The sequence below is a fragment of the Giraffa tippelskirchi genome, chromosome 4 (assembly GCF_054371585.1).
Source record: "Giraffa tippelskirchi isolate mGirTip1 chromosome 4, T2T-mGirTip1v1.2.pri, whole genome shotgun sequence".
Taxonomy (NCBI): Eukaryota; Metazoa; Chordata; class Mammalia; order Artiodactyla; family Giraffidae; genus Giraffa; species Giraffa tippelskirchi.
Window position 1 is genome coordinate 20,859,220 of NC_137278.1, and position 71,909 is coordinate 20,931,128.

The 71,909-nt window shown below is 45.7% G+C and overlaps 1 protein-coding gene across 4 annotated transcripts; it reads left to right on the top strand.

Annotated features, from left to right (window-relative positions):
• The first annotated feature begins 27,792 nt into the window (after nt 1–27,792).
• Nucleotides 27,793–55,995, top strand: TRIB2 (tribbles pseudokinase 2). Of its 4 annotated transcripts, none has more exons than XM_081595907.1 (5): nt 27,793–27,855; nt 28,476–28,999; nt 29,193–29,448; nt 34,228–34,520; nt 54,721–55,995. In XM_081595907.1, the coding sequence occupies exons 4-5, from the start codon at nt 34,366–34,368 to the stop codon at nt 55,187–55,189; spliced, it is 624 nt and encodes a 207-aa protein (XP_081452033.1). In that variant the 5' UTR covers nt 27,793–27,855; nt 28,476–28,999; nt 29,193–29,448; nt 34,228–34,365; the 3' UTR covers nt 55,190–55,995. The 4 variants fall into 4 exon arrangements, with proteins under 4 accessions (XP_081452033.1, XP_081452034.1, XP_081452032.1 ...); XM_081595908.1 differs by having other exon boundaries at nt 28,484–28,999; XM_081595906.1 differs by lacking the exons at nt 28,476–28,999; nt 29,193–29,448.
• Nucleotides 55,996–71,909: the final 15,914 nt, after the last annotated feature.

Here is a 71,909-nt window from a genome sequence, read left to right on the forward strand (position 1 = left end):
TCTTTGCCACCCCATGGACTACAGCATGCCAGGTTTCCCTGTCCTTCACCATCTCCCTGAGCTTGCTCAACCTCATGTCCATTGGGGCTTTCCTGGTGGCTCAGTCAGTAAAGAATCCACCTGCAATGTGGGAGACCTCGGTTCGATCCCTGGGTTGGGAAGATTCCTTGGAGGGGGGCATGGCAAAACACTCCGGTATTCTTGCCTGGAGAATTCTGTGGCCAGAGGAGCCTGGCGGTCTGCAGTCCATGGGGTCGGAAAGAGTTGGACACGACTGAGTGACTAAGCACAGCACACAGCACAGCACACGTCCATTGAGTCAGTGATGCCATCCAACCATCTCATCCTCTGTCATCTCATTCTCCTCCTGCCCTCAACCCTTCCCATCATCAGGTTTTTTTTTCCAATGAGTGGTGGCCAAAGCATTGGAGCTTCAGCTTCAGCATCAGTCAGTCCTTCCAACAAATACTCAAGGTTGATTTCCTTTAGGATTGACTGGTTTGACCTCCCTGCTATCCAAGGCACTCTTGAGAGTCTTCTCCAACACCACAATTCAAAAGTATCCATTTGAATTGCGATTCTATTATAATAGTGTTTAACAGAGGACAAATTTACTTCAAACAAACAAACATAAAGCTGGGACACACAACTCGGCTCCGTACTCTAGAACCAATGATTCCATTACAGAGAAAATCACACATCAGATTGGGCCCAACAGGATCCCCCTGGTGCCAGCACAATGGATGAATATAGATGGATAAAATGTCCAATTTGCTGCAATGATAGCTACGTATATTTCAGTCAGAGTCACCAAACTATTAAAATGTTGTGCAGACAGCCTAGAGTTTGATTTTATTTTTCTTACTGTCGTCAGATAACCTCCCATAATAACTTAACCTACCAAGGACAAAAATGGTGCAAGTGTAAGGAGAAGAGAGAGTTTTTTCAATCCTTGTTGCCGTGAACCTTTGGTTCTGCCAGACCGTCTTCCTCACCAGGCTTTGGGTATTTCACTAGCTCTGGGCCAGAGAAGCTCTGGAACTCTATTTCTTTCCTACCATGCCTGTTTGGACAAGGCTTTGAATCTCCATGTTCTCATATTTGAAACAGGAAAAACAATATCCACCTTGCTAGGATGTTTGAGAGTCGGACAAAACTTACAGTTTCCAATACACGGTAGAAGCTCGTGTGTGTGCTGTATGGGCTCACTCGTGTCCAACCCTTTGTGACCCTATGAACTTCTTTGTCCATGGGATTTTCCAGGCAAGAATACTAGAGCAGGTTGCCATTTCCTCCTGCACGGGATCTTCTCAACCCAGGAATCAAGCCCGCATCTCTAGCATCTCCTGCATTGCAGGTAGATTCTTTACTGCTGAGCCACAGGGGAAACCCTGTAGTGGAAGCATAATAATAGTGGCTTATTCATCCTAGCCTCTTTCTCTTTGCCTGTAGAATTAGCTCTTCTAGAATGTGTTCATGTCTCTTCTCTATATAAATCCCATCTATTTTTCAAGATCAGATTAAGGCAATACATCCTCCTGGATACGTCCCCACACTTCCCAGTCCATATTGATCTGGCATTTCTAATTTCTAGCAGGTAACGTTAGAACCACCTACTTATAAGATTAGAGAAAGGTACTGGTATGTGGCATTCAAGATGGCAGCAGGCTTGCCATCCAGGTTTTATCTGTTCTTCCCACCCCTGCCCCATTATTCCAGTCATGCTAGACCAGCCCACAGTCATACTACTTATAAATACTGTAATTAGTATAAACTGTGTTTTTTGAGAGGCAGATCCATGTTTTATTCTCTGAAGTCCTAGAGTCTAGCACTGTTTCAGAATCATAGCAGAATCCCAGGTGCATAAATTTCCTAGGGCTGCATAACAAAGTACCACAACCTGGGTGCCTGAAGACAGCAGAAGTCTATTATTTCATGGTTCAGTTCAAGAGGCTAGAAGTGCAAGTAAGGTGAGCCATGCTCTTTCCAAAGATCCTTTCAAGGAGGACCTTTCCTTGCTTCTTCCAGCTAGTAGCCCCAGGAATCCCTTGGCTTACAGTAGCATCACAGTCATCTCCGTCCCTGTTGCCACGTGGTATTCTCTCTGTGTGCAAATCTGAGTCCTCACAAGAATCGTCTTTAACAACCTTATCTCTACAAATAGTCTCTAAGGCAACTCAGGCTTTTTCTAGCATGAATCTCAAAAGTCTTCAAGCTTCTACCCCTTATTCATTCCAAAGCCATGTACACAGTTTTAGGTATCTGTTACAGGGTACCCTACTCTTGATTCCAAACTCTGAATTAGTCAGGATTCTTGAGAGAAAGAGAACCAATAGCATGTGTGTGTGTGTCTGTCTCTCTGTGTGTATGTGTCTGCTGCTGCTAAGTCGCTTCAGTCGTGTCCGACTCTGTGCGACCCCATAGACGGCAGCCCACCAGGCTCTGCCATCCCTGGGATTCTCCAGGCAAGAATACTGGAGTGGGTTGCCATTTCCTTCTCCAGTGCATGAAAGGGAAAAGTGAAAGTGAAGTCTCTCAGTCGTGTCCGACTCTTAGCGACCCCATGGACTGTAGCCTACCAGGCTCCTCCATCCATGGGATTTTCTAGGCAAGAGTACTGGAGTGGGGTGCCATTGCCTTCTCCGTGTATGTGTCTGTAGATAGATAAATGACAGATGGATAAACAGATATATAAATAGATTTATTTTAAGGAATTGGTTTGTGCAATTATGGGGCTGGCAAGTCTAAAGTTTCCAGCACAGCCCAGAAGCCTGGACACTCAAGCAGGATTTCTATGCTGCAGCTTTGAGGCAGAATTTCTACTCCTCCAAGAAACTTCAGTTTTTGCTTCTAAGGTCTTCAGCTGATTAGATGAGGCCCACCCATACTATCAAGGGTGATCTTCTTCAAGTCCACTGATTAGAGATGCTAATCATGTCTTCAAAATATCTTCACAGCAACATCTAGACTAGTGTTTGATCAAACAACTGGCACCAAAATCTAATCAAGTAGTCACACAGAGTTAACCATTGCATAGGGCTTGGAATCCTGGTTAAGTTTTTACCTTTGTCATTAACTTACTTGGAATCACTGCTAATTCATACTGCCTTTCATTTACTGCACTGTAAAAGAGAAAAGTTTGGAGCAACTCCAGAAAAATTCCATCAAGCTATAAAATCTATACTTTATACAATGTAAACTCCAGCTTGTCCTGAATTGCTCCCCTTCCTTCTGGACCTCCTCTGCCCATCAGTCATTGATTTCACTATCATTCCTGTCCATATTCCCTTCCCTAAACCCCCTCCCTCCTCTAAGTCTGCTTCTTAGCTAACACTGCTGATCTCAGAGGCATGAGGTAGGAAGACTTGACATGGATTATAATAAACATGCCACTCTCAATGAGCATCTCAGTGGGTAAAAGAATACATCTGCAATGCAGGAGATGCAGTTTCAATCTTTGGGTCAGGAAGATCCCCTGGAGGAGGGCATGGGAACTCACTCCAGTATTTTTGCCTGGAGAATCCCAGGGACAGAGGAGCCTGGTGAGCTACTGTTCATAGGGTTGCTAAGAGTGGGATGTGACTGAGGTGACTTAGCACACACGCATTCTTGATGGAAAGAAAATTTATCTTGGGAAGTTATTTATTTAGTTGGATGAGAGGACAAATGCTGTCTCTTTGAATGATACAAAATAAGAGAACAAACCACTTTGTTAGGCCTAAGCTGGAAGCAAACAGAATGTAGAGACAACACAGTTTCAACCCCATGAGTCATTTGAATTACCTGATGAACAAATTGAGCAGATACAGGGCAACAGGCTATAATGAGCACACACAGATGCCACTTGAATCCTGTACATATGGCACCTTTTTTTCCAGACATCTTATTTTCTTTAGCCGCAAAGTCTTCCTAATATTTCAGATTCATGCTGTGATTTTTTTTTTTTTAGCAGAATGAAATGACAGCAGCTCAAAATTACATCAATGATTATATTCTGCTCAGATGAGAATGATTATGAGTTCCAAGCTGCTAGGGAGACCTCTAGCAACCATCAGGAAAACAATTTCTTTGTGCCAAATAATTAGGTAGAGCATTTTTAGTGAAGAAGTTAAGAAAGAAGGCTGAGAGGTCTCTTGGATCTGAGGAATTTTGTCCCTGCCATCCATGAGCTAAAGAGTTAAGTCCTTGAAGCCTCAGGTTCAGTTCAGTTCAGTTGTGTTTGACTCTTTGCGACCCCATGAACCGCAGCACGCCAGGCCTCCCTGTCCATCACCAACTCCCGGAGTTTACCCAAACTCATGTCCATTGAGTCAGTGATGCCATCCAACCATCTCATCCTCTGCCATCCCCTTCTCCTCCTGCCCTTAATCTTTCCCAGCATCAGGGTCTTTTCAAATGAGTCAGCTCTTCACATCAGGTGGCCAAAGTATTGGAGTTTCAGCATCAACATACATAATGAAAAGGACATCTTTTTTGGGTGTTAGTTCTAAAAGGTCTTGTAGGTCTTCATAGAACTGTTCAGCTTCAGCTTCTTCAGCGTTACTGGTTGGGGCATAGACTTGGATTACCGTGATATTGAATGGTTTGCCATGGAAATGAACAGAGATCATTCTGTCGTTTTGAGATTGCATTCAAATACTGCATCTCAGACTCTTTTGTTGACTATGATGGCTACTCCATTTCTTCTAAGGGATTCCTGCCCACAGTAATAGATATAATGGTCATCTGAGTTAAATTCCCCCAATCCAGTCCATCTTAGTTTGCTGGTTCCTAGAATGTCGACGTTCACTCTTGCCATCTCCTGTTTGACCACTTCCAATTTGCCTTGATTCATGGACCTAACATTTCAGGTTCCTATGTAATATTGCTCTTTACAGCATCAGACCCTGCTTTTATCACCAGTTACATCTACAACTGGGTGTTGTTTTTGCTTTGGCTCCATCCCTTCATTCTTTCTGGAGTTATTTCTCCACTGATCTCCAGTAGCATATTGGGCACCTACCGACCTGGGTAGTTTATCTTTCAGTGTCCTATCTTTTTGCCTTTTCATACTGTTCATGGGGTTCTCAAGGCAAGAATACTGAAGTGGTTTGCCATTCCCTTCTCCAGTGGACCACATTCTGTCAGACCTCTCCACCATGACTTGTCCGTCTTGGGTGGCCCCATACGGCATGGCTTAGTTTCACTGAGACAAGGCTGTGGTCTGTGTGATCAGATTGGCTAGTTGTCTGTGGTGTGGTTTCTGTCTGCCCTCTGATGCCCTCTCTCAGTGCCTACTGTCTTACTAGGGTTTCTCTTACCTTGGGCATGGGGTATCTCTTCACAGTTGCTCCAGCAAAGTGCAGCCGCTGCTGCTTACCTTGGACGTGGGGTAGCTCCTCATGGCCACCGCTCCTGATCTTGGATGTCAGCCTCAGGTTTCTTACTTTTAAATTAGAAATAATAATATATCCACCTTATATAATCATGATGATTGAATGAAAAATACATCATCACATATATTGTAAAGTGTATCATGAAAAGATGGTGTGTAAGAAATATCCACAAAATGAAAAGTGAAAACTCTTAATTGAGGATCCCTGGAGGGTCCCTAGGTGAGAGACTAGGCTGTTATTAAAACATGCTAACTTTCTCCTTTCTCCTTTCAAGAGCAGACCATCTGTCCACCCCTCCACCTAACACTGGCTGTGTGCCTTGCTTTGGCCAATGAGATGTTAACTGACTTGACCTGTCCCAGGGCAAAGACAGGAGAAACATGGATCACAGAAGCCACAGTGAGCTGATCCGAGATAACTCTTATAAGTGTGTGGATGCCCATCAGACCCTCAGCTGACCACAGACAATGAGAACAAAGAGTTGTTGCTGTAGGCTACTGAGCTTGAGAGTAGTTTGTTAGGCAGCAATTTTGTGACATTAACTAACTTATCTTCTCTCTTCATAGGGTGATCTTAGGTTTCAGTTTACCTGGAAGTGGAATGGTTTATACCTGTTTTTCAATGTGTCATCTTTTTAACACTTTCTTACACTTTTCCTTTTCTTTCTTTCTTTTTCTTCCTTTCTTCCTCTCTCCCTCCTTCTCTTTATCCCTCCCTTCTTCTCTTAGGTGTCCAGCATCCTGGGCCCAGTAACCCTAAATGACCAATGCCCCCAGAGAAGGAAGCAGAAATCTGTCCCTGACAGCTTCTAATTACTTTCTTTCTCGCTCTCTCTCTCTTTTTTTTTTTTTTTTTGGACTTTTTGCCTTATCCCTTGAAACTTGCCTTTAACTGCAACTCTTAAGACTCCAAGGTTTGGGTCAAGAAGGTTCTTGTTAAATATTTTTAATGGCAATCTGCGATGGTGCAGAGTTTTGATGTTCTCATGAGGTCACAACTTGTATTCTTTTAAATGTCCTTAAACATCAAGGCTCACATCGACTTAGAAGAACCTCTATTCAGTAGTGAGAAATGCCAACAATATGCATTAAAAACAAGATGCTCTCTTGTATCACAAGCCAAGAAAAGTTTTTAGAAAACTTACTTCAAGGCCATATCATTACCTATGTGCCAGCTACCACCTAAGTGGAAAGTGCTGAAGTCCTATCTCAAGTGACAATGCTGTGTTGTGCCTGTTCTTGATTATATTGCATTGTAGGGAAAAAGTGACAAGTTTCAGGGACTTTCTACAGCAAAGTCAGAGTGAAATGGTCACAAAGGGTTTTTGAGAAAGTTATGATTAGCTGCTGGCACAAAGACCACCATTTTCTCATTGTTCAAAGTGAATCTGATGCATTATAGCCAAAAAACATGATACAAAGTGTTTTCTGCAAACTGTGAATCATGTGTGGTACAAGAATGTGTTTCTCTGCTGCATCCTTCTATTAGTCATTTCTATCGTTATTGGAGGTATAACCGTTAATACTTCAGGGTTAATACCTTTTAAAAATCACTCAGAGGAGAATGCTATGGTCAATTTAATGTGACAATACATGAGTTGTCACACAGGGGTCTTTGAAAGCTAGTATCTATTTTTTAGTTTATATATATATACGCCAAAGGTCATAAATACTCCCAGGAATTGTGCAGCTAAAATGGGGGCAATTTGAAGATCACATGTCTGGTAGCAATCATTCATGCATTTCTCAGGACATGACCTTCCAGATACAACTTTGACACGTGTAAGCCGTGTGATTACCATTCGTACGTGACTGCGACCCTTTTCATTTTAGATGACACTGCTCCTTGTGTCATTTCCTTAAATTTACAAAGTCACCTGTGAGGAGTATAGAGCAATGTCACAATTCTCCTGAGATTTATGTAGAAAAAATTGAAAAAGAGCCATATTTCCCTTTTTCAAGTTTTCTGTGGGCTCATTTTATCCTAAGTACAATCTAATAGAAAAACAGTATAAACATTAGATGCCTTCTCTGCCCAAGGCTGTTGAAGTTCAAAGGAAAATGAAATTGTGCAAACTTGATCAATTGAAAGGAAAATGTATTGAAAGGATTATCTTTTCAGCCTAGACATACAGGTAACATCATCCTGCCAGACTTCACAGGAACAGAGATGGAAACTAAGGCTGTCGTCTCTTCCCTCCAAAGGCCACCTTGAATTTCTTTTTTGTGCTTTTCTTCATCTCCTGTTTGGTTCAATTGATTTCCTCCAGGACCTGCCATGGCAGGCAGTCCCTAGCTCCTCACACACAACTGCATGGCTACAGCTCCACCACCATTGGGTAAGTAGTTACAGGGCTTCATAAAGACACAGCAAATGTAGTTGACTTAACCCTTCCTATGAAGGGTTCCCTCTGACACTTGGGACAGAGTGTCATCTTCCATCCTCGGCTATGGATAGGGCAATGGGAAGTTTTAGAATAATGTTGGAAAATTAAACATCTAATTAACCTCTGTTAATATTTTCCATGTGCCAGACACCAGGCTAAATATTTAATATAATTTTTTTTTAAATTTTGTCTAATTGACAAACCTGTAGATAGTATTATTATTCTTATTTTACCAATGAAGAAACTGATTCACTGACTTGTCAAAGACTGTAAGTTAGAAAATTGTGAAGTTATTCTTTTTGTTCTAGCAACTGGTTCCAAAACCATGCTTTTATTCCCTCTGCCATATTGCATCTCATAATGTCTAAATTCAATACTATCTCTGCCTTAAGGAATCATTTTGAGACATTTATAGAGCTTTTACATTTGAGCCCAAAGTTTATTTGGATCCCTAAATGTCTAAGAATTATTACAAAAAAAAAAAAATTGAGAATAAAAGGAAGACAACAGTGAGACACTCACATCACACATTCACACCCACTGATTAAAACAGTGAGGCAGTATTGTAAGGTGCAAGGTAATAAAATAAAGATTTCAGAAAACAACCCATCTTATCTATGAGTATTTAGCATATGATGAAGCTAATAATTCAAATCATCAGAGAAAGAATAAATTATTCACAAAATGAGGCAAAAACATTAGCCAAGAGAATAGAGTCATATTTCATAACATACAGAATTTTAAATTTTAAATTCTGGACACATTAAGTGTACATGTCATTTATTTAATGCATATTTATGAAATATCACTATTACCTAATGCTATACATGGCAAGCATTGACTCATATCCAAATGAGTCTTATGTCAGTTTTGTCATTTTGATAAAACTGATTCTCTTTGAGTCTAATTTTTTCACTCACCAAACATTTACTGAGCACTTTCACTGGGCCATGCACTAGGATTGCAGTCAATCAGCACAGTCTCTGCCTTTACTTACCAACTCTGTTATTCTTCCATGTTTCCCGTAGTACCCAGTTTCTTTTTCAGAGTTTTGAATAGTCACTATGGCCAAGAACTTTACTGTATTGTAAAGCACATAGAAGAAAAAAAAAAGAGGAAAAGGAGACAAAGGAGATGGAGGAGATGGAGAAGGAAGAGAAAGGGAAAGAAGAAAGAAAGGGAGGGAGGAAAGGAAGGATGGAAGAGAGGAAGGAAGACTATTGATCAGCTCCTGCATTTAGGAGAAGTATACTCTAGTTGTGCAGGTACACAAACAAATTACTTCACTACAATGTGATAGATGCTAAAAATGATATAATGACTGGCTGCTAAGGATGCACAGAGAAAGAGCATTTAGCTGGATGTAGGGATCCCAGGAAGATTTTCTGAAAATCATGATGCCGGAGCAGGGTTCTGAAAGCCAGCAGAAGTCAACCATTGGAAGAAAATAATAGGTACAGATTGAAGAGGTACATACTGAATTGATTGAATAAGTAATGAATGATTGATTGGGTGGATCAATAAGTAAGAGGTTGGGGGAATCAAAAATGTCTGTGAGTTCTGACCCCTCGACTTTTAATTAGCCATTGGAGAAAAGAGATAAAAACAGGGATCCAATTATTCTCCCAGAACAAATCTAAAGAGAACTTCTCTGTTAGAACGCTTTTGGCTGCATGTAACAGAATAAAGGACAAAACAAGTCATACATAGTAAATGAATCTCTAAGGATGCAAATTCTTAAGACAGAAATTTGGGTTGTTTCACAGGTCAGTTACACACCAGGCCTCTGGGCAATGTTTCTCTAGTTGTCTTGTATAAAAACAACATTCCTGGTGTGTGTTTCCTCCATTTCACACTACTCCACCACACTACTCACTTCTGACACTGTTACATGCATGGAAAAATCCACACATCAAGCAATTCTGTGACACCAGTATTAAAACTTGACATTTTTTACCTGGAGCTACTGAAGATAGTGTCAAGGGATCCATCCCATGAGATTGCACTCTTCCTACCACATACACACACTTCAGATACCAGTTACAAGGCCACATTGTTATCTGTGCTTCTGATCAATACTCTACAAATTAGAGGTTCCCACAAGCCCCTCTCAAGGATTGATTAACTTGTTAGTGTGGCTCACAGAATTCAGAAAACCAGTCTACTCACTAGATTTGTTGTTGTTCAGTCTCTAAGTCATGTCTGACTCTTTGCAACCCCACAGAGTGCAGCACACCAAGCCTCTCTGTCCCTCACTATCTCCTGGAGTTTGCCCAAGTTCATATCCATTGAGTCAGTGATGTTATCCAACCATCTCATCCTCTGCCTCCCTCTTCTCCTTTTGCTTTCAATCTTTCTGAGCATCAGGGTCTTTTCCAATGAGTTGGCTGTTTGCATCAGATGGCCGAAATATTGGAGCTTCAGCTTACTAGATTACCATTTTATAGCAAATGATATTAAAAGCTACTAATAAACAGCTGGGAGAAGAGATATGTAGGGTGGGGACCAAAACAGTCCTGAGCACAGGAGTTTCTGTCCTCACGAAGCCCAGGGTACATCACTTTCCAAATACAAGATTGCCTTCCGATTTAACCTAGAAGCGCTCTGAAATGTCCTTTTGGGGTTTTATTTGGCAACTTCATTACATAGACATAATCGATGAAGTCACTGGCCAGTGATGACTGAACTCAATCTCCAGCCCCTCTCCTTTCCCTGGGGGTTAGAGGATGCGGCTGAAATTCCCAATCCTCTAGTCAAGGTTGGTTCCCCTGGCACCAGTCCCCATCCTTAGAGGCTTTCCAAAAGTCATAAACTCAGGTATATGAAGGGGGCTTGCTATATGCAACAAAAGACATCCAGTTCACAGCTATTATGCAGTTTCAGCAACTGAGAACCAAAAGAAACATTCTAACAAAAAATACCCTTCATTCCGTTAGGCATGACTGTATCACATGACCTTGCTTAGCTACAATTATGGCTTGAGAAAAAAAAAGCATCTGGCATTTCAGTCTCTTTAGAAGGAATTGGATTTGACCATCATAGAAGAAGTGTGTTAGGTGAATACTAAAGAGAAGAATTGCCAACACGTACCTGTGATACCCTCTATATCCCAGTAAGACACATGTGTACATCAGTTCCTAAATAGGAACAGTAAGGGAAAATCATTTAGATGTGTTCTGTAACTTATACTATGTCTTATGCTTCTCCTAGGCACAGGATTGGTCTCATAATAAAAAGAAGTGACTTTCTGTTAAAGGGGATATAGATAGCAATGCAGAAAACATCTTTTCTCATCACTGGTCCTCCACCTATGTCAACTTTGAGGAAATCAATGCCTCCACTGTAAAGATGGTGCCGAGAGCAAGTGAACTTCAATTGCATGTTGGTCTCTTTACCAGGAATGTGACACACATCATCTCATTCATTTCTCACACTGACCCTATGAAGCAGCATTAGACCGAACTGAGGCTCACTGGGTCAAGTTTTGTCTCAAGTCAGAGAGCTGAATGACGGTAGAGCTGGGTGTCCATCCGTGGCTCATTAAAGAGCATCCCTCTGTAAGAACATCCACCCGTCAGGAGGTGATTCCTCACGTATTTAAATATGTTAGACATTCTTCTTTTGCAACCACTCCTGCTGGGAATCTCAGCACTGAGGAAAGCAGGAGATGTCTCCTTAAAGCCCCCTCTTCCCAGATGGCTCAGTGGTAAAAAATTCGCCTGTCAATGCAGGAGCCTTGGGAAGTGCAGGCGCCATAATTCCATAGACAGAGGAGCCTGGTCAGTTACAATTCATGGGGTCAGAGAGCTGGACACAACTGAGCAATTGAGTGCACACATGCACTTACTTATTCACCTTTTATATCACAGGGTCTCACATTATAGGGTCCCTCTTCCTAGTTCAGGACATTTACACAGCTTGTGCAATGATAACCATCAATCATACTCGAAACAACTATGAGAACAAAAAATACCATGGGTTTGCCTGAGCTCTGCAGAACCTTTCCTCCGAAAAATTATGTAATTTGTTTTGAACCTACACATTCATTACTCATTCAACAGATATTAACAGAGCATGCCCTGGACATTTATAGATGTTTATAAATGTGGATCTGTGATCAGCCTTTAATTCACCAAATATTTCCTGATTTTCTACTATGTGCCAGATAGTAGTGTGATAGATTCTAATATGTTAAAAAAAAATCAGCAAAATCTGGTCCCTGCCCTCAGGAATTCTGTGACTTGAGAATTATTCTTCAATCACTCCAGAAAAATAAATTAAAAATGTGTGCTCTGCCCTTTTCCCTAATGTGAGAGCATAATCACATGTATAAAGTCATAGAATATGTGCTGATATTTCTGTTTTCACCCACTCCAGCTGCATTCTTCAGCCTTCTTTGCACTGTTCCAACCCCTGTGGCCTGTTGGATCTGAATTCCTTTGCCTGATGGCACCCAGTAGGGTTTGGCCAATGACACTCAGCAGTGGGAAACTGCAGCGGGGAGGGATAAGACACAGCGTAAGTTATTTCTTTTCTATTCCCTCTTGAGTCACCACTGTGTGTGTGGGAGGGACTGTGTTCACTGGGGACTATGGCTCCCACTGGGTGGCCTCCTCCAGACTCCTGGATGGGTTCCTCCAGGGTTCCAACTCTTAACAGGCTCCAGTAATACTGTTTTTCATTTTCATCCTTTTGGCCATGGGAGTGACAATGGCTTCCTGCCTTTACGGGTCTCTGGGTGCCTTATTCTTTCTTATTTATTCTCTTAACCTGGCACAGACAACTGTAAAGAGTCCCTGTGTTAATATTTCCTCGTTTGAAACATCTAGGGTAAATGCTGTTTCTTACTGGGACCCTAGCTAATCAGAATATCAAAGCTGACCACATTTTAGGAATCATCTAATCTGTCCTTTCCATTTTACAGGGACAGAAATCAGGTCCAGACAGCATGGCACTTGAATGAGCTTGCCCATGGGAAGAATAAAACCAGTTCACCTACCTATCCAGTCCTGGCTCCTGTGACATGCACCTCAGACCACCTCCTGGCCTTGTTTCCTCTGTAGGGTCTGATCTTCCAAATTTTGGACAGAGTTCCCTTCTGCCAATGTTGAATCCTGCAAGCTAAGGACATGAATGAACTGAGTCATCTCCACAGAGCTTCATTAATTTCAAGGCAATTTAAGATTTCTGAGTCATAGGTTTCAGCCACTTAGACTTTCCCAGCCAGTACTGCACTTGCCCACACACATTTTTCTTTCAAGATCGCATGTGGTTCTAGCTGTGTGGCTTGCCCACTCTTCATCAGTTTCAGAGAGAATCCAGCCTCATAGAGTGATCTGTGCTGGGCTATGTCTTTTCCAATTGTCCTGTGCAGTGGAGTTTGCATGAGGACTTAATGGAATTAGCTATCTGCAGCTTGATCCAGACTCTAACCACCAGAGACACGCACATTTCCACATTCTATAGCCAACACCATATTTCACCCAGCCTCCCAAGGAAACTCAGTTCTACCATATGGTGACTCCACTCTCTGAATAATACTTAGCAACTTGATGAACAAAGAATGAATCATATCTTAGCCATCTTGGCCAAATATTGTTTCATATAGCCACGGTATTAGTAATATATATGTTTTCTTTTTTTTACAAGAGGACTTCCTGCAACGCCCACTGGAAATGAAGAACTAGACCTCACTGGAAGGAGACTGTACCATCAAAGCGTTCTCGCTCATTAGCGATCTTCAATTCCATATTGCGTTGTGTGTATGATACATTCAGCATGTCTGCTTTTTCTTTTCCTCCAGAGCAGCTGCTGGGATTGAGCAACAGTCTCCTGGGGTAACACAACAGGGAATCCTGGGGCATTTCCCAGACGCAGAAAACAAAGGATGTGTATCCTTGGGGAGGTTTAGGCTGGAGCCTTTCCCTCCCATCAGGGAGAAGTCACAGTCTCAAGATCTGGGTAGGAATCTTAGCAAATCTCTGTGTGTGTGGGAGGTGGGGGAATGGGAAGGGTGGTGGTGTGGTTAGGTGATCTTAAGAAAGTCACTTTCTTTTTTAAAATTTTTTATTTTGTGGTTAGGTGATCTTAAGAAAGTCACTTTCTATTTTTTTTAATTTTTTTATTTTGTATTGGGGTATTTTTTTTTTTTTTTTTTTTGGCTTTTGCTTAGTCGCTCAGTCATGTCTGACTCTGTGACCCTTATGGACTATATAGCCCATCAGGCTTCTCTGTCCATGGGATTTTCAGGCAAGATTACTGGAGTGGGTTGCCATTTCCTCCTCCAGGGGATCTTCCTGACCCAGAGATCGAACCCACATCTCCTGTTTGTGTCCTGTATTGCTGGCAGATTCTTTACAGGCTGAGACATCCAGGTAGAACCGATTACCAATGTTATGATAGTTTCAGGTGAACAGAGAAGGGACTCAGCCATACATATACATGTATCCATTCTCCCGCAAAGGCCCCTGCCATCCAGGCTGCCACATAACATTGAGCCGAGTTCCATGTGCTACACAGTAGGTCCTTGTTGGTTATCCGTTTTAAATATAGCAGTGTGTACATATCCATGCCAAATTCCCCAACCATCCCTTTCCCCCAACTTTCCCCCCAGCAATTCTCTAAGTCTGTGAGTCTGAAAATCACTTTTCTTTCTGAGACATAGTTACACGGGGATAATAAAGAACCTTTGACAAACCTTTGATAAACTGGAAGACAGTAGGCAAAGGCTGCATCAGCCATTTATAATGTGCAAGCACTGCTGGAGCCTTCTATGTGCTAAAACAGATAACCAACAGGGACCCACTGTATAGCACAGAGAACAATATTCAATATTTTGTAATAACCTATAAGGGGAAAGAATCAGAAAAGAATATAGATAGAAAACTGAGTCATTTTGCTATACATCTGAAATTAACACAATATTGTAAATCAACTATATTTCAATTAAAAAATGTAATCAGAAACAGCAGCAAAAGAGTCAGATACAATCCATTATTTCAATGAATTAACCAGTTGAAAATAGGAATATGCAGGGATTATTTTAATGAAATATGGCTCAGCTAAGACAGAGCTTTGCACAATGGAGAGTCAGCTCAATCTGAGGATTCCTGAAAAAGCTGATGCCCAAGATGAATCTTGCCAAGATTTATGAAGATAAGAAATGGGTTCCAGACAGTCAAGAGCCTGAGTTGTAATTACTGGAGAATAGAATGCATCATACAGAGTGGCCAGAAATAAGACTACATTAATAACTATGAAGAAATATTTGTTATAATTTTACTACAAGCACTGGTGTGTGGGTGCTCAGTCACTAAGTCCTGTCCAACTCTTTGAGACCCCCACGGATGCCTCTGTCTATGGGATTGTCCAGGCTAGAATACTGGAGTGGGTTGCCATTTCCTCTTCCAGGGGATCTTCCTGACCCAGGGATTGAACCCGCGTCTCCCGAGTCTCCTCCATTGGCAGGTGGACTCTTTACCACTGTGCCACCTGGGAAGCCCACAAGCACCGGTGGTTTTTGAAAATCAAGAGAGGAATTTCTGAGAGAGCCCTAAAGGTGTGGTAGTGCCTTTCCTCACATCCATGGCAATACTTGGGCTCATCTTCATGGGAAGTAGTTTGCTGTCAATGCTGATCTTAGAATTAAAGGAAAGGAACCATCCTAATCCATTGTTTTCTGAATGGAATTGCATTTTCTCATCAGGCATCCAGCTCTGTGACAAGAACAGAACAGAGGAGAAGGGAGGTGTGGCCCTTCCCCTTGGGGAGCTCTGGATCCATCGAGAAAAGTCATGCTCACCTCATATGATTATGGCAGATTAATCTGAATTCATTGTACAATCATCATCCCATGTTTCCATGCCCATCAGGAAAGAGGATATTCCCTTAGCCAGATGCATCAGAAGGAGGGCTTGGGAGTCATTCAACCTGTGTTTATTACATATCATCTGACAGTAGGAATTATTTTACTCCTCTGGGAAAGACTTCCTAGAGGAGCTGCCTAGCTGACCCAGAAAGATGACTATACTACCTCATTCCAGTTTTCTATTATATTACTGAGCAAAAAACTGACCTGATACTTAATGGTGGAAAACAACCACCACATTATTACATTATGATTTTGTGCGGCAGTAATTTGGGCAGCTGGCATAACTATGTTCATTCAGTGGTATTCTGTTGGCTATTGGTCTGGTCTGGAGGGATCAAGATAGCTTTCATTCTCCTGCCTGGAGCTTTGTTAAGGTTTGGCGACACTGAGCCCCTCTCCCTTTCCATGTCATCATGCAAGCCTTTCTGTGGGTTTTCTCCAGGAGAGTAGTTGATTGGATTTATTGTACAGCAGCTCAGACCTCCAAGAGACTAAGAAGCTTCCAGTCTTCTCAAAGGCAAGACCTAAAACTGAGTCTGCACCGTGTCCACAATTCTTTATTGATCCAAACAATCTCACACAAGTTTATATTCAACGGCAGGGCACTGGAACCCACATCCTATTGGGAGGAGTGTCAAGACTCTGTAGCAGTAGCAGTGTTAGTAACTCAGTTGTGTCCAACTCTTTGCGACCCCATGGACTGTAGCCTGCCAGGCTCCTCTGTCTGTGGAATTCTCCAGGCAAGAATACTGAAGTGGGTTGCCATTCCCTTCTCCAGAGGAATCTTCCCAACTCAGGGATTGAACCCGGGTCTCCTGCATTGCAGGCAGATTCTTTACCGTCCGAGCTACCAGGGTAGCCCCCTCTATAAGACTCTGTGTCCATCTTTAGTTTGGTACATTTATCCCCCATTGTGGTCACTTCATGTGTGTAATGCAATCTTGGTGATTTATGGCCCAAGTAAACATGAGATAGGAAAAGAAAAGCAACCTCAGATGAGGAAATAAGGCTGTGTATGAGAGACATCTGTCATTATACTATGAGTTCCTATATGATCAACTATGCTCTGCCCCGGACCTAGTATGGTGCTAGAAACATGGAAAGTGATCCATCAACAGAACTCAGCTAACTGACAGGCATTTTTTTTCACTACATTTCTAGTTATTTGAGTGACTTTCTCACACTGAACCTTCCAGGAAAGGTGCCAGGGGAATCTTATTGCAAAACTAGCCGTTTATTGGGTTGACAAAGAGAACATTCAATTAAGGAGATTTTTCAGAACACAATGGGATCATTTTAGTTATGAAATGTGGACTTAAAAAGAAATCATTTAGAAACATCCAAGAAGCGTTTGAAGACTGGATGACAAGATGTAGCCTCTTCCATTCAAACACAGACTAAGGGTCAAGGGTGGGCACAGAAGTCCAGGCAGATGTGGGACAGTCTCAGGTCTCTCTCCCCAACTCCAGAGGTCCATTGCACCAGGCTTTTAAGAGACTGATCCAGAAAACAGTGGTAAAACCCACCATGCATCCATCACTGTCCTTCAGTTCAGTTCAGTCGCTCAGTTGTGTCCGACTCTCTGCGACCCCATGAATTGCAGCACGCCAGGCCTCTCTGTCCATCACCAACTCCCGGAGTCTACCCAAACCCATGTCCATCGAGTCGGTGATGCCATCCAACCATCTCATCCTCTGTCGTCCCCTTCTCTTCCTTCCCCCAATCCTACCCAGCATTAGGGTCTTTTCCAATGAGTCAACTCTTCGCATGAGGTGGCCAAAGTATCGGAGTCTCAGCTTCAACATCAGTCCTTGCAATGAACACCCAGGATTGATCTCCTTTAGGATGGACTGACTGGATCTCCTTGCAGTCCAAGGGACTCTCAAGAGTCTTCTCCAACACCACAGTTCAAAAGCATCAATTCTGCGGCGCTCAGCTTTCTTCACTGTCCAACTCTCACATCCATACATGACCACTGGAAAAACCATAGCCTTCACTAGACGGACTTTTGTTGGCAAAGTAATGTCTCTGCTTTTAAATATGCTATCTAGGTTGGCCATAACCTTCCTTCCAAGGAGTAAGTGTCTTTTAATTTCATGGCTGCAATCACCATCAGCAGTGATTTTGGAGCCCAAAAAATAAAGTCTGACACTGTTTCCACTGTTTCCCCATCTATTTCCCATGAAGTGATGGGACCAGATGCCATGATCTTAGTTTTCTGAACGTTGAGCTTTAAGCCAATTTTTGCACTCTCCTGTTTCACTTTCATCAAGAGGCTCTTTAGTTCTTCTTCACTTTCTGCCATAAGGGTGGTGTCATCTGCATATCTGCTGCTGCTGTTAAGTCACTTCAGTCGTGTCCAACTCTGTGCGACCCCATAGACGGCAGCCATCAGGCTCCCCCGTCCCTGGGATTCTCCAGGCAAGAACGCTGGAGTGGGTTTCCATTTTCTTCTCCAATCATCTGCATATCTGAGGTTATTGATATTTCTCCCAGCAATCTTGATTCCAGCTTGTGCTTCACCAAGCCCAGCATTTCGTATGCTGTTCTCTGTATAGAAGTTAAATAAGCAGGGTGACAATATACAGCCTTGATGTACTTCTTTCCCGATTTGAAACCAGTCTGTTGTTCCATGTCCAGTTCTAACTGTTGCTTCCTGACCTGCGTACAGGTTTCTCAAGAGACAGGTCAGGTGGTCTGGTATTCCCATCTCTTGAAGAATTTTCCACCATTTGTTGTGATCCACACAGTCAAAGGCTTTGGCATAGTAACTGTGGTTATACAGGGAAATTAAAACATGACGCTATATCTCCAGGGTCTCCAAGTCTCCAGATGGGAGTATTCTCTGCCCATCCCTAGACTCCAGGGGAATGTTTGGGCATCTCAAGGTAGATCAAGATGGCAGGGGGCAGAGAGGCTGAGATTCCCATCACCCAGCCCTGGAGCCACCATGCCAGAGGGAAGAATTCTTGAAGAATACCAGAAGTTCTTCATCTTCTCTCAATATAGGCCAGCAGCTGCTAGCTTCCACCCCTTCCTGCTAAACAGAATCATCTTTACCCCAAGAATCTGGCATCCTACCCTAGAGAACAGAATGGCAGACAGCTTCTAAAAAGGATCCTAATAATTCCTGGTCTTCACACCTGGTGGAATCCTCTCTTGCTCTGTGGGATGGCCTCGGCGACTTGCTCTTAAGAAACAGACTATGGCAAAATGATGTCACTTCCAGGATTAGGCAACACAAGATTTGGATGCCTGTCTGGCTTGTCTTCTCTCTGGGTCTTCTCCGGTGTTTGCTCTAATCAAGCAAGATGCCACACTATCAGCTGCCCTTTGGAGAAGCTCACATGATTCAGAATGGAGGGTGGTTTCCAGTCAACATCCAGGGAGGAAATGAGACCCTCAGCCCAACAGCATTCAATGACGTGAATCCTATCAATACCTAAAGGAGTGACCTTTGAAGCTGAAGCTTTGGGGGGCAATTTGTTATGCAGCAATGGTTAACTAATACAAGAATATAAAAGAAGAAGAAAACATAACTAACTCAGCTCCTGATCTAGTGCTCTTCCTAGTACACCATGTGATTTCTGGCTAATGAGGATCTTTCATCTTGAGGATAGAGTGATGTCTGGTCAGTGGCATGAAGTCCTAGCATTTAGCTCAGCAGTCACATTCCCCCACTGTCTGACAGTGACCTTGTCTCCCAGTTGTCCTCTGTATCCATAGGGGATTGGTTCCAAGACACCTCCCCAACTACCCCTCAGATACCAAAATCCACAGATGCTCTAACCTCTTATATATATATATTTTTTTTTAATTTGCATATAACCTATGAACTTCTTCCCATATACTTTAAATCATCTTTAGATTACTTTAAATACCTAATACAATGCAAATGCTATGGAAATATTGCTGATGCAGGCAAATTCAAATTTTGCATATTGGAACTTTCTGTATTTTTTTTTCTCAATTATTTTTGACCCATAGGTGATTGAATCCATGCATGTGGAAACTGTGTATACGGAGGGCTAACTGTACTGTGGTCAGGGCTAGTCCTCACTACCTTCAGGCCCTACACAGAGCTTCATTCACCTGTCCACAGTTCTCACCACACCCTGTAAGGTCTGTACTATGATGGTGCCATTTTAAGGAAGCAGAAACTGAGGTTTAGCGATATTCTGGAATTTACTGAAGGTCACAGAGCTACTGAACTTCAGAAAAAGTGCACTATATACATTTTCCTGCCCTTTTGAATGACGACTGGTTGACTTTTGTATCTCACTCTTTTCTAGATGCAGTTCCAGAGTCTGTCATGGGTCAAGGGCTGTGGTCACTGAACAACTGTGCGGTTTAAAAAGCGGCTTACTTCCCTGTAGCAAAATACCCTAAAATCATATTTGCTAGCAGACTCTTTTATTATGCAAATGAAGATAGTGAAGCCTGAGGCTTGATGCTTACCCCATATTTAGAACAAGGGACTGTATTTCTTCAACCCTCCTCCAGTTTACACCCCACCCAGGATCATACACCATCCCTCAGGTCCACATGTACAGATGGACCCATTTTCTAAAGTGTTGGGTTCATGGCTAGGAGTTACCTATCCAGTGAAGAACAAGTCTCAACCTTTCTGAGTTTTGGGACAAAATGTAAATGATATAAAATTTCATGTTTTCCCAAGGGATACAAATTAGACATATGGGAAAAATACTATGAAATCAGTTATTTGTTCACAGTTTTGACACTCAAAGCACTCTTGTATATTTGAATGTGAATTACACAGATATGAATGGGACATATCATTCATTCCATCTATAGCTCACTGAACAGACTGCCCACATAGCACTGGGTTTTCATACTGCACACACTCTGCTCCAAGCCCACCTGCGGATCCAAGGCTCACAAGGTGGAAACCACTATCCTATAGATACTGCCTTTTTATTTAAATACAGTTTCCTGGTTTGCAACTATCCAATGAAACCATCAAACAAAATTCTAGGTAAGGACCCCCAAATTGTTTTAAATTTAAAACAATATTTGGAAACAGAAGGAAATAAGAGGAGAGAGAGAGGAAAGGAAAGGACGCAAGGACAAGGTAGAGGAGAAGGTAGTGGCAGGAAGGAGAGCTGTGCTGTAAGATATCAGAAGTACTGGGTTTGTGGAATCTCACTGGTGGACCACTGGTTAAGAACAGCTGCCTTGCAATGTAGAGGACACAGGTTCGATCCTTGGTCTGGGAACTAAGATCCCACATGCTGTGGAGCAACTAAGCCTGCCTGTCTCAACTACTGACCGCACGCGCCACAACTAAAGACTCTGTGCGCCACAGTGAACAATCCCACAACGAAGATCTTGTGTGCCACAACTACAAGACCTGGCGGACACAGACAAATAAACAGTACTGGGTTTGTGCTCATGAGCTAATTTCCTTGAGACTCAGTTTCTTCTGCTGAGGTTTGTAATGAAACCTCCTTTATGGAGCTATCGTGAGGATTAAATGGCACAAAATACATAAGAATGCTTTGCAAATTGGTGAGGCCATGGCACATATTAATTCTTAATAGACCTTAACCTGAGCAATCAGGGCTGTCCAAGGTCATGCAACTAAGTGGCCAAGTTGAGGCCCAAATGGGATAAAAGTTCAACGTGTCCTTGTTCAGACCCTGGTCTACTGGTGAAGAGCTTGTTTTTCCCAAACTGAAGGTGGGCTTTTAAAAGCTGAAGAGGGATGTAAATGATCATGCAGTTCAGCCTGTTCCCTTTGTAAGGAGGGTATCGGTTACCTCCGCTCCATGGATGGTAGGGAATTGAAGTGTCATTCAAAGACCTAAAACTCAGAAACAGCGAGGTGCGGGGCGGGGTGGGGGTGTAGGGTGGGAAATCGTCTCCCTTGACATTTGTCTGTGTGCCAGGTATGGAAACACACACTAGACTTACCAGAACACCCTTCAAACGGAATCTATTTTTACAGTAACCTAGCACTGTAGATAAATGTGAATTTGTAGCACTTGCTGGACTAGCTGGATTATTTTACCGGTTTTCTCTTTGTTTTATTAGCTGCTCCGCAATATATAACAGGATGGCAGACAATTTGCAATATTCAGAAAATTCCCATATACTAGGTTTCCCATCCTTCTCTAATTTAATTTAAAACCAACAACAGCAACAAAATTCTCCCATATTCATTTCACTTGTAAGCACTCAACAACTATTTCCTTGGACACGAAGAAAAACAACAAAAGAAAAACAAAAGAAAAACAGGGCATGGGGAGAAAAAAAATTGTTCCAACATGCCAATTTCTTTTGTATTTATAGACTGGACTTCTGCTAGTAGACCATTTATCCAAAGAGAAAAACAGACCCCTTACCTTGCCATGGTAAAACAAACAAATACAAAGTCACTTTTTAATACGTACTGCTAGGAATCACCTTGGACATAAACAACCATTTTTCAAAGACAAACTGTTTAGAACAAATTGAGAAAAGAATCACTACTATGGAAGGATTACAAGTGAGCCATTCAAGCCAAAGGTTTAGACATCTAAAATAGCCTGATGATGGGCAACGTGATGTATGTGAACCTTATTCATTCCCCTGCCCTCTTCTTCCCTCACACACGCACACAGACACACACAGACACAGACAGACAGACAGACAGACACACACACACACACACACACACGTGAGCAGGACAGCCATTGAGTAATGGGCCACCATGGAAAAAGTTAATGAGTTTTGCTGGGTCCTGGTCCTGGTTCCTTCATCTGAAAAGTGGGGGTAATAATATCTATTTTGATAGATTGTATAAGAAGCAGAGAGAAAGAAAGTGGCTGGTCTAGTGCTCAGGAGGGATAATTGAAGTATAATTATTATTAAAGTTAGAAAAACAGAAGACTCTCAAAGTAATGGGGCAATTTATGACATGAAGCTTGGAAGCAAGCCACAGGCTTCATACCACTGGAAATTCATCTCTCAATCATGACTGTATCCAAATCCCAGGGTCACAGTGAACTTGGCCAAATGCATCTCTGAGGACTGCAGCAGTGAAGCTGTGTACCCTCTCCCCTGGATCTCTCCCTTCCTCCTTGCACAAAGGAATGATGGAATCTCTTTCTAGAGTTGACTTGGAGGAGTAATTAGGGGCCCTCACCTGACTCTGATGCTAGGTGAGCTGCAGATACTGTCATCAGGAATATCTAGATTGCAACTCATATCTTTACACCACAAACCTCCTCATTCTTGACCAACCACATCCATGCCACTTTGATTTTGAACATACCATTTGTAAAACTGAGGCAGCCATAAAACCAGATAAGAGAAGTAGGGAACATAATATGCACAAGCTAGAAGGAACACCTTGGAAAAGAGTAACTTCAGGGAAATGCAGAGGTCCTAGTTATCAAGCAGGTGTCACAGACACCTATGTCAAATCATAGACATAGAGGTAGGGTCCACAGAGTGGTGTGAGTGGCTGGTGGACACGTAACCAAGAGGAGTGGGAGATGAAGTTGCTGGGGATTTCTTAAATTCCAACTCCCTGTATCTATGCCCAGGTTTCCAGATATGGCCAAGAAGATCGTGTTTTGCACAATTCCAACGATGACACTCACAAAGACCTCAGAGGGGAATGGAATGTTCTGCATTTGTGCACATCAGCATATGGTAGCCATGTCTACAATTTGTCCTGGAAGCTTGTCACAGATTTTTGAGCCTAGGTGTGACTTGATGTGAGAGTTAAGAAAGAAGACTCTCATCATCCATGGTATATATCAGCCTTCAAGTGACATAGTAGTCTCAAAAGTTGTTATCTGATCAACAAACACATCACTTAGCTTAGGGCTTCACATTTAGCAGGTACCTACTGTACATTTACTAGATGAATGAACTAATGAGTGAGGAAGTGAATTAAGGAGCAATTACATGCATTTCAAGATAGAGGACATTCTGGAAAACATGCACAGCAGGTTAGTGACCTATGGCAGCTGGATCTGACTGTTCTACAGAATGGACTGGTTAATGTGTGCTGTGCTCAGTCGCTAAGTCATGTCCAGCTCTTTGCAACCCCATGGACTGTAGCCTGCCAGGCAAGAAGAATACTGGAGTGGGTTGCCATTTACTCCTCTAGGGGATCTTTCCGACCCAGGGATTGAACCTGTATCTCCCACATCGACAGGCAGATTCTTTGCCACTGAGCCACATGGGAAGCCCAGGGACTGGTTACTATTCCTCTGTAATTATATAATTCCTAGTTTAACTGCCATATCATCTTTTATCATAGCTACATAATTTGTATTTAACCATACCTACAAATGTTATTCTAACAACTCCTATACATTTTATTGATATTTTAGGCATTTTGTCTATTATTATTATTATCATTGTATGTTGAATTGCTTTCTGTGGACATATTCAAATAATGACATAGTAATATTTATAGTATATGCAGGACATTATGCTAGTTGCTTTATGTGCTGCTGTTCAGTTGCTAAGTTGTGACTCTTTGCAACCCCAGGGACCGCAGCCTGCCAGGTTTCTCTGTCCATGGGATTTTCCATGGATAAGAATACTGGAGTGGGTTGCTATTTCCTTCTCCAAGAGATCTTCCCCATGCAGGGATCAAACTTGCATCTCCTGCATTGCAGGTGGATTCTTTACCACTGAGCCACTGGGGAAGCCCATTTTATAATTAAAGTATTTCAAATTCATCTAAGGTCATATAGCTAAAAAGTGAATGAATGAAAATTCCCACAAAGATCTTCCTATTACACGTTTTTTGTTTTTTGTTTTTTCAATCTAAGAAGAACTACTGTGAATTTGGATAAAAAGTTTTAAAGCACTAGGTATAAATTACGTAATTTATCCTGCACTACAGTAGTTTCCAAAGATCATGAATTTGGCCTTTAAGAATGGGCAGGACTGTGGTCACCATATAATTTCATCAGAAGTCATGAGTGTACCATCCATCATGCATAGAATCCATTGCTGTGCTGTGCTTAAGTCACTCAGTCATGTCTGACTCTCTGTGATTCATGGACTGTAGCTTGCTAGGCTCCTCTGTCCATGGGATTCTCCAGGTAAGAATACTGGAGTGGGTGGCCTCTCCCTTCTCTAGTTCATCTTCCTGACCCAGGAATCCAACCAAGATCTGCTGAATTGCAAGCGAATTCTTTATCAGCTGAGCTACCAGGGAAGCTCACAGCATCCATTACGTACCACTCTGTTGACCATTTTCTCAGTCTCTCCAGGTGACAGGGCTTTCTCTTTCCTTGGAAGCCCACTGATATTTACTTCATATGACCTCCAGTATGATATTTCTAGAATCCAAATCAACCAAGTCACTTTCCCATTTAATGGCAGCTTTCACTCTGCATCTCTCCTACTTTGGCTGGTCTGTCTGTCCCTTCTCATTCTAATCCCAGTTCATTTTGTCTGCCACATCCCTGGCCGCTGCTCCTAAGCTGCCAGTACCAGAGCCATGGAGAGTTACTAGAAATTTCAGAACATCCCACTCCTTTGCTTCTGTACATTCTTTCTCTCTGCCAGAAATGCCAATGACAATCTCTTATTTATCTTATTGTATGACTCAGAGAACTTTTTCAAGACCCATGAGGGTAGGAAATACATTCTTTAAAATCATTGTATCTCGAAACTCAGTATCTGGTGCATAGTAGGTTTCAATTAAATATTTGCTTTGGATAAATTCAAGGCAAAAAAAAAAATCACTTTTTTTGGAAAACTCCCTGAAGCCCAGGAAAAGTAGATGCCTTGATAACTAATTGCCACACTGTTACACAGTGAAATGATGTATTTCCAAGTGTTTCTCTAAAGCTGGACTCGGAGTTCCTGGGTGGCAGAGACCAAATCTTACTCATATTTGGATCCTTAACACCCATCCTAGGCCGGGCTTATAGTAAACCACCATAGATTTCCTGGAATTGAAAAATATAATTCTAAAGCAGTCACGTGAGCTGAGCTGGACGGGTGTTAGGCTTCTCATTTTACAGCTGAGAAAAGGGGTAGCCAGAAAGGAGAAAAAAAAAATGTCTTGACTCAATTTTCATTGGAAATCAGAGGCCCAGACAGGGTTGGAACAGGGTCTCCTAAACTCCTAGTTGTAAAGCACTGTTGGTGGCCACTGACAAGGGAGGCTGGTGCCTTTCTTTCCGATCCCTCAGCGGAGGAACAGAGGTCTGTTCCAGAGATGAGCACCAGCAGAGGAGCCTCAATGGGCTGAGATTCATGAATGGATCCTGCTCACCACTCGTGGTGATGGCCTGGGGGAGCACATGAGTCGCCCTAGGGTCAGGGACTGAGTGCCAGGAAGGTCTGCCAGGAGTCGGTTGGCGAGAGGGAGTCAGGAGACATGGGAGCACTTTCTTGACCCTTTTGTCAAACCCAGTGGCCCTGTGGTGGCCTGTCATACAGTCTGTGTTCTCTTCTGCCAACCTCCCAGGAATGCCTTATCTCTGGAGTTTGTGCATAATCATACACTGCAAATATGCTCCAGTGGGCATAATGGTACAGAGCTCTCTTTTTTTGACTCAAAAGTGTCCTACCAAGGACTTCCCTGGTGGTCCAGTGGTTAAGAATCCACCTTCCAATGCAGGGGATGGGTGGGGGGAATTGATCCCTGGTTGCGGGGGTGGGGAGGACTAATATCCCACATGGTGCCACAACTAAGACCGGGCACAGTCAAGCAAATAAAAGTGTCCTACCATGGCCAATACATGATATAGTCCACTTTTCCTCCCAGACTAGAAAATATGCATGTGTGTGTTCAGTTGTGTCCAACTCTGTGCGACTCTATGGACTGCAGCCCACCAGCCTCCTCTGTCCATGGGATTCTCCAGGCAAGAATACTGGAGTGGGTTGACATGTCCTTCTCCAGGGGATCTTCCCAGCCCAGGGATCGAACCCAAGCCTCTTAAGTCTAACCTGCATTGGCAGGCAGGTTCTTTACCACTAGTGCCCAAAGGGAAGCCTGAAAATATGCATACATGGGTATAAAAGTTCAGAGGGTTCTAAGAGTATTCTAAACTCCCCTTTCTCAGCCCCTTGGCTTTTTTTGTTTGTTTTTTGTTCCCCAATCAGATTGCTTGGTTTACCAGCATACATTAGGTTAAGGTCTGGCAGTCCAGGCCTCTGTCCAAGTTCTAGCCTAAGTCAGAGGACTGGCACCTCTTGCGGAAATTGGGAATAACTGGAGTGAACCCGCAGCCCTCACCTGATTCCCAGTGCCAAGTGCCTCTGTGGTCCACGTGTGTGTTGGGTGAGGGAGCACAAAGAGAACAAGAAAAAGGGACTCCGACTGAAGGGGCCCCAAGCTTCGCAGGAGGTGTGCGCAGGCATTGTTTCCCTGGGCCAAAGCCCTCTGGGCACGTCTTGGGAGAGGAAGAATTAGTGATTACCTGCGGTCTGAGTTAAAAGATGTCTTTGAGCTGGTATTTGGCAGGCAGAAAAATACTAAAAGCCTTGACGGGAGGTGGGGGGTGGAGGGGACCCCAACTAAAAGCAAGCAATCCGTTTCTTTTTATATGGGGAGGAGAGCGTTGGAAAAAGATAATGAAACTGATTTTTGAAACTCGGTGCGGCACGCCGGATGGCAAGCTCATTTTCCAAGGGGAAGAGCGGTGTCCGGACGCTCAGAGGATGCCCGGCTTGCTGGGGAGGAGCTCCCGGGAAGATGAACGAGTTAGGAAGTCCACTCGTCACTGATGGAGCTTCTTGGGGACTTAGCAGCGGGGCAGCAGTCTCCCCGCCGCCTGCAGCAGGGCGCGCAGTCAGCCGGTGGCGGCGCCAGGACCGTCCCTCCCTGGTTGGGTGCGCTACCTCCCCGGCTCCGGGCCCCGGTTGGCTAAAGCACTTTGTTTACCTCACCGGGCTGAGCCATCCTGGGGGTGGGGGGCGGGGGGAAGGCGAGCGCCCGCGCCCGGAGCCAGGAGCTGCAAGGGCAGTGGCAGCTGCCTACGGGCGCGGGGAGCCGCCCGAGGACTGGCAGCGGCGAGGCTGATTGATGGGCCTCCGGCTCAATGGGGGGAGGGCCCGGGCGGGAGAGGGGCGGGGCCGACGCTGAGCTCAGCCAGTCGCCGGTGCCGCCGGATGGTGGGGGGTGGGGGGGGCGGAGGCTCCGTGGAAATGTGTCGGTGACATTGAATGGGGAGACCGAGCGCGAGCGAGGCGCGCGCGCGCACACACATAGCCCCGCTCGCGCAGAGATCCCCGGCCACGTAAGTAACTATTAATACCGCCTCGCCGAGAGATGCGGGCGTGCTGAGCTCGGGGATTGGCCTCGGGCACCGTCGGCCGTCCCCTTCCATTTCCAATACACATTTCTCTTACCTCCGGGTGGGGGGAAAGAACAAAAATCAAAGAAGAAGAGAAGCCGTCAATTTTCTCCAAAACAACCCCGCCAGGCAGTTTGGGTTGAGGGTTGGGGGTGACGGAGCGGTGGCAAATTATTCCAAGGCGAGATCCAGTGAAAAGAGCGAGAGAGGAGACGGCGCGGGTTGACTGTGCTGGGGGTGCATCCCTTTCCTGCGCCGGGAGGACCCCCGGAAGCTCGTGCCGGGGACACCGGAGACCATTGATCTACCCTCGTCCTCCCTGCGCGCACTTCTCGCTTTCTCCGGAGGCCGATCCAGAGCGCGAGGGAGCGGCGACGGCATGAGCTGGTGCTGACCTCCGCTCAGCGGGCCAAGCCCTGGGCTTTGTCGCGGTACCTGCGCCCGGCCGGCAACTCCGTGCCCGGCTTTTGCAATCTTTTGTTGGCAGCGCTGACCGCTCTAAGTTAAATGCTCCCTTGCTATTTTTTTTTTTTTCTTTTTGTCTGTTTGTTTAAATTTTGGAGAGCTCTAGCGATCTTGGAAAAGCCTCAGACGCCATCTACAGTTAAAACGTAGGTAATTACCCTCTCCGGACCCTCTCCGGCAACCACCCCCCCACCCCCCGCCTTCCACGCCCCCCACCCTTTCCACCAAAAAAGGGGGTGCAGCGCGGATTCAGTCTGCGGTGCGGCGCGAGCCGGTACCTGGGCTTGTTTCCTTTTTCTTTTTGTTTGGTTTCTAACGCGCCGAGACCAAGCGGCGGCCGTGTGCGCTCCCCGAAGACTGCACAAACTACAGCGAGGCTCCTCCGCCCCGTCTGCTTCGGGAGCCTGCGTGGGGACTGGTTCGGGAGCCCCAGGGCTGCAGCTCTCCACCTTAGCAATCCGGTTACAAGTCCAGATCCACGTTGGAAAAGGAGCGAGCGAGAGAGAGAGAGAAACTAAAAGTGCGAAGATTCTGCAAATCGCTGGCGGCTTTGGGGGTAACAAAAGGACCCGAGTTGCCGCCGACCGAGGACCCCCCGGGAGTCGGGATCGGAGCAGACAAGGTGCCCGGCGGCGCCCTTTTGGGGGAGCTTCTAACTCTTTCTCCACGTAGCCCCCTTCCCGTCCCTCCCCTCTCGATCCCTTTTAACATCCGTGGCACGGAGGCGCCTGCAGCCGCACTCGCCCGCGACTCATCTCTCCAGCGGTTTTTTTTTGTTTGTCGAGTGCGATCCCCACACTCATGAACATACACAGGTCTACCCCCATCACAATAGCAAGATATGGGAGATCGCGGAACAAAACCCAGGATTTCGAGGAGTTGTCGTCTATAAGGTCCGCCGAACCCAGCCAGAGTTTCAGCCCGAACCTCGGCTCCCCGAGCCCGCCTGAGACTCCGAACTTGTCGCATTGCGTTTCTTGCATTGGGAAATACTTATTGTTGGAACCCCTGGAGGGAGACCACGTTTTTCGGGCCGTGCATCTGCACAGTGGAGAGGAGCTGGTGTGCAAGGTAAAGAGCCCGGGGTTTGCTTTTGGCTGTTTTGTCTTTTGAAAAGATGCCCCGGCCTTTGGGAGGGGGCGGGAGGTTGCCGAGCCCTGCGGTCCGGGGGAGGGCGATTCGCCGGATTAATTATCCGTGGGCTAGTTAAATGGGGTTCTGAATTTATTTGTTCGCGTTCGACTAGTCGCGAAGTTTTTAGAGCGTTGCAGACAATGGGGCGGGCTGCGGCGGGGGCGTTCTGGGGAGAGCCCGCCGCGGAGAAGGCGGCGGAACTGAGCGGGGGCCACGGCCACGCGTGGTCCCTTAGACTCGTGGAGCCTCTCTGCGTTACGTCGGGTCCCGCGGCCCGGGGATTTCTCCCTGGGTTCAGCCCCCTCCCCTTCCAACACCGAGGAGGGAATCCCCCCGCTAATTTCTAGGCGCTGATGCCTCGGTTCCTTTCGCAGCCATTGTTCTCGGCAGCGTGCAGGTGTGGAACCTTTGTTCCGTAGGTGCCCTTTAAAAGATACGCACAAAGGTGTCCCCTCTGGCAGAGCCCAGGGGCCCAGCGCCGAGAAGGAGTTTACAAAAGCCACCTTCTGCCTGGAGCCTTGAAAGGAAGGTTGGGGGCGGAAATCAAAGCCACCAGCGCACCTCTGGGTGTTGGAAATTGTGAATCCTTTGGGTCTTTTTCTCTGGTCTCCGTTTCTTCTCATCTCCAGCTTTCCATGCCTGAACCCCCTCCCTCCGCATTTGCCCCCACTACCCACCCCCCAATCCCCCCAACCCACATCTTTGCCTGTAGGGTTTAGAGGCCAGCATTTGGAGGCTCGGGGATTCACAGTGCTAATACAGAGATGGGTACTCCAGTTTCCTTTTCGTCTTTGACCCTGAACTGGTCAGTGTCTCTGTCTTTGTGTGCGTTCACAGGGCTCCAAGACAAGGGGATGAGCAGGGGAATAGTTGCAAAAAAAAAAAAAATGAAGAGGTAGAGCAGGCTACCCAGGAATGGGACACAGATGAAGAATTCATTGTCACTTAATTTTAGCTTAGCTCAGTGTTGGCTTTTTTGGGGAGGGTTTAAGGAGGTAGTTAGGAGTGGGGATACCCCCTCCTTTGAAATGGGCACTCTGCATAACTGTGCTACAAATAATGCATCACACTTTTACCATCAACCATAGGCTGCTTTGTGAACTTGCTTTCTTTCACAGGGGGCTGGAGTATTTCATTGTGAAAAATGGGTTTTGTGGAGGGTCTCCAGTCTCTTGTGCAGTTGTTCAGTTGAGACCTCAGGGGGAAATCAGAGACTCTTTAAATACTGCTCTCTGCTTAGAATGAGCATTTGGTATTTTGCACCTTCTCCAAGTTATTGAGACTCAGAGCAGCTATTCCCAGTTAACCAAAATTCAGTAGGCTATTCAGAGCTGGGTTGAATTTTCAGAAGACCTACAACATTGTACAATAGGGTAGTCATCCTCTGAAATGAATGAATTCCACAGAGCTGCCACTCTCATATGAAATATGCACAATCACCCAGCAGTGTGTTTTCACTCCTTTTGCTCAACTTCAGTAGAGCATTTTAATATTTTTCAAAGGCTGGAGATGCTTTTAAGTCAAAGGAGTCTGCCGCCAAATTCTGCAGGAACATCTTGCCCTGTTATTTCTTTGTTTAAAGGCAGAGGTGACTCCAGCCCCTGCTGTTTCTTTCTCCCTTCAGATTTTTTCAAGACATATTTCACTTTAGACTGACCTTACAGTGTCATTCGTAGACTTGCTCTCTGGCCTGAAACTGTACTTAATCTGCTGGTTTAGTTATTGCAAAGATTGAATCAGCCCCTCACCAATTACTGTGCCGCTGCAAGTGGATTTAAGTGCAGTATCATTGTTCTGCTTGACAGAGGTCATCCCTTTAAGACACAGCAGCTCTGTTTGCCTGCCTTTTCACCAGAGGTGATGTGGGTGACTTCTTACGCAAGCATAGTTGTATAGTTGTATATATCCTAGGAAGCTCCAAGTGGTTTTTATAAGGCTGCTTATATGAACTACCCTCATAGATACACTGTGGACTCTTGGCTTACTGCAGGCTCAGTGAAATCTACACATTGAATCCAGTTCGTTTTGACGTCTTAGAATGTAGAGTTCCTGTCTCCTAGCTCTGTGTTGACCCAAGAAAAAAGTCTTTGTAACAATAGATCCAGTGCAAAGATGCCACTCACAGGAACTCTATAGAATTCTATAGGACATTATTTTGGGAGAGATTGAGACTGGAGCGTCATTTAACCAAAATAATCATGCCTGTTTATTGTCTTCCTGTGTCTGTGTTAAGCTAGGCAGATGAAGGAAGGGGACTTTAGGGTGTCCTTAGCTTATCGTTTTCATGGAAATGCTTGTAGTCACTGTGCAGATTGACATAATTACTATCTTGGCAAAATGGGCACTTTTTTTTTTTGTGAATACTATGAATGATGGCCTAATCTCACTGCCTTATCTGATCTGTCACATTATATAACTAAGGATCTAAATTAAACACTTAAAAGAGGCTGGTACTGAGGCTTATGGCTTGATTTTGCACTTGAAGGTGATGGTTTAAATACCAATCCAAGCTCATAAATGCCTGTTACAGCTAGTAATAAAAGTTTGGTTCCTACCCATTTGGGAAAACATAAGTACTTGCTCTATTTTGCATACAGTGTCCACCATCTTGGAACTTGGTCTCTCCTACAAAGGGTATGGCTACATTTTGAGGGTGTCATGAATATGTTTGACTTTTAATGTTCATTCGGTTTTTCAGCAGGACAGAATAATAGACTAAGGGTACTGAGCAAAAAAAAAAATCACCTTTTATTTTTTTAAAATGCAACTCAAAACTGGAAATATGTTATAAATAATCATTACCCCATGAGCACTGGCTACAGAGCCTGCAGTCTGGTACTTCAGATCCCAGCGTCCTCCTTATATAACGCAGTGTTTACATTAGTCACTGCAAAGCCTTTATTACTCTGGGAAATTTCTGAGGCTTTCCTGGGTTTCTGCAGCCTGCAGTCTGGGTGTTAAAGTTGACTCAAGCATTTCGGATGCCTAATTGAACGGACCTCTGAGGTCACTGCTGGCAGGTCATCATTTGACAGTATCAGGGTGTGATTTGTGGTCTCTGGAGACACGGAAGTATTCATTCTTAAATTCTAGGTTATAGTGGCAGCTGCTGCGCCGCTTCCCTGAGATGCCTCTTTATGGTTCATTCACAACCTTACTTTGCCTCCTCGCCCGCGTTCGCACCAGCCCTCCCGAGGTTCTTACGGGGCCGTTTGACTCACAGATTTGAGGGTTTTGTTTTTTGAAACGAAGAGAGGCTTCACTCAGGGATTCTTAAGTAGCAGCCTATGTCCCTAGCTGGGTTATGGAAAGCCTGTAAGTCCCCTTAAGACAAATCTATTATTATTGTACGTGCTTTTGAGAATGGGCATCGTCAGCTAAGAGGGGCCAGAGCTTTCATCAGATTCTCAGGTAGGGTCCGGACTCATAAAGGTCAACAGTGTTTCCAATCAGCGTCTTCAGTTTATGAAAAGGAGGGTGGCCGAGTGATCCTGAAGGCTTTATCCACCTCCTCCAGATTATCGGTGGCCAAGCCAGGATTAGATTCTCAAATTAGTTGGTTTCTAGGCCAGCATTTTTCATCCCCCCCCCCACACCGCAAAATGATGGTCAAGGAGAGTGTGTTCTAACTAATGAAAAAGAGACCGAAGAAGCTAAATGATGGTGAACTGTTAACATTCAGCGTATTGTTGTTAGAGCAATGTTGGCTCTCCATGCTTCCCAACAAGGAACACCCACGCCGGCCCCTCACTCTTGCAGACATGGAATAGACTCATCATAGCCACATTCCCCGGGCAGATAGGAAAGCCACATTCCAAACCCAGAGATTTGTATCCCTGATTTAGTGGAGGTCTTAAAATGAATGAAAACTTTTTTTTTTTTAACCTGAATAAATCTCTGTAGTGTTAATTCCTATTAGATCTGTTCCCAAAAGGTATTGAGGGTGGATTTGCTTTTGAAATAACCCCACAATGAGGTGGCATTTCACAGGCTCATTTTGATTCATAGAAAATCATTGCATAACTGATTCATTGAGCTAGGTATGTGTGGAGGGAAGAGAGAAAGGAGCGTGGCTGCTTTCTTAATCAGAAGGACTGTGTCCTTTCTTAGCTCTGCCGCTGGGGGCTTGATTTGACTTGTTATCCGAGCCTCGATTTCCACATCTGTGAGATGAAGGTACTGAATTATGTAACCTTCAGTCTACATGTTTAATCTATTAATTGCTATTATGTTGTATACTGCTATACAGTCCAATTAAGTAGCAAAAAATATGTTGTATACAGTTGTTAGAGCTGTGTAGTGTTGGTGTATTGATGCTTTTTTTTTTCTTTGAAGATAAAGGAGGTGTTGTCTGTGCAGCTTGGAATGTCTCAAATTTTGCCTTAATTTTTCTCTAAACAGAGGCGATTAGGATAGAGAGAAAAACATAATAAAACATGCCATTTGTGTATTGTGTTACATCTTGCTAAGCATTCTGACCTTCATTTTCTCATATAATCCTCCCAACACTGTGAGTCAATCACTTGCCCTTTTGCACATGAGGATTTGGAGGCTCAGAGAGGTCAAGCGACTTATTCAGTGCTGCCCAGCTGGGGAGGCAGGGCCAGTGTGATCAGGAGTCCAGGCTCAACCTGTGTCTACAGGAGGCGTCTGCGTTCTGTGATCTGCTTGTAGAGAAGGCACCTCTCACTCTTGGTCTTCTTCATCCTGCCCTAGGTGTTTGATATCAGCTGCTACCAGGAGTCCCTGGCCCCCTGCTTTTGCCTGTCTGCCCACAGCAACATCAACCAAATCACCGAAATTATCCTGGGGGAGACCAAAGCCTATGTGTTCTTTGAGCGGAGCTATGGGGACATGCATTCCTTCGTCCGCACCTGCAAGAAGCTGAGGGAGGAGGAGGCGGCTAGGCTCTTCTACCAGATTGCCTCGGCCGTGGCCCACTGCCACGACGGGGGGCTGGTGCTCCGGGACCTCAAGCTGCGGAAGTTCATCTTTAAGGACGAAGAAAGGTGAGTCTCCTTCCTGTCCAGGCCCCTGTGCTATGCCAGGCTGCTCACAGCAGCTTGCCGGAGAGGTTGGAATGGACATTCTTGGGCTGCCTGTTATCCAGGTGAGGAGGAGGGACTGTGGAAGGACAAAGAGAGAAATATTGCAATGTTTTAAGTGCCCCTGAGAAGCGGTTTGCTGCTCTTCTAAGAGATAGTTATCAGAGGCTCACAAGTGCCAGGATATTCTGTGATCCCGTAATTAATTTTGTTTTGGTGTCATGAACTCTGAAGGTGGCTGCCAGCCTCTGTGGCACTTTCAGCGTGAATAAGGCAAACTTTTGAAAATTCTGCCTTCGGTAGTCTCCATGCCTGGCATCAGTCGTTTATCATTCATTCATTCAAGAGATACTCCCTAACTCTGTTCCTAAGCGTGAATCACAAGTCTCAGGACAGTGAATACCAAGATGCATTAGCTAGTCAATGACCTAATAAAGGAAGTGTTACTGGCCCACATACAGGTATGTGCTGGGTCAGATGGGAACTGAGGGCTGGGGTGACAGTTCTAACGAGGACTTGAAGCATCAGGAAAGTTTTTATAGGAGAGGTGAATTTGGAGCCAAGGTGAATGTGTTGTAGGCAATGTGGGAAGGACCGGCGTTTCAGGTGAGGAGCTTGCCTGGACACGTGCCTGGCTATGTGAAAGTCTTGATTGTTTTAAGAGACAGCTGGACAGGAGGCTGGGCATCTGGGCTTCATTCATGGTCCTTCCATTAACTCATTACATCATATTTAGCAGATCCCCACTGGGGCCCTGCTTTCTGCTCCAGCTGACTTTGATTGTAAAAACTCTTTTAAGTTCCTTTTTTTTCCCTTTTTAATAATGTGCTTTTTTAGAGGAGTGGAAGCAACTGATATATATTCATTGCTGACTATTCCAAGAATTACTGCAGGGGCTTTCTACATACGTGATGTCCTGGAATTCTTATGACTGGCTTGGGCGTTCCTGTCTCCTGTTAGCAAAGTGTTTAGTGAAGTGAAGGTTCCATTGTCACAGCCCTATTCAGGATCATCTGAATACAAGGCTAGTGTGCATCATTCATTCACTCGCTCAGCAAACATTCTGCGAGTACCTTTTATGCGTCTGGTACAGATTTGCTGTCAAACCTTTCCATCTTCCAGTTAGTTAGCCCATTTATCCCAGTGGCCTGTGATGTTTTTAGGTGATTGCTTATGGAAGCCTGATGGCATCCAAATGCGAGAGATCTAGTGATGTGTGCTTTGGTTTTTCTATCTTTGTGGTCTGAGCTAATCTGGCAGTAAATGTCTGAGACGCATTTGGGGATTAGCACAGGTCAAAGGGCCTGTGGTTACTTAGTCCAAATGGAATAATTTAATGAGCATTTATAATCCAGCAGAGTAGACGAAGTGCAGAGGGCCACTGGATTTCCCAGACCCACGCAAGTTGGTTATTGTTCCATATTTTTACCCATAAAGGAGTACCGGGGGCCTCCGTGGTGATTAATATCCTAACATTAATATCCTGACAGTGGATGGCTTTTACCTTCATTAACAAGCTAAAGAAGGTGGGGGCACTGTTTGAAGATCTAGAGTGTGGAGGTGATGGTTATCTTTCTCTTTCTGCTCACCTCCATCTGCCCTTGGATCCTGGAGACCCAGATCCTTATACTATTTTTGCCCTTATTCCTCTCTGTGACCTTAGATTGGTCCCTTCCCCTTGGCCTCAAGTTCCTCCTCCTTCCATTGTCCTGACTCTGTTGCACTGGCTCTAAGGTCTTCCTGACTTCAAACACTCAAATATGTGCCACTTTGAATATTTTCTTATACACCTGACTGAAAAATATACACCTGACTCCAGCACGATACTAACAGAGATATCCTTTTTGCCCTTCAGTGTTCTATCTTCCTTGAAGATCTAATAACTAACTAAAAAAAAATAAGAGGTATTATTTGGTGACCTATTTAAGAACCCTCTGGGCTTCCGTGGTGGCTCAGTGGTAAAGAATCCACCTGCAATGCAGGAGACACAGGAGACACAGGTTTGATCCCTGGGTCAAGAAGATCCCCTGGAGGAGGAAATGGCATCCCACTCCAGTATTCTTGCCTGGGAAATCCCATGGACAAAGGAACCTGGCGGGCTACAGTCCATGGAGTTGCAAAGAGTTGGACACCACTGAGCTACTGAACACATACACACGGACAAGCCTACTATAAGGTTATCTTTCAACACTTAATTCCCTCTGCAAGGTGGAGAGGTGAGTATTAGCTTGTCATTGGGTAGATGAGGACTCCGAAGTGTAGCTGGAGAAGTCTCAAAGTTACAGACACAAAAGGGCAGAAGACCCACTCTCTCTTAAGTCAACTCTCAAGAAATTCATTTGCCCACCACAGGGAGTCAGGACAGTCAGTGCCCTCTCTCATGGGGATCTGCATTTTTAAGCATCATTTTTGATTGTGTCTCTTTAGAGAGGAATTGTAGGCACACTGGCAAGGATGTGGGGTGGTAGCCCATCAAGTCCTTGCACAGCCGTGGCACATACAGATGCGTCAGGTGAGTCCGAGTAGACTGGGTCACAGGATACGGGAGCAGAAGTCGGCGTTAGAGATTCTGTGCTTCAGCCTGTTCGTTTTGCTGTCAGGGAGCAGAGCCCCAGAGGTGAGGGTGCTTGTCCAAGAGCCCACAGCTGTTCTGGAAGCAAATATGGGCTGAGTCTGTTGGGAAGATCCCCTGGAGAAGGGAAGGGCTACCTCCTCCAGTATTCTGGCCTGGAGAATTCCATGGACTGTGTATAGTCCATGGGGTTGCTGAGTCAGACACGACTGAGCGACTTTCACTTTCACTGACCTACCTCACATTTGATGGTGCGAACTTCTCCCCCAGGACTGCTTGTCCTTTACGGGGAGATGTGCAAACTAATTCGTGTGTGACGGCGAAGCCAGAGTCCTTGATGTCACAGGGGCGGAGGAAGAAATGGTCACACATGAGAAACTTCTAATGTGAGCCCTGTGGGGCTCTGATGCTGGGTCTGGAGTTAACGTTTGGCTTATGCAGAAGAGCAAGACCCTTTCTAGAAAGAACTAGAAAGAAGTATCTGGTGTGAATGTGAAGCTAAGACACCACAGAAGCAGGTGGTGTCACACTCAAAGGTGGTGTCAACGTTCAGTCCTGACGTGGGGGCGGGGGGATGAGTTGAGCCATTGGGATTGACATGTATATACACTATTGATACCATGTATAAAGTAGATAACTGATGTGAACCACAGTATAGCACATGGAACTCTGAATGGAAAGGAAATCCAAAGAGGGGATATGTGTATATGTATAGCTGATTCACTTTGCTGTACAGCAGAAACTAACACAACATTGTAAAGCAAATCTACTCCAACAAAAATTAATTTTCAAAAAAGCTCAATTCTTTTTAACTTTGAAGAGCACTTTCCTTCTGAAAAAGACACTGTAAGTGGCAGGTAGGAAGCTGGCCATCGTCTGTTGCCACCATATCTGAGAACCTGGGTCAGAGCAGCCCTGCCCGCCAAGGAGCCATAGGGGAAGGGGAACCCCTTGCCCCAGGCCATAGACGAGGCAATGGCCACACAGCAATAGGTGACCTTGCTCAAGGTCACACAGTCAGTCTGATGATGGAGGCAGCCTCGAAATCCTATCATTTTCCTTCCGGAGCTCTTTCTCTGCCCTGAACCCCAGGGAGGCCCCAGTGGATTTGCTTTGAGAAGGTTGCTTTCCTTTTTAAGGACATCCTATACGTTTTCATCAGTAGCCGATAGGACCTTTCTCATTATCACCCAACCATCAACTTTTGGTAAAAGATGAATAACGCTTAGCAGCCTTCTTTCATCTTGTTTGGGCTTTAGCCTCTCCATTTTGGACCATTTTGGCTGGTTTTGTCACTCAGGATATTCTAGTTCCCAGGGGCCACTGAGTTTCATGGCAGAGTCTCTTCGTTGGCCTGCACAGTGGCTGTATGGTGACCACTCCTGTATTTCCGAGAGGGACAGAAGCCAGGGGCTCTGGGATCTCTTCCGGGCCTTGCTGCTTGCAGCCTTCACTTTTGGTCCCAATCAATAGGACCTAATCAATAGGTATTTCACTAGGACGAAAACTTCCTCCTCTCATGACAACGTGGAAGTATGAGAAACAGCGAGTTGGACTTGAAAGGCTTTTGAAAAGTTAAAACAGTGGAATCTGGGTCTGTTTTCTGATTATTAAGGCATTGGTTCTGTGATGCCCAGGGTGGGGGTTGCATAGAAGAGACCTTAGGAAGCACTGCTTTATTAACCTTCAAGCCACCAGACATCTCTTTTGCACTCATCTATATCAGTCTCTCTCTCTCTGTCTCTCAAGGATGTGCTTCTTGTTCTTTGATGATCTTGAAAGTGATCAAAGGGGAAAGCATTACGTAGTGAAATTGATGCAAAGAGCCAACTCATTGGAAAAGACCCTGATGCTGGGAAAGATTGAGGGAAGGAGGAGAAGGGGATGACAGGATGAGAGGTTGAATGGCATCACTGATTCAATGAACACGAGTTTGAGCAAACTCTGGGAGATAGTGAAGGACAGGGAAGCCATGTGCTGCAGTCCATGGGGTCGCAAAGAGTCAAACATGACTTAGCGACTGAACAACAGGTGGTTCAGAGAGAGACCTGACTCTGGGTTGACTTCTTATGCACAGGTTTTCCATTCTAGACCATCTGTAACTCTCAAGCCTGTGGCCATCCATGGAAACATGCTTAATAGAACTGTCATCACCCATAAGTCCAGCTTCCTACAAGTGGCTTTGCACACATTATACATGGATGACACCCGATATTCTATGAAGACTTAATGCTAGGATGCCTTCTGCCTCTGTGTTGAATCTGCAGCACCTCAGATTCTTCTGCTCCTGTTTTATTTGTTTACTGTTACTTTATTTACTTTATTTGCTGTGCTGGGTCTTTGTTGCTGCTGGGCTGCTCTTTTGTTTGTTTGTTTTTGGAATGCACGGACTTCTCATTGCAGTGGCTTCTCTTGTTGCAGAGCATGGCCTATAGGCTCACAGCTACAGTAATTGCAGCACACAGGTTTGGTAGTTGTGGTGCTGAGTTTGGTTGCTCCTCGGCATGTGGAATATTCCCAGACCAGGGATCAAACCCATGTCCTCTGCATTGGTAGGCAGATTTTTATACACTGTACCACCAGGGAAGTCCTATTTATTCTGTTTATTTGAACTAGATTCAAATTCTGGCTCTACCACTTGTTAACTACCTGATTAAGTCATTTCATACTTCTGTGCTGCACTTTCCTCAAAGCAGAAATAATAGTTGCATCCCTAGAGGGTGGTTATGAGAGTTAGATGATCCTGTGACTCACAGGCAGGGCAGGCTCTCACAGTCAGTAACTGTTCCTAGAGTCATCCATGGGGCTTCCCAGGTGGCGCTAGTGGCAAAGAACCTGCCTACCCATGCAGGAGATATAAGAGATATGGGTTCAATCCCTGGGTTGGGAAGATCCCCTGGAGAAGGAAATGGCAGCCTGCTCCAGTATTCTTGCCTGGAAGATTCCATGGGCAGAGGAGCCTGGAGGGCTACAATCCATGGGGTCACAAACAGTCAGAGTTGATTGAGCACACCAACTACTCAGAGTCATTGATAAAGTGATACCCTTATGGGAGAGCTTCCCTGGTAGCTCAGTTGGTAAAGAATCTGCCTGCAATGCAGGAGACCCCAGTTCGATTCCTGGCTTGGGAAGATCTGATAGAGAAGGGATAGGCTACCCACTCCCGTGTTCTTGGGTTTCCTTGGTTGTTCAGCTGGTAAAGAATCTGCCTGCAATGCAGGAGACCTGGGTTCGAAGTTCGATCCCCTGGGTTGGGAAGATCCCCCAGAGAAAGGAATGGCTATCCACCCCAGTATTCTGGCCTGGAGAATTCCATGGACTGTATAGTCCATGGGGTCTCAAAGAGGTGGACATGACTGAGCGACTTTCACTGACTTTATGGGAGAGCAGTTCCCAGAGGATGGAGAATGTAACAACCATGTCCTTGTAGGTTGAGCCCTTGGGATGGAAAGGTTAGATTTAAGCCACATCCTCCCCTCTTCTTTGTTTAATTATAATCACTGGATGTGTATTAGGAGGGCGACTGACAGGTCAAGTACACGTGGTGTGGAACCTGCTGCTCAGAAGGGCTAGGCGGTTCATAAGCAGTAGGAAAGGGAAGGTGGACAAGAGCACTGGCAGGGTGGGAGAGAAGGGCGGATTCCACCCCTCCAGGCCTGGACCGGCCACCGTGCTCCCACCCCTGTGTTGCTGCCTCTCCTCTGGGCCGAGATGTTTCTTTAGGGCTGAGCCTCAGCCACACTGTTTGTGTGTTGAGGAAGTTAAAGCCCTACCCTAACTGAACTCGCCCTGGACACACCCTTTGCATCCCCAGTTCCTGTAGTAAAATCTAAGATGGTCCGTGTGTAGTCAAATGTAGTAAATATGATGTAGTAAAATCTGAGTAGGATTGAGGCCTCTAATCTGAGAAAGGGCAGTGCCTGAACCCCCAGAGGCTGCACCCGTGTTCTCCAGCCCCTCTCGCCCTGCTCTGGGATTAAAGGGGTCTCCTGGTCAGGTCTGCTCCTTGAGGCCCCGGATTTCAATCCCAGCCTCCAAGGGACAAGGCTGGTTGCTCCCCGGGAGTCCACCCGTCTCTGGATTCCAGTCTGTTTCTCTTGCACTTCTTCATCAGCTTAACCTTGACAAGTTACCTAACCTCTTCTGCCTCATTGGCTCATCATAATGGGAAGACTTTGCTCACGAAATTAAATGAATTAACGAAAGTGAACCTGTTGCTTAGCACACAGTCAGTCATCGGCTGCTCTTAATCTCTCCTGGACTTGATGTCTGAGCCTCTGGGTGACAGCGGGCCAGCCTGCTGACCTAGAATTTGAAGAGCACTTTAAGCTGCTGTGAGCTGCGGCTGCAGGGGGGACCCCTGAAGCACGTAGGGAGGTGGGGGAGCATGGTGCCTACAGCAGTCCCCGTTTGCCAGTTGAACCTCGCCTGTCCCTTGGGACAGGGCTCCTTGCCTCCCTCCCTCCCCAAGCCCAGCTCCCTGCCCCCAACCACAATTCAGTGTTGACATTTCTTTGCCCAGAAATACCCCCATGTGAAGGAGAAGACGGTTTCTGAACATGTTTCTTCTTTGGTTCGAAGATCTTTATCTCTTGACGTCACAGGTCTCATTTCCTCTGCTTTGTGGAAGCTGATCAGTGCCTGCTTCTGCCGGAGGGGAACTGGGACCCTGTGTAAGAACCCAGCAGGGGTGGGGGGCAGTGTTTCCCTGGAACAAAAGCCCTCTTCAGGGACACAGGGGGACTTGCACCTCCCTGCAGGGGGCCGGCCTCTTCCCTGCCATACCAGACGAGGTCGATGCTCCCTTCCCCAGGCGGGTGTTAATATGTGTATTAGTTCTCCCTCTAGATCTTTAAGGTTTTTCTTGCCTCCAGAGATGCTCCCTTATCTAATAAAGTATGGAGGGCGAGACATTGGAGTCCTGGAGACCAGACTCTGGTTGTTTTCATTAAGAATAGCCGTGTATATTAAGTTGTGGGCTTCCCTGACGACTCATGTGGTAAAGAATCCACATGCAATGCAGGAGACTCAGGTTTGATCCCTGAGTTGGGAAGATCCCCTGGAGGAGGAAATGGCAACCCACTCCAGTATTCTTGCCTGGAGAATCTCAGGGACAGAGGAGCCTGGGGGGATATAGTCCATGGGGTTGCAAAAGAGTCGAACACGACTGAGCTTGCATTCCCATGCATCCATTGAGTTGTAGGTTTGTTGAATTTTAGGAAAATTGCCTTTCTGCTTTGAAGATGACAGAGCTCCTGGAATTCTCTTGTTCATGTTGACCTCTTGAATGTAATCAGGCACTGTCCATCCTTTGGGAAAGCGCCTCCCCCTCCACTCTTCTCAGGACGTGTTAGGAGTGCTCACACTTGGATCTGTTACAGCATGTTTCCTGCTCTCCTCTTATTATCTGTGAGCATCTCCAGACGGCCCTCATCTCCTCCTGGCCTGGGAGCTCACTGAGGTCGGAGGCTGTCTCTTGTGCACTGTTCCTGGAGTCTGGTGGGCACTGAGTGAATGAGAATTCCTTTTATGGACCAGGAGCAGCTCAGATTGGATTCTCACGTCAGAGTGAGAGGCAGGGAATGTATTTACTTAATGATCATCTCAGGCATTGCCCAGATGGGAGCCCAGAAAGACTGAGACTTATGAATCTCCCTTGTAGACACCTTTTTTAAAGCTTTATTTTTTACTGAAGTACAGTTGAATTATAATGTTGTATCATTGTAGATGGGCTTCCCTGGTAGCTCAGACGGTAAAGAATATGCCTGCATTGTGGGAGACCTGGGTTCCATCCTTGGGTCGAGAAGATCCCCTGCAGAAGAGAATGGCTACCCACTCCAGTATTCTTGCCTCGAGAATCCCCTGGATGGAGGAGCCTGGCGAGCTACCATGGACTGGACCGTGGCTACAGTCCATGGTCACAAAGAATCGGACACAACTTAGCGGCTAACACTTCTTCTTTCATCATCGTAGACACCTTTTAAAGAGAACTGTTTTCAAAGGTCCACGTCAAGTAACAGATAAACCCATCATTCCCATTTTGATTTAATGATTTATGCAAAAGTGACATTTACTTTAGACACCATTATTTATGTCTGTGGTGGGTGTCTTTTTATTTATGAAGGGCTCAGGTCACGATTAGAGGGGAGGGCTTCCTTAAGGTACTGTGCTTAGAGATAGACTAAATAGTAGGTATTCTTCAGCAGGGTTTCTGGCTGGGGTATTTACTATTGGGGCTTAATAAATTAGCTGACGAGATAGACTGGGGACCACAGGCAAGTGGAGCAGAGAGCACAGTGGTGAGATTTTTTGATTCCTCCATTTGGCCTTTTGCCCTTGGCCTACCTTCTCTGACATGGATTGGGGATAATGAACTTAGAGTATCCAGCACAGATATACTTCAGAGACTTAGGATACCTGTCATTACTGCTCCCCATAATCCTCTATAGCTTGGAGCTTCAGATTCCAACAACCTGGAGATTTGTTTATTTGTTCAACATATGTTTATGGAGTACAAAGTATTATGTGTCCCTGGCACTAGTCTAGGTGCTGGGGATACTGAAATATTCAATGAAACAGAAGCCTTGCTCTCACGGGACTTACATTTTAGTGAAATAATATCTAGGATCCACCATGTACCAGGCCCTGTTCTAACCAAAACACTGAAATGAACGAATTTTATCCAAATTAATTACTATAATTATTTATTTATTTAATTTTTTTATTGGAAGATAACTGCTTTACAAAGCCATGGTGGTGTCTGCCATATATCACCTCAAATGAGTCATAATTTTATATATATATATACCCCCTCCCTGCAAAGCCTCCCTCCCTCTGGGGGGAAGGAGAGGGTAGAACAAATTGAGAGAGTAACATTGACATATATACATTATCCTTGTAAAATCGATAACTAGCAGGAAGCTGCTGTATATCACAGGAAGCCCATTCTAGTCCTCTGATGACCTAGAGGGGTAGAATTACTGTATTTAAACTAAGTTATTTGATTTAAATCAAGCTATTTGATTTGAGGTCCTGCTATGTTTATCACCATTATACAGATGAGGAAATTTCAGCCTGGGGCTGTACAGCCAATCAGTGCAAATTTGAGGGTGGTATCCAGGAGACCTGGCTCCCAAGCTTAAGCTCTCAAATGCCACGTCAGCTACAGAAACTAGATGCCAAGTAAAGTGCTACCCTTGTGCTGGACCCATAGAAGGAATTTTCTTATGCAATTAGGCAACAAGTGAACCCACAAGGACTTGGCTGACTGGAGTCTAAGTGAACCTCAGTCCTCGGTTTTCTTGGAGCTGTCTTGGCAGAAGTAGACACCAGTTAAGCAAACCTCACAGGCAGTCCTTGTATATCCTGCTCTTCCACTTTATAGAGTGGGTTTAGGTTCCTCTGCAGAACTCTAAGCTGGGGTCCATTTATCTTTTTGTCCTTCATACCTAGCCCAGGACTTAGCATTATACATACTTAGTGAATGCGTGACAGTTGACTCAGTGGGGATATGACTAGCCCCATATATCCTGGAGTCATAAATATTATAAGAAAACCCCCCTAAATATACTGATGGTAGAAGACAGTGGATGGAAACACATTTCAAACATCCCTTAGCCAGTGCTCGTGGGAATTTCTCTAAACCATGGACGAATCCAGTCTCTCTGAAATTTCTCTGGATTCTAGACATTGCAGTCGTTAAGCAGAGTCATGCCTAGATGCCCTGAGTGCTAGACAACATGTTGGAGCTGAGGGCATTGGACACATGGGGATCACACTCTCTTGCAAACATTTATTAAGCGCCTGTCATGGCACTACTTGCAGTGCTCGGTATTGGGGATGCAAGACTCAATAGCAGAGAGTCCTCACCTAATGGAAGACACAGTGCAGTGGTTATTTTTAACACCACATCTGAGAGGAAGGGTGTGCATTAGAGAGCTATCTGGGAGCAGGAAGAGGATGTTCCAACAATGGAGTGGGCTATAGAGAAGGACTGCATCAGGGAGGAGCTGGGCTCCTCACAGAGATGCAGGAGGGAAGGGCAAGGGTCCGGAAAGTGCCAGCAGGGGGTAAGGAGGGACTGCTCAATGAGGGTATTGTGAGGTGGGGCCGGAAATGAAGGTGAAGAGAAGTCTAGGGCCTTGGCCTCATGTCTGGGACCTAAAGGGCTTTCCAGGTGGCACAGTCATAGAGAATCTGCCTGCCGGTGCGGGAGACTAGTTTGATCGCTGGGTCGGGAAGATCCCCTGGAGAAGGAAATGGCAACCCGCTCTAGTATTCCTGCTGGAGAATTCCATGGACAGAGGAGCCTGGTGGGCTCCAGTGCATGGAGTTGCAAAGCGTCAGATGTGACTGAGCACACACAGACAGTCTGAGACCTTGAAGTTGATCTGAAACTCAGCAGGAGCCATTTATGGTTTTCTCTAGACAGGGCAGGGACAGGTCAGGCGGTGATTCTGGATGTGCATGTGAAGGGCAGACTGGGGACAGATATGGACTTTAGGATGCTGAAGCTGAATCACGACCCAGGCCATGGGATTGAGAGGGAGGGCTAAGAAGGGATTTAAATCCAGCCCTCTTACCTTTACAGATAAAGAAATCAGGAAGGGAAGGCCCTTCCCCAAAGTTCTATAATGTGTTAGTGATACAACCAAGAGCAGAACTCAGATTTCCGACTCTCCGAGTTTGTTCAGTCTCTGCCTAGACCACGTGGGGAAACCGCAGTCCAGGGCTCTGCCAAGTGAAACCCCCCACCCAGGTGGCCCAGTGTGTGAACCAGCTGGGCCAGGTTCACGGCGCTTCTGGGGGTGGGGGTGGAGGGGTTGGAGGGACTGGCCTGAGCCTTGCCCCCGCCCCACCAATGAGGCATGGAGAGGAATGTTCTGGGCCCTGAATCATCCTGGGCAAAAAAGGCAGGAGCAGCACCTAGGGGTGCCTAGCTCTCCCTGGAAGGATCTGGGCTGGGTGAGCAAACGGGCAGTGTAGTCCAGCATGGAGTGAGATGACTGCCTGGGAAGCTTTCCTGAGAGACTCAGTCGATTGACTTGGGGTCGAGGGAACCTCGGAGATCCAGGTCTTGGAGCAGAGCACTGAGAGGTGGATGGAGTTTTGACGAGGAGTCCCAGCTGCACCACCTCCTTTGGAGTTCCTGGCTGTTCTTATGGCAATGGCAGGCAGGCTGCCTGGGTGCGGGGTCCTCCTGCAGGGCGGGGGTGGGATTGTGGGAAGGTTTTGGAGGTGGAATGGCTTCCCTGTTCCCGCCGTGGCCCTGATGAGTCGGGCACGGACGTGCACCTGCATGTAGGTTTCAAGGGCTTTTGCATCCTGGCTGGGCAGCCGGTGCCGTGGAAACACCTGCCTGCTAGAGTCTGCTTGGGTTCCTCCTCCCAACTGTGCTGTTTCTCAGCAGGTGGCTTTATCTTTCCAACTGCACATTTCTCTGTATAACCAGTGCAGAGTGTGGGATGGTGTTGTAAGGCAATTGGAGGATATACTGCCTTCTGGAACTTACCAGACCTCCCCTGGGTCCCTTTCCCCTTCAGCTTCTCTTACCCCACCCTGAGTGGCTCCCTTACTGTTTGCCTGCTGTTCTCTGGCTAATTTGTGAGCAGCTCGACCTAAAGTGCTGTGTCTCTTCCCTGAGTCAGCGGGACCTGGGGCATCAGTAGTGCTCAGAGGTGACTGCTGGAAAGATCCATACACACAGGAAGCAGAGGCTCTGAGCAGTGATGATTTATTGGGCAGTTTAGTGGCCTGTGGAGTCCCCGTGGTGCCTGCCAGGCTAGCACAATGCAGCCCATGCTGCTGGGGTGGGTGGGTGGGTGGGGCCTTCCTCCGGCCTCCCAGCAGTAATTCCAGCTGGGACCCTGGCCTGACACCTGGACTGGCAGCCAAGGGTAGCTTTGCAGTAGCGGCCAGAGCAAGGTCAGACCTGGCTGCAGCTAACCTTTCGCCCTTGATCTTGCTCCTATTTGAACCCACCCCACAGAATGGCCTTTGGTGACTTCTGGATTCCACTGACCTCAGGCCCCCAGACTTCCCGTCCAGGCCAAGCCCACTTGGTCTGGCTGAACTCCCAGCCTGACCCCACCCTGGCCCACCCTGTCCTGATCTCTTCCTGTTGGGAGCCCAGGGTGGGGTTCAGGGTTTAAAAGCAAAGCCTGATTGGCTTGTATACGCCTTTTTTTCATATTTTGGATGAAGCACCGAACATGGAGGTTGAAAACCTGGGTTTAAATCCCATCTCAGCCACTCACTAGCCAGGTGGTCTTGGACAAGTCACTTCTGCTTTCTGTACCTCAGCTTTTCATCCAGTAAATGGGCAGGTCCCACCACCACCATCCACTTCATGAGCTATAGCACTTAGATTGTGTATTGTAATGGTTTTGTACGTGATCCAGCGCTAAATAAACCTGGGGCCATATCTGTCTCCATAAACCCAGGGTCTTTTGTTGTTCAGTCTGACACTTTGTGACCTCATGGACTGCAGCATGCCGTTTCCCTGTCCTTTACCATCTTCTGGAGCTTGTTCAAACTCATGTCCATCGAGTTGGTGATGCCATCCAACCATCTCGTCCTGTGTTGTCCCCTTCTCCTCCTGCCCTCAATCTTTCCCAGCATCAGGGTCTTTTCCAGTGAGTCAGCTCTTCCCATCAGGTGGCCAAAGTATTGGAGCTTCAGCTTCAGCATCAGTCCTTCCAGTGAATATTCAGGACTGATTTCCTTTAGGATTGACTGGTTGGATCTCCTTGCTGTCCAAGGGACTCTCAAGAGTCTTCTCCAATGCCACAGTTGGAAAGCATCAATTCTTCTATGCTTAACCTTCTTTACACTGAATAAATCTGTGATGTTGGCACCAGGGTGTCTTTTGGAGGGGCACTGGCATTAGAATCCTCATGACGTGGATCAGACCTCAGTTGTTTCAGTTACTCCATATGTGACCTAAAACATTTCATTCTCTGTGCCTCGGTTTCCTTAATCTTTAGGAAGTTGGCACATATCATAATATTTGCCTTTCAGTTTTGTTATGAAAAATAGACATGTAGACAGAAAATAATCCCAGTGTTTTGTAGCTGTTTAATTTGTGGCTGCTATTGTTTACTAGTATATAAATATTATATTAGTGTCAGGATGTTAGATAAGAAGGGTTGCAGTCCCTATAGTTTAAGAGTTAAAGGAAAGATATAAAATCAGGAAATTTGAAGCCGGAAGAGCCCTGTGCAGGCCATGTACGATTGGTTCTCGGGCTTCTCAGGTGGCACAGTGGTAAGGAGCCCACCTGCCACTTCAGTGAACATAGGCACAGGTTTGATCCCTGGGCTGGGAAGATCCCCTGGAGGAGGAAGTGGCAACCCACTCCCATGGACGGAGGAGCCTGGCAGGTTGCAGTCCATGGGGTCACAAGAGAGTGAGACATGACTGAGCGCACACACACACACACACATACACACACGACTGGTTCTCATTTTATAGAAGAGAAGCTGAAGCTGAGGTCGATTTAGTGACCCAGAGAGAGCCACTCAAGCCTTCAGGGAGTGTGGGTAGGACATTGGGTCAGAGCTTTCAAGGCTGGTGCGGCTGCTCCGTGGGGGTGGAGCGTGGAACCTCGTGCACCCTGCTGGTTCTGGCTTCTTCACCTGGCTCAGCATCTGAGGACTGGAGCCCTGGCGCTGGTCTGGGCCTGCTCCTCCAACATAGGCTGCCCCCCGGTAAGCCTTCTTCATTCAGAGGTTTCAAGCAAAGCAGGCTTTTCCCGCCTACGCCAGGGACAGGTTGCTGAATGCACACAGAGATGGCAGCTTGTTGGCCAGATCAACCCTCCCTGGGGCCCGTGACTCAGGGCTGCTTCCTCCAAGAAGCTGCAGGAGATAACCACTCTCATTTGCACCTCTTTGGTCACACAGATCTCTACCACTCTCCCTTGTTGCTTTCAGCAATCTGTATTCTCCGCATGCTGTCTCTAGTCTTAACCACCTCCACGAAGCCCATCCCGATCACCTTTGTACTGAATAATGTGAGCAGGAGTGAGCTGGGCACATATTTGTGGGAAGAACATTCTAGGCAAGGGGGAAAAAAAAGTGCAAAGGGCCCAGGAAGGAATGGGACACAGAATTCCCGTCCATTTCATTCTGCCTGTGGCTTATGCATCTATCTTCCCTCTAGGCTTTGGGGCTGACTGGGGCGAGGGAGGGCTTATAAGAAGGTCAGTTAGAGTTTCCACCATTTTTTTGGAGATTTACTGTGCTAGGCTCTTTGATAGATAACTGTACTTGCATTGTTTCATTTACAGTCTTCACAAAAACTGAGGCTATGGATGTGAATTGTCTGTATCTCCAGTGCCGTAGTTTCATTTGAATAACCCAGACTGCCACCAATGTTCCTGTTGAGTTTTATGAAAATCGATTTCTCTGCCTGGAAATTCCTAAAGCCCAGATTGATCAAGGGACCTCAGAAGCTGAATGACTATTTTCATTCACTTCCTCCCACTTTGACAGGTGCTGACATTCTGCCAGGCCTGCGCGCAACACTCCTGAGAGGAGAGGGTGAGCCCCCCCCCCATGCCCAGGGTGGGGGAAGCCGAGCCCCAGAGACCTTCCGAAGAGCCCTATAGTTGTGTTGTGCGTAGGTGGGGGCCAGAGTTGGAATTCTAGCCCAGCTCGGGCCCGCGACCTGGGGGCACCCCGGAAGGTCCTTGTTTACAGATATAATCCAGACTTCTTGCCTGACCCTTGCCTGGGAGTGATGTAAACAAGTTCAGGATGTTCCCAGAGGCAGGCAAGGTCAGAAGAATGCCTGGACTGCTCCATTTCCTCCCCATCCTTTCCTAGGCTTCTTCCTACCCCTGGGGGATTCCTGCACGCTTGCGCTTCGCAGAAGAAGCCGGCTGCCTGACCCTGGGGCACATGCGTGCTGCCCACGTTGAGGGCCCCTCACTGACCCAGCCAACCTGGCTTGGTTTTCTCCGCCAGGTGCTCAGGTGATGGCGGCTGACCTGAGCTCCCAGCCCAGAGAGAGGCAAGCACTTGGCCTTTAGCTAGCCTTCCCGCCAGAGGAGCTGACCTACCCTCTCTGAGCATTAGGTTCAGTGTTCACGCAAAGGAAGAATAATTCTTGCCTTGGAAATTGACTTTATACATTTTGAAGAGAAAATATATGTAGATACCCACTCACGCTGCAATGCATAGACAGTGTTTGGTATTCGGTACTTAGTATTTTTGCCTAAGCCAGAATTCGAACCCAGGTCTCTGGCTTTAAGACCCTGAACTGGCCTGGCTTCCTCGTGGCTGCATCACTACAGGCCACACTGAACCCGATGTGACCACAGCTCCAGACCGTCCCGCCGGATGCTCGGCCTCTGAAGGCAGGGGCATGAAGTGGCCCATGGATCAGCTTAGGGGCAGCGGAAATGGTGCCTTTTTATTTATGCATTAATAGCACTCAAATTCATGAGGTGTTTGCATGGCTTCCAAGCCCTCTTCTTGAGTTGGGGGAGGAGAGACATGAACTCCGGGAAAGGGGTTAATGGACAAGATGGAGACCTTAGGCATGGATCTTGTCTGTGATGTGGAGGAAGGTTCTAGAAGAGGGATGATGATGGAAGTGGGGTCACTGCTGCCCGTGGGAGGGAGTGTGGGGATGACGGGGTGAAGGAGAAAGCCAGAATCTAGGGTTGTGACCCGGGAAGGAATGAGAATGAAAAAGGGCTTTAGGGTTGGCTTAGCATGAACTGCTTGAGGTAGTTAGGTCTGTCTTCGGAAAGAAGCCGCAGCTCCTTCCCAGCCTTACTCGAAAGGCACCTAAGATATTGTACCAATAATTTATAAAGCTGGCCCTCCATATAGTCTTCATTTTTCCTCCACTTACTCCTAGGAAAGTTTTCCTTCTTTACCCAGAGCAGGGGCCATTGTTCCTTTAAAGGTAGCACACAGATACTCCTGGGGTCTACAGCTTGGTGGTCCCTTTCATTCTTGAATTGAGGGACTGAGTGTCTGTTGGGTGCCGGGTACCAGTCTAGGGGCTGAAGGTACCTCAGGAAACACAGGTGGTGTTTTTTTATACTCAGAGTGACCTCAGCCACCTGCCCAAGGGCCCCTGGAGGTGGGAGATGAGGTGATGACCCTGAAATGACCACTGGTATCATAACACATAGAGTGCAAAACTGTAGACGTGTAAATACCTACAGTTCCAGGCGGTAAAGAAGGGGATGTGGCATTGTGGTGTGGGGGTGCTCCTTTGGAACAGGAGGGTCAGGCAAGGTCTCTTTGAGCACATAAAGTACATTTGAGCAAAGACCTGCAAAAACTGAGTTTTGCAAAAGAAGACCATTCTGGGCAGGGGGCTAGAGGTGGAGGACGTGTGCAGAGGCCCTGGGAAGGACTGTGGTTGGTCGGTATATGTGAAGACCGGTGCAGGGGCTGGAAGGGAGAGGGGCTGCTCGGCTGAAGGCTTGGCGAAGATGGTCACCCACTTGAATGAGCTGAGATGGCATTGGAGGGTTTTGGCAGAGAAACCCAGCTCCAAACCCAAATCTGATTCTGAGTCTCATTCCACTGGACCATCACCCCTTGTCATACAGATGAGAGGGCTTATTATTATTATTTCCACTGGGATGATTATCCTCACGGCTACTCTGCTGCCCAGGCTGTGAACTTGGAGGTGGAGAGCCTGGTGGATCCCGAAGCTGGGCAGGAGCAGCTGCTGGTAAGGATGGGGCAGGGGAACCTGTGGTGAGAACCTACCTGGGCCTGTGGTTTGTGCCCCATCCTCTCCGCCCCATGGGTTTTACCAGCTCACCTCCAGTCTCCAACCATCTAGTGAGGCTGGTGTGAGTCAGCGCCACCTGCCACCTTAGATTAGAAGAAGCAAAAGGAAGAAGAGATTTGCTTTTAATCTACTCAATTCCAGATCAACACACCCAGACCCTTCCTATTTTTACATATCGACTAAAGGGGGAAGAGAAGGGCACATACACTACAGATTATAAATAGAATATGGGCGAGCAGATAAAGAAGATGTGTTGCAATGTACTACACAGAAGCCCAGAATGTTAAAACTGGCAGAGACTTTAAGACTGTCTTGTCCAGATGGATACACAACTGTGTGCATATATCAATACTTAATGCTACTGAACTGTAAACTTAAAATGGTTAAAATAGTAAACTGTATCTTACATATATTCAGTCAGTTCAGTTCAGTCACTCAGTCGTGTCCGGCTCTTTGCAACCCCATGGACTGCAGCACACCAGGCCTCCCTGTCCATCACTAACTCCCGGAGTTTACTCAAACTCATATCCTTTGAGTCAGTGATGCTATACAACCATCTCATCCTCTGTCATCCCCTTCTCCTCCTGCCTTCAATCTTTCCCAGCATCAGGGTTTTTTCCAGTGAGTCAGTTCTTCGCATCAGGTGGCCAAAGTATTGGAGTTTCAGCTTCAGCATCAGTCCTTCCAGTGAATATTCAGGACTGATTTCCTCCAGGATGGACTGGTTGGATCCACTTGCTGTCCAAGGGACTCTCAACAGTCTTCTGCAACACCACAATTCAAAAGCATCAATTCTTTGGTGCTCAGTTTTCTTTATTACATACATTATACCACAATTTAAAAAAAAAAAAAAAAAAGACTGTCCCATTCAACACTCTGCTTTAAGGTTGAGAACAGAGAAGTTTAGTGACTCACTCACAGCCACACAGCAGGTAAGAGATGTAGTCTGGCCTGGACTTTGCTCCCCTAGCTCCTAGTCTAGTACCTTTTCCAGTGATTGCAACTATGTTTTCCTTGTTGATGGAAATAAGGACAGGGAAGAAGTCAGTCACCCTTTGCTCTTAGAAACTCCTGAACTTCAAATATGGCACCTGAGAATCCGTGCAGGGTTTTAGCTGACCTTTTGCTCTATGCAGCTCCCAGCAGTTCTCCTTGGATTATATTTGAGCCTCACCTCCCTTCTGTGGCTCTCTGAGGAGCTGTGGTAACAGTCCTGCAAGGCTAAGACCTACAGTTGGAGAAAGAAAGAGAAACAGTAGGGGATGGACCTGGTCATAAACTCTGATTTAGGACTGAAGCCTTATTGTGGCTTCTCCAGTTCTCCTGTTCTCTCCTCATTTGTGCCTCATGACACCTCAGGGCAACAGGGGCGATGCTTTGGTGGGTGCTTTAGAGATGAAAGAAACAACTGTTAGGAATGCCACTGACCTCCTAGGTGCTCATCAGCACCATCTGTGTGGTCCAAACCCCTAACTCCAGCCCCTCTTCCCTGCCTCAAGTTCCGTTCATGGCATCATCCGTGTGATGGAATGGGATTAACTGAGTTGATGGGGCCTGAGAACTGCGGGAACTTTGCAGTGGTGGCATTCTGGCCAGGAGAATGGAGGAGGGTGTTATTTTTAGGCACTGAAAGGTAATAACCCCTAACTTTGCACTCAGAGAGCAACAAGGCAGGGGCACAGGGATTCTTCAGAGGTCGCTGGGCTAAGGAACGAATGCAAAGCTAGGAGCTTGGGGGTACTGAGCATATATTTATTTGGTACTTAATGGTGATATCAAGCCCTTCTGTGTAACCCTGAGTGCTAGGCTCTGGAGACTCAGAGTTTAATGTGGGATTTCTATACCTCTGGTCTTCCCCATCGTACCCAGGAGGGTCCTGCATTCATCAGTGAGCTCGGTGGTCCTTAACCGATGGGGAGAAGATTCACACACACACACACTCATGTACCCGTGTGAGGCAGAATCACATACGTGTGGCCCAAGTGGAGACTCTAGGTAACCCAGGTCGCATGCATACCAGGTCCAGGACCAGATCCTAGGAGTGTGATGGGCGGGACAGGACACAGCTTCAATAGGAAATCTTGGGAAGAGGGTGGGCTTGGAAAGAAGATGAAAATGTTGGCTTTGGAAGGACAAAGTGATGGAATGCATTTCTAGTGAACATTTCCTGGCTCTGCCTGTGTCCTAAGAGAGGCATTTTGGTGTTGAGAGAGCACCAGGTTGACTTAGGAAGACGTGAGGCCAAGTTTTCTCTGTTTCCCAACCAGATGGCTTTGGATAAGTTACTTAAAATTCTCTGAGCATCCATGTTCTTCTCTGTAAAATGGGTTAGGAAAATCCTCTACGTCTAAGTAAAGGAGTGTTGAAATGAAGCAAAATGCTGTTGAATGAAAGATCCTGGCTCCTGTGTTGTATCATGTTAGTCACAAGTTTGCCAGAATCTATGGACAGAGATTGTGTGAATTTCCCAGCTGGTTGGGTCTGTGTTCAAATCTTGTGACTCCCCATCATTACCCCTGTGTGACTTTTAATCTCTTGTTCCTTCCTGACTAAGTTGGGGAAGTAATAATCTATTTGTGATTTATCTACCTGCTGAAGGTTTCAATCCCCCAGTGGATCGAAAGTTTCAGGCAAATTCTTTGCCTCCTGGCTCCCCAGCCCTGGAACAGGGTCTCACTACCTAGAAGGTGCCCAGTAAACAGTGTTTGCCTGGTCCAGTGAATGAATACGAGTCTTTGGAAACGTTCGAACGGAAGCTGCGACATAATGGTGGGATTCCTGGGGCCCAGAGCATCCTTACAAGCTCGTGTTTTGCTCCCTTTCTTGCAGGACTCGGGTCAAGCTGGAAAGCCTGGAAGATGCCTATATTCTGCGGGGAGATGACGACTCGCTCTCCGACAAGCACGGCTGCCCAGCATACGTCAGCCCGGAGATCTTGAACACCAGTGGCAGCTATTCGGGCAAAGCAGCTGACGTGTGGAGCCTGGGAGTGATGCTCTACACCATGCTGGTTGGGCGGTACCCTTTCCATGACATTGAGCCCAGTTCCCTCTTCAGCAAGATCCGGCGTGGCCAGTTCAACATTCCAGAGACTCTGTCGCCCAAGGCCAAGTGCCTCATCCGGAGCATCCTGCGGCGGGAGCCCTCGGAGCGGCTGACCTCCCAGGAGATTCTGGACCATCCTTGGTTTTCTACAGATTTTAGCGTCTCGAATTCAGGATATGGTGCTAAGGAAGTGTCTGATCAGCTGGTGCCGGATGTCAACATGGAGGAGACCTTGGACCCTTTCTTTAACTGAGCTCACGCCCCACGGGGACTTAGCAGGTACCAGAACCGAGAGAGAGGGCAGCGGAGAGGAGTTCTTCCAGGGAACACGTATTGCCTGGCTTGGTAGCAAGAGGGACATGGACATTCACAGGCTTCTTGGTTCAAAGAAGGAAAACCGTCAAGGAGCTGACTGAACATGTAGCATGGGGGCCAGACACGCTGGATGGAGGCGGGGTCCAGGGTCCTGTCGGGTGAGCAGGAGCCCCCTGGAGCTTCTCTCGCCCGATGGAGCCCTCCGGGAGACCACCCCTGTCAGCTGGGCTGCTTCCGCCTATCCCCCTTTCCATTTTGTTCCAAATAGTTGCAAATCTTGATAGAATCAAAACTCTGCCTCAAACACACATCTTGGCATCGCACTGTTAGCATTTAACTTCTTGTCATGATTCAGGGAAGGTACCATTGGCCAAGGGTTTTTTGTTTTTTGTTTTTCTTTTTAGACAAGCCAGCCACCTATCTGATAATTCATGGGGTTCATTTAAAAAAAATTCGGTGCACACAGACTGATGTGAAACCTGGGTGCTAAAACTAAAAGAAAATAAAAGTCCAGTTTGTGTCTCTTAATTGCGCTCTTCAACTCATTTCTTCTAAATAAACTATTGAATATCCTGGTCAGGAAATGATATGTTTAGTGCTTTGCTCCCTGAAGTGGGGGGAAAAAAAAACAAACCTGTCCTTTAACCCAGTATTCTGTTTTGTGTCAATTGGTTTGTGGCAGGAAGCTCTTAGAAGTCAAACTTCCAGATGTATCATTGCTATCATAGTTTAAAGAAAGAAAAATGAAAGGAAAAGAGAAATTCAACTCCTTAATTTTATTATTATTATTATTTTATTTTTGGTGAATGACGAGGGCTGCATCACAGGCATGCCTTTTTGCTGAGATGTTAGTGATGGAGTGAGATTCCAGATGCTGTTGGAGTCTGAAGCTCTTGTAACACTCTGATCTCAACTAAACATTTTGTCTTTGCTTTATTGGCAACTCATGAAATAAAGCAGGTTGTCCCACATGTATGAAATACAGGGCAGCTATTGCATTTTCTTGGAATATGATCCTTGTCGCTTGGGAGGCCCTCTGGTTTGGACAAAAACCCTCAGTTGAGACAAGCAGGAAGGAAAATAAGCTGAAAGCTAGGATGATATTAAAAAAAACAAAAAACAAAAAAAAAACAGCGCTCTATCCCCATACGCACCTTTGTATTTTTCAAGAACTCTTCTATTTATTAAGGAAAATGTCACATTGTGATGTATTAAGCCAGTACTTCAATTACGGGTTAACTTGGGTAACATGTTACATGCTGTAGTTAACATTTATATATATATTTTTTTCTTTGTTTGAGTATTTCTGTCCCTGAAATAATCTTTTATTTGGCTTTTCTAGATAGCTATATTTGATTTCGAGTGGCAAATGTTTTTCTTTTCTTTTTTTTTTCTGTTATGGCTTTTCTATATTGCTGTATGATACAGAACTCTTTTGGCATCAATATTTGTGTTTCCAGTACCTCAGTTGTTCGGATTTTACTGCCTGTATATGTTTTGTGAAATGGTCATGTTTTTGGGTAGGTGACACGTGGACTCTAGTATGTAAATGTTACTTGAATCTGTGCTTCATTATAGTATGTGGCATGTATGTGCAGACCTTGGATGCTCTATTTCTACTTAGCAGGAGCCCGGCCTCACATTCCCAGGAGGTCGGCTTAACCATTCATCGTCAGGAGACAAGGAGGCCATGGATTTGCTCTGGATTCTATTTTGATAACAGGAGATAAAAAAGGAGAGAGGGTTTTTTACATTCTGAAGATGGGGCTGAGTCAAGAAGGACCTGTTTTTCTTCCCTCTCCCTTATTTTTTAAGTACCTTGTTGGAGGAAAGATTGGTGACATGCATGGTGGGAATCTATGGCCTCTGGTGCTTTGTCCTGTATTCGGTTTAATGTTTTTGTCCTAATCTCTTCAATCAATAAAATTGTGCGTATTTAACTAAGCTCATGGGGTCTGGCAAATGATGATTTGTCTGCCATCTGGGGTTTGAGGCCCACCAGCCTCAAATTCAAACCTCCCACCAGCCAGGAACTCACCCATTCGCTTAGGTCAACACTCCTTCGTGAGTGAATCACTATGACTATATATACAAAGCAATACACATGGTGTGGGCGTGTGCTGGCTGATTTAGATGGAATATCTCACTGAATTCACACTTCGGAGGTATGAATTATGTTCCTATTACAGGTGAGGAAATCAGCCCAGACAATTTATAACCCAATGTGAAACCACCCTTAGGTGAGTGAGGAGTGAACCCCAAGTCCAGTGAATCCCAAGCTGGCTATGCTTTCTAAGATTTTAAAGCCCAAAGGTTCTCAGGGCAACTGTAAAAGTAACTGGAGGAGTGAGGCTTACCTCAGTCTCAAATAATGCAGGATTCCACATGATTCCCCAAGAAAAACCGCTTTCCCTGCAAACCTGATTGGAAATCATCAAGGAGGAGACCACCTGGCTCCGAGAAGTGAATGTCCTGCCAGCAGCCTTTCTCTAGGTCAAAGATCCGTGTGTTAGGGTTATCAGAGCTAGGTGGGCTCTCTCAGTAATCCTATGCACCGTAGACTTGATTTAAGAGACGTACCTCCAGCCCAGAGAGGGTCAATTCAATCCTGAAGCGTTTAGTAGGTGCCTCCTCTGTCATTTCAGTGCAGGCTGGGGAAAAAGACAGTAGGTAGCATCGAGTGGTGGGTAAACAGGTTCATGGCAGCCCACAGGTTGGGCACCCCCACCAGACTAAGGCTGTCAGTTTGTGTCCTGGAAGGGGTGGCCGCTGAATCAGCCCAGAAGGACATGGCTTTGGGTATCGAAGGAAGAGAAACAGAGGGAACTGTGCGAGAGAAGAATCTAGTCCTCAGTGCCAAGCTATGGATGGAGTTCATCAAAGTCCTTGCAAAGGTGTGGTTTGGTGGCATTTGGAAGGACATATGGCAGAAGAGGAGGCTTTCTAGTTGGCTGGACCCATCTTCTAAATTTACAAAGTGCTTATCATCCAGTGACGTTACCTCTGTATCCCCAGCAGCACCTGGCCCTGTGCCTGGCACATGGTGAGTGTTCAGTAGAAAATGGTTCACTGATGTTTAATTTCATCTTCCCGAGCCAGGGATTGAACTGGCATCTCTTGTGTCTCCTGCATTGGCAGGGGGATTCTTTACTACTAGCGCCACCTGGGAAGCCCATGCCCAGGGCCTCTATATGCTGCTAAATTTCCTTCCAGATCTTCTAAGGGGGTGCATCATTAGAAAACGGCCTTTGTAAGGACTGGAGCCCACCAGAAGTGGCTTTTGCTAGGACCCAGAAAGGCTGATCCAAATTCTTTGCTCTTTCACTGCCTGTGATTAAGCAGAAGTGGGCCTGCTGCCTAATGAGTGCCTGTTTGAATTGCGTTCTGTCAAACCTTCCCATGCGTGGTTGCTGGGGGGAGAGGGTTGTTGGCACACACACTTCCAGCCTCTAGATGAAAGCTTCCACCATGGTAGGGACCCAGAATCAGCCAGCTTCCTTTTTCCTTAACATTTCAAGCCTTAGCCAGCAGAAATCTTTATTCGAGCTTGCCTTTGGGGATAGATACTTCATGCCGTTGCTACTTAACCCAGTCCTGGGGCAGGGCCAGGGCCCAGGCCACTGGGAGTGAAGGCGGGGGCTGGGAAGGTAGTGAACTGGGCTCTGTGTCCTCACCCTTCCATTAGCCATGACCGAGTAAATCACTCCACTTTTATAAGGACCAAGGGTGTCGTGAGGGTTGACTGAGATGAGGTGAGGCGGGTCAGAGGCTTAGTCCTGAGCCAGGCTGACCCGGAGACTGTGGTAATAGCAGCCAAGGGCTTAATGAGGCAGAGTTCTTACAACTGGGGATGGCCCTGGAGTCAAGAATTTACCAAGTGCCATCAAAAAGAGGTGACAGGGACCCACTGAGACCCCTCCCCTGCCACAACCAAAGCAGCTCCAGCTTTCACAGTCTTACACGTGTCTAGTTCTCATGTAGACGTAGAGGGAGGAGGATGAAGTTTCTGCTGCCAGATGCGCTTGAGAATTATTGTCAAGTCTAGCTCTTCATTAAGAGTTGCCAACGCAGCTTTGGTAAAGCAACCAAGGTCCAGAGGAGTCAAAGGCATTCCCAGAGGCCACACCGAGAGTGGGTAATGGACTCTGAACCGGAGGACCAAGGTATAAATGAGCTGGGTCTGTGGGTCCTCCCTTACAAACTTCAGGGGGTTTATTATTCACCCAGTGCCTCTCACTTTGATCTTAGCTCCTTCCCAAGGGCCTTCCCCCTAACTCAGTCCATTCTCCTCTGTGACTAACTTAGTGACCGTTATTTAATGGGTACAGGATGATCCTCTGAAATAATTGTGAATTATATGTATATCAAAATATCAAATATCTAAGCCAAAGTTTTGTTACTCATCATCTCTGCCTTTAGATACTTTCATGTTTACAAATCAGGTAATTGTCCAGTGTTGTAACAACAGATAAAGGCCAGATAACTCCCAGGTAAATGATTCTCGGACAGTAAAGAATCTGCCTGCAATGCAGGAGACCCAGGTTTAAGCCCTGGGTCAGGAAGATCCTCTGGAGAAGGGAATGGCTACCCAGTCCAGTATTCTTGCCTGGAGAATTCCATGGACAGAGGAGCCTGGTGGGCTACAGTCTATCGGGTCGCAAAGAGTCTGGCACAACTGAAGTGACTGAGCACACACACATACAACTCAACTTTGGAGATGGAGTCCCTTGCTAAGCATGGATGATCCCCGTTGGGTCTGTTGTTTCTGTGACCTTGAGTCCTTGAGTGTGTATGTCTATATCTGTTCATCTATATCTGACGGAAGAGCCTGGCAGGCTGCAGTCCATGGGGTCGCTAAGAGTCGGACACGACTGAGCGACTTCACTTTCACTTTTCACTTTAATGCGTTGGAGAAGGAAATGGCAACCCACTTCAGTGTTCTTGCCTGGAGAATCCCAGGGGTGGGGGAGCCTGGTGGGCTGCCATCTATGGGGTCGCACAGGGTCGGACACAACTGAAGCTACTTAGCAGCAGCAGCAGCATATTATCACTACCAGAAACCAAACTTTGAAACAAATTAGAGACAAAGGGAAGAAGGAAATAGGAACCCACCCCACCTATTCAATCTATTGATAAGCCTTTCAAGATAGGCAGAAAGTTTTGCAAATGAGTAAAGGGAGCCTCTAAGAGATTAATTGAATGATGCCATCCAGTTAATGTCAAATCTTCTGTTTGAACCCCTGTTTCACGGTCTCCAAAGCCACTCCATGCTGTCAGAGGAAACCTTGATGCCTTTCAGTTCAGAGAGAGACCTGAATATTAAAGTCTGGGAGTTGCGGTCAGCACCCCCCTCTCCTCTCCCACCCACTGGAGAATGTTTTCTGGCAGCTCTCAGAGGTAAGGGACTAGAGAAGGGTTGAGAGTATCACTGAGGCTAAATGAAGTTTTCACCTTTCCCTGAACTTAATCACGATTCAACCAGATGTGGACAGAAAACTTTTGAGGGAATATCTTTCATTTCTAAAAAAGAAACTTCTAGGGTGAGGGAGGAGGGATAAATTAAGAGTTTGGGATTAACAGATACACCCTACTATACATAGTACTCTGTGTAAAATAGGTAGGAACATGGAACAGCAAGGAGCTATATTAATTACTGTATTAATTACTTTGTCATAACCTATAATGAGGGGCTTCCCAGGCGGCTCTAGTGGTAAAGAACCCTCCTGCCAATGCAGGAGACGTAAGAAACACAGGTTCAATTCCTGGGTTGGAAAGACCCCCTGGAGGAGATGATGGCAACCGACTCCAGTATTCTTGTCTGGAGAATCTCATGGAGAGAGGACCCTGGATTGCTACAGTCCATAGGATTGCACAGAGTCAGACAGGACTGAAGTGACTTAGCATGCAGGCATGCAACCTCTAATAGAAAGGAATCTGAAAAAGAATGTGTGTGTGTGTGTGTGTGTGTGTGTGTGTGTATAATCGAATGGCTTTGTTGTATACTTGAAACCAGCACAACATTGTAAATCAACTATACTTCAGTTTAAAGAAAGGGAAAGAAACTTCTACTCACCAAGACTGTGGAAGTTTTTGAATTACGGACATCTAGATGAAATGGAAGGACTGATGCTGAAGCTGAAGCTCCAATACTTTGGTCATCTGATGTGAAGAGCTGACTCATTGGAAAAGACCCTGATGCTGGGAAAGATTGAAGGCAGGAGGAGAAGGGGAAGACAGGATAAGATGGTTGGATGGCATCATCGGCTCCATAGACACGAGTTTGAGCAAGCTCAGGGAGTTGGTGAAGGACAGGGAAGCCTGGCGTACTGCAGTCCATGTGGTCCCAAAGAGTCAGACATGACTGAGCAACTGAACAACAAACAACAGATGTAATGAGAAGTTGGTTCGATACCTGGGTTGGGAAGATCTCTTGGAGGAGGAAATGGCAATGCACTCCAGTGTTCTTGCCTAGAGAATCCCATGGACAGAGAAGCATGGTGAGCTACTACAGTCCATAGGATCACACATAGTCAGTCATAACTGAGATGAATTAGCATGCACAGGTGTAATGAAAAAACAACAGAGTTTGGAATTAGAAGGTTTTGGTTCACAGAATCTGTCCCTTGTCTCCTGTGTGATCTATGACAAGTCACTTGTTGAATCTGTCTTTTCATAGGTGAAGTAGGAGCAAAGGATTATTGTGAGGATAACTAATCTCTCATTAAGGACAGACAGCCTGAGCAATACTACATCTTGTATGTACTAAAATTAACATTCGAAGGTGGCTTTAAGGGTGAAGGCAAAATAGGACTCAACTAGGTGAGTCAGCAGCAGTGGAGGGTGGCCCCTGGGGTTCCCCACCCAAGGCATAGCTGCTCTATCAATGAGGCAACTCCTCCGAGGTCCTCTCATAGCTCTTGATCCAGGAACCTGTGTTCTGAGACCTTAGCTGAAGCTGAGAAGCAGGTAGAGATTGAGGGAGAAAGAAGAAAGGAGGCTGAACCATCAGGCTGAGGCTCCTCAATTATATTCTTAAGGCCTTAATCTCATACACCTTTAGCCTAGACCATGCCTGAAAGATCCTCCAAGACATCATCATAGCTCTTCTAAATTCATCCCATGATGAGTTGTCAACACCTTACCTCTACATGGAGACCTAGAAGTCACTATGCTTTCTTCTCCTAAGTACAGGATGAATGATGGAGCCACTGGTAATTTTTCTTTGAAGATGACGTTCCTAACCATTGGATCTTTGAAAACTTTGGTGACGTGGCAGGGCCCTGAATCTTCATAAGGTTTATCTCCCACCCTTTACAATTACAAGCACCTTAATAAGGCTAGCCAACCCTTGCTCATCCTTCCTGATCATAATGTTATCTAGGTAATGGATGAACAAGATGCCCTGTGGGAGGTCCAGATGGCCCTGCTCTCCTCAGACTATGTTCTGAAAGAAGGCAGTAGCATTAATATAATTCTGGATCAACGGTGATTATGTATTGTCCATTTCACCTCAGGGCCAACTCTTTTCTCTGTCTTTCATGATTTGGATGAAAAAGATTGCATTTATCATCTCAATGGCCATGTAGTATGTATCCAAGGCCATTTGAATCTGCTCTTGCAGCGATATGACAACCTGCAAAGCATCTTTGATTGAGGTTCATGATTGGTTGAGCTTGTGGTGGTCTGCAGGCATTCCCCTGGGTCCCTCTGGTTCTGTAGAAAGCAGACTGCCATACTAAATGGAAATATGAGTGGGACCATCGGACTCTGTTCGGTGGCACTAATTACCCCCTCTGCCTGAGGATTATGATGCTGTTTGTTATTTTATTCTCCAGACAGGAGTGGGATAGGTGGGAATACAGTTTCAGAAGACCCCTTTGCTTCCTCCCTGCTGGTTCTTATCCCATACATCGAGACCCAGTGTGGGAGTTATTATATGTGCTTGGTATGTCAAACTCAGTTATACCTTTGGGGGATGGGGATATGATGGCCAGGTTTGCCTGCAGACCCAGTGGACCCCACGTGAAGTGGGCAAGGAGTCCATTCATTACTGGACTGCCACGTCTCCAGTCTAATATGGAGCCATCATGACCTTCTGGATTTCTGGGTCTCAGTGTCAATCCTACCTTGTGTTCAAAGTTCTTTGAAATGGCCAGCTACTCCTGTTTCCTCAGCAACAGCTACCCAAGTAAGTGACTGCAGGCCCCTTTAGGAAAGTCCTGGGGAATCAGTATAGACATTTCTTGGAGATAGTATGTGTTCTGTTCCAGACCACCACAATTAAGTAAATGTCACAATAAACTGAGTCACTCACATTTTTTGATTTTCCAATGCATGTAACAGTTATGTTTACACTATGTGCTATGCAAATTATCATGTCCAATTCTTTGCAACCTCATGGGCTGTAGCCCACCAGGCTCCTCTCTCCATGGGATTCTCCAGGCAAGAATACTGGAGTGGGATGCCATTCCCAACCCAGGGATTGAACCCAGGTCTCCTGCATTGCAGGTAGATTCTTTACTGTCTGAGCCACCAGGGAAGTCCAACAAGAAATATAACAATAATTCAAAAAAGCTTGAAATATTGTGAGAATTACCAAAATGAGACACAGAGACATGAAGGGAGCAAATGCTCTGATAGACTTGCTTGACTCAGGGCCGCTGCAAAGCTTCAATTGATAAAAAAAAGTGCAATATTTGTGAAGCATAATAACACAAAGCACAAAAAAAACCAAAGTTTGCCTCTATAATATACACTTGTTTTGCTGCAACAGGGTCCTTTCTCCTGAGAAATCAGCTCCCTTAATTGTCAAAAAGCCTGAGTCTGAAAACTTCCTTCCAGTTTCCTTACCGTATCTGAAACTGGACAAAGCATATGGCACTTTATTTTAGTCATTTTATTACCATTAGTCTCCTGATCATTCTTAACTTCCTTTCTAATGCACTGAGGACTCCATGGTAATTCTGGCCTTTTGATTTTGGCAATTAGTTGTTAATACTTTACCTTTACTGCTTCAGGGCCTCATCATCCCATTGCTACCTGCAAGCTGTCTCCATAGCAACCCCTCTTCCTTAGCTGTGACCTCTGCCAAGAGCCAGCACTGAAGTTCTTAGTGCTGTCTCTCACCAGTACATTCCTGATGGCCTTGGTGACCTTTAAGACCCCATGAAACATAATCCTCGGGTGGATCTTCTGGCCTCACATAATACATCTGTTCCAGCATGTTGTCTTCCCTGCAATTTTAATCCCTTTCTCTGCTGTTTCCTCACTAATGCAGGCATTTAGCCTGGCTCAATGTTGGCCGTTGCTTTCTCCAGTTTTCTGGGAAATCCCCTAAACACATATGGATATCATCCCCAGGATCCTTCTTGTAGTGGTGTCAGAGTTCTCCATCTGCTGTAAGAAATTATCATAAGCTTAGAGGTTTAAAACAATACAAATGTATCATCTATCTCATAGTTCTGTGGGTTAGCTGTCAAACACAGGCCTCACTAGGTTAAAACCATGGTGATGGAGTGCTCCTTTCTTTTCTGGAGGCTTTGGGAGAATCCACTTCATTGCCTTTTCCAGCTTTTAGAGCCTCAGCTGGTAGCTCCCCTCCCCCAGGATCACAAGGTCTCTCTGCCCCCATCATCGCATCTCTTTCTCTGACCTTTTTGTGCCTCCCTCAACTTCTACTTTTAAGGACCTCCATAATTACACTGAACCCACTTGGATAATCCAGGATAATCACCATATTTCAAGGTCAGCTGATTAGCAATTCTAATTCCATCTGCAACCTTAATTCCCTTTTGCCTTGTGAACTGACAAGTTCACAGAATTCTAAGGATTAGGACTTGGACATCTTGGGGGTGGGGATGACTATTCTGCCCACAACAGATGCTGCTACTGCTAAGTCGCTTCAGTCGTGTCCGACTCTGTGCGACCCCATAGATGGCAGCCCACCAGGCTCTGCCGTCCCTGGGATTCTGCAGGCAAGAACACAACAGATAGTAAATCCTTTAACCAAGGAGGGTGTCCCCAAGTCAGTTAAGTCTTCCTTATGTGATTTTGTGCTCTAATCCCCTGATCAAGAATCTTTAAAATTTAGGACTGCAAATACCTATTCCCACCAAGACTTTCTGGCTGATTATTGGAGCTGTTTTGGAATGTAGGTCCATTTCTTTCTTATCAGATGCTATATTGGAGCCATGATGGTACTTTGAGTTTCTGGATTTCTGTGTTAATTTTATCATGTGACCAAAGATCTTTGAAATGTTTAGGTAATCGTTGTAGTATATACTTATATGGGTTACGGGTCATGCAAATACTTAACTCAAATTATTGACTTGGGATCCGAAAGTGGACTTGGTTGTCTTGCAGTGTCTTCCCACACAGGAGCGGTGTTAGCTCTTAATAGGAGTGAGTGCTTTCAGACTCTGAGGCATCAGCTTTCTGGGGAGCCAAAATCTTTGGGGGCATCCACCAAGGTGTATAAGAGGATCCAGATTTTCCCAACCAAGGCCTTGACTTTGGTATAACAGAGCTGTCTTGGCCATATAGTCAATTGTCTGAAGCTCTACACTAAGGATTACATCCTGAGTTTTGAGCCTTTCCTGTTTTCCCACTGAAAACATGACCTTCTTTGTAAGCTACCAAAGAGGCCCTCTGGTCTTCACGCTCAGTTTTAAATTGTTTGTTAACTACCCTCAACTTTCCATTGTCCCTCTGAATTGCAGTGTAATCCCACTGTCCTTCCTACGCAAGGATGCTAATCAGTGTCACAGAACTGACCTCATGCCCTGTCTCAGCTTCCCAGGGCACCCTGGGACCAGTAGTGCTGGGGACATAATATGAGCATCAACAATGCTCCTGAGGTGGTGGGGGGGCTCCTCCTCAGGCACTTCTTTCAGGTCCCCCGACCCCAGAAGTCCTCCCAGACCACCTTTCCAGATTCCTCTAGAGCCCCAAGCCTCTGCCTCCACAGCCAGGCTGGAAGGGAATCCAGAGCTTCAGAGCCTGTCCAGCCCCATAGATTGCTGCTTCCTTCCCAGAGGAGCAGAAGCCGGCCTAAGGATCTAGTCCTCTGTTTCTCCATACTCTGGGTGGAATGTTCCAGGGAGGATGTGCGCTTCACTTGGAAGTCAGAATTTATTTCTTCTTAGTGAAGAATGATCAGAGAACTGGGAAGCCTCTTGGCTCTGAAAATGTAATACCTTAAAGGCAGACTTAAAATATAAATTCCTTATTAACTATTAACACGAACACATTTCTTTTATATGTCTTCCACTGTGCAGATTTATCTTTACATATTGCTACTTGGTGGGCAAAGAAGCTTAAGAATCATCCAGTTTGGTTCCCCATTTGTATGGGGAGGAAGGACACTGAAGGCCAAGGAGGGACTGAAACGTTCTAGCTGTTCTCACGACATCATCCTTCAAGACACATCCCTGGGGTCACCTCTTTCAGAGAGCAGTGCTTGAGCGCTCGCCCTGCCCTGGGGCCCTGCTCCACTCTGGACTGTGGTCTCTGGGAGGGCAGGGTTCCTTCTAATGTGTCTCTTTATTCCCAGTGGCCCACATGGGCCCAAGAACAGTCAGTAGTCATCAAATGTGTGTTGAATGAAAGAAGACAGGTCAGAGATGCTCTTGGGGCCAAACCAGAGAGACATGTCTCAGGTTCAGAGCACAGGAGTCTAATGTGAATCTCACAGGTGAGATGATTATGCCCAGGAGGGGAGGATAATAAGGGAAGAGGACAGCAAGAAATAACCAGCGAGCTCGAGAAAGCATCCTTTCTAACAATTACCATTTTCTTTATTACATAGGAGGCTTTGTAATATACTGAATCCAGCTGGCAGCTGGGCTAGAAGGCAAAGTCCTACATCCCTGATCTGACCGAATATTTAAACTGTTTACACCAGTGAGTGGAGAAGGAAATGGCAACCCACTCCAGTATTCTTGCCTGAAGAATCCCGTGGACAGAGGAGCCTGGCAGGGTACAGTCCACGGGGTCTCAAGAGTCGGACACGGCTTAGCATCTAAACTACCACCACCGCCATACCATTGAAGGGATTGAAACCTTGAATACAAGGCTTCTTGAGCAGTACTGCTTCTTTATTACATATTGTGCTGGTGTGTTCAGTCACTCAGTCATGTCCCACTCTGTGTGACCCCAGGGACTGTCACCTGCCAGGCTCCTCTATCCATGGGATTTTCCAGGCAAGAATACTGGAGTGGATTACCATTTCCTCCTCCAGAGGATCTTGCTGACCCAAGAATCGAATCTGAGTTTCCTATGTCTCTTGCACTGACAGGTAGACTCTTTACCACTGAACCACCTGGGAAGCTTATTACATATTAATATGGGACCTCTTAAAGGTATCAGCATTCCCACTGGCTTACAAATGCCTTTCTCAGGAAGAAGAGCCTGGAAGTGACATCTCTCACATAAGAAATCGTTTATCGGTTCAGCTCCAAGAAGGTTATTGACTCAGTTTCCTTGTGGCCCATTTGCCTCCCATCACACAGATGGGCCAACAACTCACATCTATGTGAGTCCAGTACTGTGGAAGGTCCCAGGGTTTGCAAAGTTGTCAGTTGTATCGATGTTATTACAGCTCAGTCATTCCACAGAGATTTTATACTTGCAAATTTATATTTGTATGCTTATAATATTATATTTATAAATTTACTTATGCTACTCTACTTCTTCCTTGAGGAAATAATTATATACAGCTTTAAAGATAGAAACCAAAGAACAAAAGGATAAAGGAGTAAAAAGTGAATAACTTTAACTTTTCTAAGTAAAATCTAAGATGAACATCTTTAGGATCAAACATGAATTTAATCTGTCTTTTTATCTTCACTTTTCCCATCTTTCTTTTCCCTTCTCTCTCCCTTCCTTCCTTTGTGTATTTATTCAGTCAGGTGTTAAATCAGCAAATATTCCTGATAACTTTGTCTGCATTCTGCTTTGTCCAGGAAACACAGACTTCAAAGACAGATTATTCTCTCCCATAAGGAACTCAATGCATGATGTGGAAGCTGATAAGACTGGGCCATTGCAATGCCCAGTGAGCACTGTTGGGATGGAGGTAAACTTGAGGAGTTATAAGGCCAGCTAATCCAGCCTCAGGGGAGGTAAAGAAGGACTTACTGAGAAAGAATATGGTCCATCAGAGTCCTGAAGAATGAGAAAGAATAAAAAAGGCAGATGAGAATTTTTAGCCGGAGTCATCAGAAGGCCCATCAATATACACCATATATATGCCACTACTCTGCTACTGTGCCTGCTTACTCAGTCATGTCTCACTGTTTGCGACCCCATGGACCGTAGCCCATCAGGCTCCTCTGTCCATGAGATTTCCCAGGCAAGAATACTAGACTGGGTTGTCATTTCCCTCTCCAGGGGATCTTCCTGACCCAGTGATCAAACCCGTGTCTCCTGCATTGGTAGGCGTGTTCTTTACTGCTGAACCACCTGGGAGTCCCTATATACATGCATATATACTATATATACTGGCTTCCCTGGTAGCTCAGTGGTAAAGAACCCGCCTGCCAGTGCAGGAGACTCAGGTTCGATCCCTGGATCAGGAAGATCCCCTGGAGGGGGAAATGGCAACTCACTCCAGTATTCTTGCCTGGAAAATCCTAAGAACAGAGGAGTCTGGCAGGCTACAGTCCATGGGGTGGCAAAAGAGTCAGACATGACTTAGCAACTAAACAACACCAACAATAATATCTACACATGTAGAAATATCCTGTGGTATATTTCTGACTGCTACTGTCCAAAGCTAAACACAATTGATTATAAAATGCATCATGTCTGAGTAAATAATATGTATTCATGCATGTGTTCTCAGTAGCTCAGTTGTGTCCGACTCTGTGATCACATGGATCATAGCCCACCAGGCTCCTCTGTCCATGGGATTCTCCAGACAAGAATACTGGAGTGGGTTGCCATTTCTTTCTCCAGAGGATCTTCCCAACCCAGGGATTGAACCTGCATCTCTTACCTCTCCTGCATTGGCAAGCAGGTTCTTTATCACTAGTGCCAACTTGGGAAGCCCTATTCATTAGTCAGCAAAAACACACTTTTCCTGCTATCAAACTCTGAAGATAATTTTTTCCCTCACATGTTATAAAGAGCATACACTGATGTAAGCAATATTTTTTTGGATCAATTTTGTCACTGACACAGATACAGATTTTGCTTAGTTCCATCTCAAGCCTCTTAAAGTTCCATGGAGCGTGTATTGGGCACTGACATGGTGGCATAACTTACAATGAAGGGATTTCCATGGGGCTGAGGCCATCTAAGAAGACTCACACACACAAAAAAAGAAGCCTTTAGATGTGAGCTTTGACTAATTTCCTAGGATTAAAACTTCTGCCAGATGGAGTTATGAATGACTCTTGCTATTGGATTTGCAGAGAGCCAGGCCTCCACCTCTAGTTTTGCAAGGCTCCGGTTGCAGAAGAACCCAGATGGACAGCCCTGATTGGGTTGAATCAGCTCAGGAGTGTCTACAGCAGGTCCCATCCCAGATCATCTGCTCAGAGAGTGAAACAGAACTTCATGCACTGGGGCCCTTTTTCCTTCTGGCTCCCATGTCTCACCCCATGAATGACCTGCTTTCACCAAGACTCACAGTTTACACACTCAGTACTATACCAGTTGGAGAAAACAGTTTCATCTTGGTTTTCAAAAAGCTTACTTGCTCATATTTACCAAAGGAAAACAATTTCAATTGCCTATAGACATAATAGGAGTTGAAAACACAGAAGTGTAGTAAGAAGCTCTGCGCTCCAGTCTAGTTTCACCCCTTTGGTGCAGTGATAGCAGGCGAGTTACTTACTCTGTGTTCCAATTTCTTCATCTGTAACTGGAGGCTGATATTACCTATGTCATACCTCTATGGTGATCGCCACAGGGGTAGTACATGCAAAAGATGCAGTGTGGCTTCTTCTTATCATCAGATGGTCAGTTTGGGTCTCCCTGTCTTAATTCTCTTACTATGAACCCTAGGAACCTCGGGGATCAGCATTTGCTTAAAGGAGAGAGAAAGGAAGTGTGATGACCAACTGGCAGCAAATGAGTCCACCCATGGACTCCCTGGGAGGCCTTGGAAGGGAGTCTGTGTGTTTCTTTCTGCGGCTCAGTGCAAAGGGTGTGCTGAGCTGGGTGGAGCAGGGCCAGGCTGGAGGTGACCTCAGGTGTCGCCAGGCACGGCAGCTAAATCACTCAGGAGAGACCCTATGGAAACAGAGATGGGAGCGCCAGGAGGTGTTGCAATCTTATTTTAGAGGATTCATCTGCTTAGTATTATAGTTCCCCTCATTTAACCCTCAGAGGTTTTGGACTCTGTCTGGTGTGAAAATTTTTTTCGGTTTAGAAAGAGTTCCGCACATTGCTCATTACTTTAGCAGACTGCGTGTTGCGAGAGCTTGTTTATCCAGCTAAGTGAGTCATCAATATCCTGCTCCACACTCGGCTGTGGAATGGGAGACTTGAAAGGGAGCTGAGGGCTCAGCTAACTCAGCCCCTCATTTGAAGGAAGGCTCCAAGAGGAGAGGGGCTTGCATACAACCGTACCGTAATAGACCTAAAACACAGGGCTCCTGATTCCAAGTCTGGCATGTATTCTATTAAATGCAACAGACGTTCAGAGAGTTTTGGAGGGAATCAGTGGAAGAAGGAATCTTGTTAGATACTCTGCATATTGTGTTCCAATTGAACCTCTCAGCAGCTCTGGAAGAAATTTGTATGGAAGAAGGGGATTATAGCAGTTAGTTGAGGAGACACAAATAGAAAATAACTACATCATTCATTCTACATAAAAAAATATTCTACATAGAAAATATTTGTGTACTGATTCCCCAGTCACTGTACTAGACACTGAGATATGGAGGAGACTAAGACAAATACCATCCCTGTGGTCACTGAGTTTATAATTTCGTGAGCTCAGGGGTCTAAGCTACACAGGTAGTTTTACAATTGGTTACTTGGTGTGTTCAGATGTCACAGAGATGGCTCAAGGTTTCCTTAAGGCTGCATGGAGGATCCTGCTGAAGTCACATCTCTTCTCTTCACCATCCCCTCATCAGCTACAGAGATGTCTCCACAAGCCACGTCCTCTCTTTCTACACTGGGGCTTCTGGTAAGATTTCACTTGAAGACAGGATTCTTTTGATTCTTCCACTAAGCTGATTCATGCTGCCTCCTTCTCTTTTTCAAAAAATCTTCAGCTGTAAGTGCAAAAGCTCAACTGAAATTATCTCGAGAACAGAAACAATAGAATGTATTGGAAATCTTTGGACGTCAAGTTTGAGGTTCAGCTGGTCGGGTAACTCAAACATTGGCAGGGCGAGTCCTTCTCTGTTTGGCTTCAGATCAGTTCAGATCCAAGAACTTGAATAACAACATCAGAGTTTGCTCTCTCTTCCTCTCTTTCTTTATCTTTCCACACAGTTTATCTCTGCTTGGTCTTTTAAAAAGTTTTTCTTAAACTCTTTGTTGAATTTGCTATTGCTTTTGTTGTTTATGTTTTGTTTTTTTGGCCTTGAGGCATGTGAGATCTTAGCTCCCCAACCAGTCATTGAACCCACTCCCTCTTCCTTGAAAGGCAAAGTCTTAACCACTGAACCACTAGGGAAGTCCCTCTGTTTGGCTTCATT

What these genes read in the sequence shown, in the direction of transcription:
- TRIB2 (XM_081595905.1), top strand. Translation starts at nt 29,179, where the DNA reads ATGAACATACACAGGTCTACCCCCATCACAATAGCAAGATATGGGAGA. An exon ending in GAGAGGAGCTGGTGTGCAAG is followed by an intron (nt 29,449 to 34,227) that starts GTAAAGAGCCCG and finishes ATCCTGCCCTAG; the next exon opens with GTGTTTGATATCAGCTGCTA. An exon ending in ATCTTTAAGGACGAAGAAAG is followed by an intron (nt 34,521 to 54,720) that starts GTGAGTCTCCTT and finishes CCTTTCTTGCAG; the next exon opens with GACTCGGGTCAAGCTGGAAA.